Below are 60,948 nucleotides of genomic sequence, written 5' to 3' on the forward strand. Positions count from 1 at the left end.
GTCGAGACTTTGGCAGCTGAACTGTCTGTAGCCTCCAGGCTTTACTACAGGAAATCTCTGCCATGTCAACACTGCCACGCTTCCTCTTAGCTCCGCACACAGAAAAAGACACAACAAAAACCAACCCAACAGCTCTACAAGACAACCTTTAAGTGGTAAGCGATCCGGAGGTTTTCCTTTTGGTGAACACGTGCACAGCCACCCACCTCCACAATATCGCCCAGGATCTAAAGCCACTATAATTTATACCTTTGTTCGCAAATGGAGGACAGCGTGCAGGGAGCTTGGGCTGTGTGTGTAATTATGCTCAAGTGTAGGGGATGCAAGCCTTGTGTTTGGGGCTGGGATTTGGGCCCGGAAGGAAGAGGAGAAAGAGGGGGGGAAAGAGGAGGGAGAGGGGCAAGAGGGGAGATAGATGTATGTGTGTGAGTGTGTGTGTGTGGGGGGGGTATCAAGAGTAAAGGCAAGAAAGAACGATGCAGTGAAGCTCGAGAAAATCTGGTTATTTTACGCACGGCTGCTTCGTTAATGGACAGTGTGTGTGCCGAGTGCATGCTGTGTGGTGTTGGAAGGAGAGGGAGGAGGGGATGGGTCAGCAGGAAAAGGGCTGTGTTTATCCAATCTGTTCCCTGCCTTTAGCATGTGGTATAGGAAAAACCACTGGCTCCCGCTCAGATCCCGGAGGACAGACAGGGCCAGGCTCAGGAGAGAAGAGGAGCGGAGAAGTAGGGCACTGCAGCGAGCCAAGGAGCCAACGAGAGGGCAACTGTTACATGTAGGTCCTAATGGAGGCCCAAAGTGCTCAAGTAAAATTATGTTTCCAGGGGAAAAAATCTTCAATTCAGTTTCAATAAGAAACTAATAATTGAGGACTTAAAGGTGACTGTCAAAAGCGAGACATAAATCTGGACTAAGCAGCTATCCACACAAGCTGTAAAACTAGCACCAAGTTCAACAAAGTACTTGAAATGCAAAAACTTGTGTCTCCAGTTTGACAAACATTTGTATGGGAGTCCTGGACAAATGAATCTCCAGTTGTGACTACAAACAACAATAAACCCCTTCAGTTCATACTAGAACCATTTATAAAGAACACAATTGATATACCTTCCTTCTTTTATTCATTTGTTAGATATTGATATTCATTCTGGAAATTATCCGTTTTTTTTGAGAAGTCAGAATCAAGATTAGTTGGACCAACTTGGTGTGGTTATGTACAGTGGAGGGATGAATGTGTGGGAAGAAAGCTACAGAAGCCAAAAAGGCCATCTCAGGGAAAAACAAATAAGATGTCATTATAATGCCCACCAACTTTATGACAAAGTTTATCTGGTGAGAGGAGAGAGAATGGTCAGAATTATTCAAGGAAACAAAAATATGATGTCTTGGTCTCCAAGCCATTTCAAAATATAACAATTTTTGACCCAATGTCCATGTAGGTTGTGGCATTACGTCCAAGAGTGTCCCCTGATGTTATGACGTCCAAAACATTTAACCTCTGTCTGTGTGGTTACTGTCCATAAAGCCTGACTCGGCAGATACTTCTCTGCTCTGAATAACTGTCACCTTTCTCCTCAAGCTTAACACTGGCCAAGAGCAACACACTTCATGGGAACGGTTTGTTCTTCTGTTTACATGACATTATGCACTTGTTTGTACCATAAATATTGCTTTGCAGTAAATCAAGATTATGACAAAGTTGATGAATATAAAATACATCAGAAATCAAACAGCATGAGGGGAAAGAGGTTTCTCTTTGATGCAAATGAGTTTTCTAAAAAGGCACACAGCACTTAGTTACTTTGGGGAAAACCCTACAACTCAAATTTCAAAGGTAGGTTTCATCCCTGGATTTATCTTGAACTGGGAACCTCCTTGCCTGCTCGTCTCTATAAACCACTACTGGTTTTGAGAGCTTTGCAACCACAGACTGCACTGACAGGCATGGAAACATCTGAACTAGAAAAAAGTAGCGTTTTCCTGTTTCTTTGGTAGAGGTTGTATTTTTACCAGCCAGCATCTGATTCTAAATAAATGTGGTACTTTTTCAGGTCTTGGACATTTTGGGGAAATTAAAATACCACAATTGCTGCTGAATGACCCTTTTTCATCACAATGGCTGCAAAAACTGACTGCTTAAAAACTTGACTGGTTAAGAACAAGGGCTGCAAGATTACAAAAAAAAAAAACATACTTTTCTGACAATTGCAATTAGATTAGATCTCTTTATGTTGCAAAAGTAAGATTCAGTTCAGGGCGCACATTATAAACAACTAGCATTAACATTTGAGAGAAGACTGAAATGTGAACTGAAACTAATACAAGAAATTCATGCATTTCAGAACATGTTTTTAGGGAGGGATAGGCAATTAACCCAATTAAATATATTCATTTGTGTTTTTAATAATTGAGATTTTTAAAAACTGCAAAATTGTGAAATCAAGGATTGCCATCATAAGCATATCAGTAACATAATCATTGGCTGATAATGGCAATTATGACATCACACAAAAACTACTAACATTTTCACCGATAATTCAATCTGATAATTAGAAGACCAAAATACACTGATTCAGCTGCTTCCTCAGAGGTTTTCTCCCTCAGAGTGCTCATTCTGAGGACAGGTTCTGCCCACCTACTTAAATCCTGGGTCAAAGGCAGAGAGCAGAAGACAGGTATTTACATAAATGGGCTTTTTACATTTAAAGGAAAGATATTTCAGCGAAACCCCTTTGTACCAGCCTCATGACACAGGAGAGGGGATACAGGCTACTCACATTAGATCACCGAAAAATTTTCATCGCTACAAGAAGTGAAAACACGAGGCAGCAGAGACCAACAGTCCATGCCTTAGCCCTATAGATTGACATGCATGCAATCCAGCTGATTGACTATACAAGGATCTAGTTGTATTTTACTTCTCAAAGTCCAATGAGACGATGAGTGGTGCAGTGAGAGGAGTTTGCCTATTTGAGCCTGCTGTGAACATGTGCTCAGTGCGCAGACAAGAAAACACTCAACAGCCCAATGCAGTCGGACTGCGTACAGGACTGCCTGCCTTTCTCCTACAGTGGCTGCTTTGAGCTCGTGCCACTCATAATCCATCTTGTGTTAAAGGAGCGGCCACGGTTGTAGAGCCAGCCCCTTTCCCTCTGTGTTGCAAAAAGCATGCATGAAACCCAGATAGAATGACTTGTATAAAGCATATTGTTAATAAGGAAAACACCAAAATAAAACAAACGGCATTTAATATGTAGCAAGAAAATGATTAATGTAAACCTGTATAAAAAAAGCTTTTGAGCAGACTAGAACTTTATAAGGCTGTATATGTCTTATATGGTCTGCTTTAGTCACATTTAGGCCTATAAACCTAAAAATCTGGTTCATGTAAAATTTATCAGTTTTACTTTATCAATGGCACACTTCTTCAAATTAACAATTATCGGTAATTTAAACTATTTATGTGTTTACATATCTATACAAAAGTAATTGAAGTAACAGAATGATAGCGGTCCCTGCTCTGATTTCGATTGATTAAAAATTGATTAAATTCATAATGGTCCAATATCGCCCAGCCCTAGTTTGTGGATGTGTCTAAACTATAGTTACAATTAGCCATCTTCAATTAAAGGACATGATATTTTGTTCTTTGCAGAAAACATTGCAGCCTTTGCAATTTGAATTCGACTGCATTATTGTACAGCCCTTCCCTTAACTTTTATAGCCTTTTATTGCAAGAGCATACAAAAAGATAATTTTCTTGTTACTTAAAATTCTAACTTCTACAAAGAACTATGTTGTGAATAGAAATAAAAGGTTTACCATGTTTCTATTGTACCATTCTCTTTCCACAGAAGTGTGTAGAGGCCTGGTCACAACCCCCACTACACTATAATCAATCACAGATATTGACATGCCCCTTTAGGACCAATGGGACAGCAGGGTCCAGACCTCTTCCCCTGAGATTGGCCAGTTCCCTATGGCAGCCCCGCCTGCTCCTGTACTAACCACCAATTAACTTTGGAGTTGGTCCCATAAAGGCACAGGGTAACTTCTCCTTTGGGACAGGCATACAACGGTCCTCTCTGGACAGCATCAGTAGAGCTCCTGTGAGTAGGTTAGGGTCAGGGAGAGTCTTTATACAATCATAAATTAAGACCGGACTCCATGAAAAATTACATACTAGAGAGCAGTAACAGGGAAAATGGCAGCATGACAAATAGATCTGTACAGTAGACAACATCTCTAGGTGAACAAAGAAGAATTAAAGGATATACAACTAGAATAATAATTTCAGTTTCACAAATAAAATTGTTTTTATACAGATATTTGAATTTCTATTGTGCTGGCTTGCATTGCTGTGTGGCTTAGCTGCACTAGTTTTCCACATATGTAGACAATATGACTCCATTTTACCATCCTCCACGACCTCACATCCATCTGCATTTTCCCAGTTCCGTGTTGCCTTCATGAGCAAGCAGCACTTAACCTTTCATCAGCCGTGATTCACTGGAGAGATGCTGCTGAAAACAAGGGAGCACTGGAGGAGGCCACATCAGCGCCATTATTGTGCCGTGTTCAGTTGGTACCATCTCACAACCATAATGCTACAGCCGGTGCTCAACTCAAACTTGTGCGTTTGGTGCAAATTAATTTTATGCAACAACTGGGATTTTGTGAAGTGGTTGAATGAGGTCCTTGTGGAAATTTATTGCATTATATCAGACAATCTACTCAGATCTGAATAGGACGAAATGACTTGCTAGCTTGGACAGTATCATTGATTGAGCAGTAGCATATGTGCAGGCTGCTTGGGCGCAACCCTTTGGCTTCCGCATAAACCCCAGTGCTACTCTGTCTGCTGCGAGAATTCATCTTGCTGTGTAAGGTTATAGAAGAGATCCTATACCTCTGCAAATCACAAGCCCACATAAAGGTATAAAACTTTGATATGTGCAGGCATCTGGTATAAAGACAAATTAGTATCACAGTGGACAAAGATGAAGGTGATGTTGTGGCAACTCGGAAGAACAACAATCTTACTGGACACTGTAAATTTTCTCATTTAAAAATCTAATCTGAGCTGCATTTGGTACTTGAACTTGCTTCATCGGGTATGGTTGCTGTGCTGAGAACACAAAACTGAATTTCCAACTGCGCTTATCATTTGCCTGATTTAATATTTCTTGCCCACCTACGACAACTTTGGGTTTTAGAGCAGCGAAGGATGAAGGAGGAAAAACAGGATGTGACACAAGTGAACAGACGCCTGGAGAGGTCAAGGAGAGATTAAAAGACGCACACACACGCACGCGGGTCAGAAATGTACTTGACAGGCCGTCTACTCGCCAGCGCAGAAAACACATACTGCCCACACAGATACTTGAGGCACATTATGGCCAGCTTTCGCTTCTAGGCACAGCTCCTGAGGTCCAGAAGGCCTTCGCTGCAGGGGGAGGACGGGGGGATGGGGTGAGTGCGAGTGCGGAGGAGGAAGAGTTAGAGCCAGGTGAGAAGAAGAGAGAGAGACACAGTGATGACACTCAGTTTTGAATGTCACAGCGGCGCTAAAGACCCCCGCTAACCTTTTGGCTGGAAATGAGAGGCGGTAGATGGAGGGAGGCAGAGGGAGAGAGAAAGGAGGAGGAGGAGGGGAACAGACAGCGAGGCAGAGATGCAGAGCCTGGGCAATCATAGGGGGGAGAGGGGGGGTCTGTGGAGGTGGAGCGATGGATGATGAGATGAAAGAGGAAAACAACAGCAGCACTTCTCATCTACGCTAACAGATCTGCTAGCCTGACAGTGATGAAACCAGACAAAATGGCCACCAAACAATCACCAGCACTGTGTCCGATACCAAACACCAATGGGTTTGAAAGGGGCCTGTTCTCAGGCCCACCAAGGGGCAAGGCCTCACCTGCCAGAGGAAAGAAGGGCTTGAGTCTGCAAAGTGGCCCAAAGGATTCCAATAGTGGGGCTTCTAACTGTTGCAGGCCAACGGCTGGCGGCTGATTTGGTAGCACGTATATCGTGTATTGCAATGGAAAGTTTGTTTTACTACAAGCTTGAGCTTTTAAGCTCTATTACAGTTACTCTTCAATGTTATTATAATCTGATATAAGGTGAATGACTTGCTCAAAGATTGTATAAATACAATTTGTCTCCCATCAAGACAATGCCAGGTCCTCCCCTCACATTAAGACATAAACCACTATTTCACCATTTCAGTTTGTTATTTCTAGCTTAGCAATTAAACTATGAAAATTCCACCCAATGTTGCCCTTGCACATTTGACCAAAACATTTTATAATCCATTCACGCTTTGCGAAAAGTAAAATGTGCTTGCGTCACTTACATGCAAGAGCAAAGGCAGATGGAACATGACTAAATGTTTGCTAAAGTAAACTTTGATAAGTGCAAGTGCATTTCCATTTACCAACACTTACATTGTGTAGCTGTGGCTCTACTTCTCACTAGGACACTTAGCTGGAATTTTTTCATTTGTCACCAGTCAGACCTCATGGGACTCTGTTAATAGAAATAGCTGCTACTGATTTGGCTAAGAATAATGAGTTCAAAGACTCTACAATAACTATTTTATTTGTGCCAACTCTTACTAAAAGATGGACACACGATTTGATTTGTTCAATAAAATGACTGATATACAATTGCTGATAATAAATCAACTTGGCACAGCATGTGCAAACCCAAATTTAATTTAAGGCCAAAAGTTTGTTGTCAAAGTTTGTTTTTTTCCATCAATAACTGACAGTGAAGACACAAACGGTACAAAAATTGTAATTATTGTGTGAAACGAACAGTCTTGGACATTGAGTATTTAGCTTTGATGCATGCCACAAAACTAACCATAAATGCAGTCTCAAGTTTTGATGAGACTTTTTGGTGGGACTGTGATAAACTAACCACTAGAGACATGTGGCACTAAAAAAAAAAGTAAGACTGCAATAAAGTACAGGCCTCTGATATTATAGTCCGTGATATCATTTCTTAAACTAGCAGTGCAACCAAATCAAAGTCACTGACACTCTAAACTTTAGTTCATAAGATAAATTTGAGCATTTACAATTACATTTGGTAATATAAGGAAACCTTACTTTAACACAGTATTTTCCAACAAACTGCCAGGAATTGGACCAACAAAACTAGGTTCTAGTTTGATGTTTATCAGACCGATCAAGACGGGGCAACGCCATAGACCGCCTCCAAACTTAAACCACAAGAAAAGGCAAAGGACAAACGAGACAGAAGACCAAATAGTGCTGAACATCTGTTGTGTGTGTGTGCGTCTTTGTGCTTGTGTGTGGTCGGGCCTCTTATCTCTCCTTCTCTCTCCCTCTCCCTCTCTGTGGCCCGCTAAACATGACTAGCTGCCATCTTGGCTCACAGACACAAGGTGGTGGGGGTAGCAGCTCCTGGCTTTAGCAGGAAAAAATGAGCACTGCACTTGTGTAACCAACTTTGGCGAATGTGCATAAAACCACTGGGTAAAAACGAAAAGGTGATGGCAATATAGACACACTGTCCCGAGACCCAGTGCGTGAGATAAAACACCAGACCGAGTGGTTATCAGATCTGCGCAGCTTCAGAGTCCGACAAAGTTGCGTGAGAGCAACCATTATGCAAGTTGACCGGTTACTCCATGCATAATGGAGAAAGCGCAAGATCGTTCATTCGTGTACAAAGACACAACAAAGTACAGAGCAACAGAGTACACATTTGAACAGAGCAGATTTATGCGCAGAACAGACCCCATACAAGCGCTAGTGCATCGGCAGGTGTGTGGACCGTTTTGCCTCGTCCGAACCGAGTAACAAGTGTAGCTGAGGTGGCTGCCAAAGTTTACTGTACAGTGAAGTGTAAAGCAATACTTAAGCACTAAAACAAACACAAAAAACGCGGAAAAAGTACTGTGAAAAGTGCTGCGTGTAATGCGCCTCACTTCCAACAAAAAAAAACTGAAGGGTGCTTCACTATGCCTCCAAGCTAAAGTCGCCCATACGAGCGCAGGGAACAGGTTAGACGCTAGCTCAGGGGGCTACAAAGTGGTCCACACACACAATGAGGACAGTTGCTAACAGCTAGCTGAAGTTATTTGCCCTAGCGCTGGGCTAGGCTCCAGCGGCTAGCGCTGCTAATTAGCTTATCAGCGGCATTACGCACGGCGTTCCGGATCGACAAACTAGTCGCTCATCTAGTAAATCTCACAGAAAACGCTGTTCTCGCAAGTTTATAGCAATACGTGGGCTGTGGTATCATTAATCATTGCTTTAAGCTTGTTTTATGAACTGATGAGCGACGGGACAAGGTTAAAAACACGGCTGCATCGGAGGAATGACCGCCTGGCCTCATAACTCCCCCTACTCCACTGCTCCGTCCTGGCGTCCACCAAAATTGGCGACTACTATACGCACTTTTCATTCTGCAATTTAAACAATTTGCTCATTGAAGACACGATTCACTCATTTTATAACGAGTCCCTTTATTTGCCCCGTGTACGCACTACTTTTGGACATATGTGCTGAGTGTAGTCCGCTGGGAATCTCCCTGAGCTCCGTTCATTCAGTCGCCAGTGACTCACCTCTACACTGAGCCACCTCGTGTCTTCTACAAGCTTCAACACAATTAGCTAACTGGGCTAACCAACTCTTACTTAAGCGTGGATAAAGTTAACATTTTAACCTAGACTTTGCAATAAGTTAACGAAATAAATGTGTTAGAAAGATGCCGATTCCTGCTCTTGTCCAGGACGCATTTCTTTCCACTTTTCAAAGTAATGGGACTGTGGTGCGTGTGTGTGTGAGCGATGCAGCGGGTGGCAAAGCTAAACTTGCTATTGTTAGCATGTCGGCATGGCAGCCAGTCGAAGCTTCAATGACTTTCTACTGAAATTTGGGATTAAAATGGTACTTTGGTGTACAGTAAAACCTACAACGTGGTTCTTGTGAGTTCTGCTCTGAATGAAGCGCGTATGTCGCCAAGCCAACTCGTACAGTGGATTAGACGAGTCCGATTGCCGTGGAAAAAGTAGAGAAAACTTGCCGTTCAAATACGATAAGATTCGGTTTGAATAAGACTAACAAGTAAATTAACAAACCGACTAAATAAGGACCAAAAGAGAGTTTCAGCTTACCTAACGCGCTCGGTGACTTCGGTCTTTTTATCAAATCAACTCCTCGCTGCGGGGTTAGTGTCTCCGTTGCTTGGAAAAAAATCCACCGTGGTCCTTTTGAAATATAAATAAACAGAGAAAAAGTTCAGGATTTATATTTTACATGCGATTTTAGTCCGGCGTGCCTCTCGAGCGCGACCTCGCCGACTAGTGTGCGTTGCTCTTGTCTCCTTTGTGTTAATTTCACTCAAATCGAGTTTAATCCGATCGATCCCCGGCTGGTCGCGCTCCCGAGTCCTCCCCTCCAGACACTCGCTCACCTTCCGCGGCCAAGGGGGGCGCGCTCCCGAGCACCTCTCATACGGATAAACAGGCGGCGTGCGCGGTCACTGACCCCGCCGTGCTCGTGTGACGCTCTCTGGGTTCTCATTTAGGGATGGGGGAAAAAACATAGGCGTCACCAAGCACAAAAAGTGGCCACATGTGCGCAATATTGAAGCTGGGTTTGGTTTTAAGCATACGCATGGTTCCATAGGAGGGAGTGAACAGCGACATGTTGGCTATTTTAGACCAATTAAAGCGAATTAATTGTCAAATAACAGTGGCTTAATACTTTTAATTCAAGTTTTTGTGAGGTAATAAACGTAGTCTTTCAAGGGCATAACATTGCTGTTTGGTCCAAAGGATCAAGTTGGGATACAGACTTCTTTTATTCAAAAACAAATTCAATTCCATTAAAATAGTTCATCACATCTCTAAATGACTTAGTTCTGACAAACAAACAGTTTAACTTGGTAAGTACTGCATCTAGTCCACTTTTCATTCATTTCAATTCACTTTTCCTGGAGCACCTTTTGAGAATATCCATGTGGCCAGTGAAAGCTAGCCCTAACCTATGGTTTGAAATGAAAGAAATTCATTTCAAAGGAAAGAAATTCTGGCAAACTGTCTACAGTGCAAGGAAAGAGCTGCTGACCTCGACTGGGGATGTTGTTGGATGGTGGAAAGAATACTTCGATGATCTCCTCAATCCCACCGTCACACCTTCCAAGGAGGAAGCAGAGACTGAGGACTTGGAGGTTGACTCGTCCATCACCCTGGCTGAAGTCATTGAGGTAGTTAGCAAACTCCACGGTGGCTAGGCTCCGGGGGTGGAGGTCCCTCTGTTTAAGAAGAGGGACCAGAGGGTGTGTTCCAACTACAGGGGGATCAAAGTCCTTAGCCTTTCCGGTAAGGTCTATTCCAGGGTATTGGAGAGGAGAATCCGACTGATAGTTGGTGGATTTAGGAAGAGCAGTGCGTTTTTCGTCTTGGTCAGGGAACACTGGACCAGCACTATACTCTCCATCGGGTGCCCGAGGGTTCATGGGAGTTTGCCCAACAAGTCCACATGTGCTTTGAGAATCTGGAGAAGGCATTGGGCCGTGTCCCTTGAGGTACCGGGAAAATGGGGTCCGGTGCCCTTTGCAATGGGCTGTTAGGTCCCTGTGTGACCGGAGCAGGAGCTGTGTTTGCATTGCTGGCCATAAGGTCCTGGTGCATGTTGGTTTCTGCCAGGGCTGCCCTTTGTCACTGGTTCTGTTCATTGTTTTTATGGACAGAATTTCTAGGCACAGTCAGGGGCCGGAGGGGGTCTGGTTTGGGGACCTAAGGATCTCATCTCTGCTTGATGTTGACCCAATGGCTTCAGGGAACCAGGACTTGTAACATGCACCGGGGTTTGCCCTCTCTGGGTGGGTGGAGAGTCCCTTCTGCAAGTGGAAGAGGTCAGGTATTTCAGGAACTTATTCACGAGTGAGGGAAGGATGGAGTGTGAGATTGACAGGCGGATCGGTCCAGCATCTGCAGTGATGCGGTTGCTGTATCAGACTGTTGCGGTGAAGTCGCTGAGTCGGAAGGCAAAGCTCTCGATTTACTAGTCAATCTATGTTCCTACCCTCAGCTTTGGTCATGAGCTTTGAGTAATGACCGACAGGACAAGATCACAGATACAAGTGGTTGAAATGAGCTTTCTCCGCAGGGTGGCTGTGCGCACCCATAGAGATAGGGTGAGGAGCTCGGAGTAGAGCTGCTGCTCCTCCACATCAAGAGATGCCAGCTGAGGTGGCTCGGGCATCTGTTTAGGATCCCTCCTGGACGCCTCTCTAAGGAGGTGTTCCGGGCACGTCCCACTGGGAGGAGGCCCAAGGGAAGACCCAAGACACGCTGGATGGAGTTTGTCTCTCAGCTGGGATCACCTTGGGAATTCCCTGGAAGAGTTGGAGGAGATGTGTATGGAGAGGAAAGTTTGGGCACCCTGCTCAGACTGCTGCCTCTGCGACCCGGCCCTGGATAAAGCGTAAGAAAATGGATGGATGGATATCTTAAATGAGATTTTACATTTAGGACTGAGATAATGTGCTGAACCCAAGCTGTAAATTGTTCATGATTATAATCACCCCATGCTGTGGCAAATATATTTACTCACATTCATGTTTATATTGTAATTAATTTCCAAAACTCACAAAGCCTTCACTAGTTTTCTACCTAACTACTAAAGTTATCATACAATGAATTTTTTAATATATTATTGAGGCCTTTGTTACTTTTCCATAGAAAATTATATATATTTTTTACGACAGACATTTACTGATCTCATCTTTAAACCATACCCTCATTCAGACTGTGTATGACAGAATTCTATAATGAGACATTTTCCTAAAGGGAATTATATTAATATTATACAATTTAATCATGGATTTGTAGTCAAATATGATATTATATGCAATGAAGATATAAAATGATTTCTCAATCCAAGAAACTGTAGCAGAAAATTGTGATGCATACCTCATTGTAAGTCATCCTTACGAGACTGCTGTATGGGTTTTACACATATTTCTGAGCTACATCTGGTTTGATCTTATTTTAGTTTGCTTTGAAAATGAACATGCAGAGACATGAACGTTGTTGAGCCATAGAACATACCGTTTATACTTTTAGCATTTGTGATGTGTGGCTCATAACACACAATTGAAAACTTCCAGGCTGTATGGTGGCTGTGAAAGTCCAGTTTGGCTTCGTGCAGAGATAAAAAGAACTAAACCACATCAGAAATGAACAGTTACATACAAACAACACTTTTTCAATCACATGCCATACAGTCTATTTAGAGTCTATTTGATGTAAATTGTTTTTGATCTCGACAGTAAACAGAATTAACCATTTTTCATTTCTGTCTTTTCAGTTGGATGTAGGACATGGGAAGGCAGCCAGGGAAGACATCAAAAGTGAATTGCATGGACAGGCCTTAACTGATCTTAACTGGTTGGTAAAATGTGCAGCTTTGAAATCTTCAGAACAAACATATAAACATAACCTTTAAGACTAATAAATTAAGGTAGGCTATAGGCCATGCTCTTTCCTTTTGCAATTCCTGAGACCCTGTCAAACAGAAATACTTTTTTATACCGGTAATTTAAAATCCTAAACCTGGCTTAGAATTTGGAGATGGGTCCCTTAGTCAAATGCAGAGAAGGCAACTCATTCACTTACATTAACCTTAACTTTAATTGTCACAAATATTCTCTAGCTTTACATGCTATGTGAATTAGCAACATTGTCAGTAGTAGATCTACATCAATTAACTTTGACGTTATCAAACTGTTTGTATAAATATGCCACCATTTAGGAAATATGAACCATTAACATGCATTTTGGTTTAAGAAATTGTTGCATTTGACTTTTATGTTGATAAATTGTTGGCCATAAAACAGACAAGCTGAAAAGTAGGATATCAGGAAAACGCCATCAGTGAAGGCAGTGCACTGTACAAACTCTCTCTGTCCACACAAGTTTGATTCATTGAGCAGAGTCTGGCGACCTCCATCAGGAAATACAATCTGATGAGGGCTGAAGGTCAGGAGGAGCTATTCCCACAGCTCCGGTCCAAATGTATTAATGACTTACACAGATAAACTGTACAGGACCTAGTGATGGATTGTGTCATTAAAGGCCTGATACCTGGTGAGAATGAAAGAATAAAGTTACATCTTTTCATTTTCTTTCATCACGATTTATTTTAATTCACATTTTAATCACTTTCAGTTTTGTAGTCCAATCAGTCTCCACGTGATCTCAAAGTGGGTTACAAGAGTTAAAAATTGTCCTTTTAAGTTTTGAAAACTAAGCAAAAACAAAGCTTTACACAGGGAACTAATACTAAGTACTATGTTGATGATTTGTTTGTAGATGAATTGTTTGTGGTATTTTGACTTAGACTATAACTTTGCAGTGTATCAATCCAAACCTACGCATGATTAATTTCCAAAAAGTGCTTGACTAAACCGCAAATAATGTTCACCTTACCCCAAAAATTCTGTTATTTTATTTCAAAATATTGTGATACTTTTCCATTGACTGAATTGTTAGGTTGAGTACAAGGGAAACATCTTGAAGTAAAGTAAAACTTAAATTCACACCATTTTACCAAAATAAGAACACACCACAATCTTTTTTTCAAACACTGTATTTTCCATCTCCACATAACCGACAAAATGACATTTTTAGAGTTTAGAATGTTTTATTATAGTTCATCGTGAGAGCATTTTTAGCATATTTTTTTCTTTTTTTTCGTAAGTTTTATTTTTTCCCAAAGAACAAACACAGCAAATAACGTTGTTGAAAGGGGAGGTAGGGGCAGGAAGTAGAGGAGGAGAGAGGAGGGCCACAAAGATTAGATAGATCGATCCATAGATGGTTAAATATAAATGCGTTGCGTTTGGCTAGTTCCTCCCCTGTTCACCCCTCAAAATCCACGCATACGCACACACACTCACACTACATGTCGCTTTACAAAGAATAACCGTTAGTCAATAACTGTCTGAATATATAGTAATTTAAAAATCAAAGTAATGAAAACATATAGCTGACAGAACATGACAAGTTTTCACACAGTTTTGTATCGCCCTGCAGTGAAACTCTCAAATGTTAAGCATAAAGAGCACGTCTTTGCGTAACACCAAAAATGCTTTAATATATATGTCTTTATGTTGTGTGTATGCGGGCTACGTGTGTGAGTATGGAGAGGACAGGGTTAATGCATGTGAATTTTGTAAAATGCCCCAAAAGTTGACTAAATATTACGCTATGCTCAGACTATAATCCAAAATTTTGATCAGATTTTGTTATTCATTGCAATGCGCCTTTGTTATCTAGCAAAAGCTATGTGATCCAAACCTAGCCAAAGCTGTGTCTATATGAAATGCAATGCCAACTAGCTAGTTAGTGGTAAAACGCTTATTTGCATAAAGTAGGTACATTTAATTTAGCAGCTGTCCATAGCTCTCTCCGTGGGGCAGAGTTAAGGCAGACAGCTGATCCACTTTGAGTCAAATTATCGTGGGACAAAACATAGATAATAGTTTTCCTCCAACAAAATACAGGTAAACACATAATTTGGCATTAAAATTGATATAGAGCTAATGAGAACAAAAAGAGGTGAAGAGGGTTTGAAGGTAAAAGGTGTACTATGTAATTTTTGACTCCATGTTATGGTTTGTCTTGAATGCTCCACAGTATGACATTAAATGTGTAGAAGCAGGTGATGTCACATTCTAAGTTACAGGTCAGATCTCTGGAGAGATGATGTAGCTCACAGTAACAATGCATGTATTTCAAAGTATATTTTAACCATAAAAACACTGTAATTGAATGAATGCAAAGTAGACAAGTCTAATGCCATACTGTGGAACATTCCAAGCAAAGCAGTAATATTTACATGGAGACAAGCAGGTAGCACATCACCACTACAAAAGCTACATAGTGCATCTTTAAGTTTCAGCAATAAACAGTGATTAATACGTACATTGGGAGGAAGCAAAAACAATGCAGTTATGAATCAAGCGCTAGACAGTATACATCTCATAGCGGTCGACAAATTTTAAAGGTGGAAATTCAGGCTTTTAAAATGGATGAGCCTTGATATTTGCAGTTGATCCTCACCAGGGACTTTCAATGCCTAAAAAATATGGCCAAGTTAACAGCTTCATAACATTAAAAAACCCAAAAGCAACCTAGGACATTTGGCTTTTAAACTGTTAACAAGCTGTTTCGAGGCGTCGTTTCCCAGTTCTAGTGAGGACACCCAAATAAGCTAGACTTCATTCAAAAAGCTACATGAAACTCAAGAGCCATATATACACAGAAATGCACCTGATAAATATAGTTATCAAAAAGAAAAAATCTCTTAGTTCCAATCTTTTTTTTCCCTCTTCTTTACTTCATGTTGACCACCACTGCGCTCAACATCACCCCCTAACCGCTTCCAAAAAACATCCATTTTCAAACAGTTTGGTCATTTATTCTCTTAAAACACTTTTTGTAAGCCACAGCCAGTTTATAGTGTTCTTTAAATACAAAACAAAAACATGACAATAATTATAAAGGGGTAGGAACAAAAAGCATTACATTGTTGGTAACTCATTCCAAAGCCTTTAGCTAAAACTGACTGACATTTCTCAATATACCTACACATGCACACAGGCACAGCATGTAAACTGGACAAGTTGTAGCTCGCCTTGCTATCGACATGGCCGCGTCACTTCTTTTAAAATGAATAGACACAACACAGCGCTGCGGTTTTAATTCAGTACAGTCAGACCTGTCTCATACACCGGAAAAGCCACTGAAATTTGAAAACTATGGATTAATAATGACAATAATGCCTTAACACCTCCAGCAACAAGCAAAAACTCTGCAGCATTTTAATACAGGTTAAAATCTAGATTCGAATAAAATGGTGGATGAATTTGGGGGAGATCTGAAGTTGGCTTTGTCCTTGTTAAGACTACATATTACGCTGACTGAGATGCAAAAACTACAAAAATATACAAGGAATTACTAACAGAGATGGGTGAGAGAAGTCAATGGACAAACTGTTAGTGAGCCTGGACAGTTCTGTAGAAACATAAGGGAGGGTTGGGACAGGGCGATGGATGGTTGGAGGGGAGAGAGGAGAGGAGTTTCCCGAGTACGAGAGGGGCGTCCTGGGTCGAGAGGAGGAGGAAGTGGTGGTGGTTGGTGGTGAGTTGGGGCTCTTCAACAGCAGCCACCTCCAGCATGTTGGCCTCCCTGGCTACCGGACAGTGTGGAGCTGGGGGTGGGGTGTTGGGGTCCAATCTTAATACCATTAGCCTGGAAGAAAATAGAAGGAAATACGTTTAACATTCATTAACATTTTAGATTTTTGTACATTTGGCTATTGTATATGATGGAGTGTTCGTGATAAACTGGTTAATTGCAACAGTTTAAAATATCCAAGCCTAAGATGTCTTCAGGTTAACAGTTATAAATTAAGAAAAATGTTTGATTAAGCAACCAACTAATCAATAAAAGAAAATTAATTCTTTCAATACTTTGCAGGTCAGATATTCCTATCCCTGGACAAAACAAACTTGTCAACATTTGAACTATCTCAACTAGAATTTCATTGCTTGTTGTCCACCAATTTACAGTGGGTCAACAGACACTTGCAGGCGTACAAAATTGCTCATCAATATTATATGAAAGTTTTTCCAACACGTGTTGGGAAAAACTTTATCTGCACCTGCTTTTTGCCCACAAACATCAGTTCAATAACAAACCCCCTGTAACCAAGTCGTTATAGTGGACTTCCTAGTTTTATTTGTTTAATCAGGTGTCATAAATTTGCTAATGCGAAGTCTAGTGTGTAAATTCAAGCTGTTGGGCAGGTTATTCCAGCCACAGATCATAAACATACTGTTTTTAGTGTTAGGTGGTACTGGACAAAAGGCCAACTTGACTAAAGGAACACAATACCAGTTACTGAAGGATTGTTATTGAGAATGAAGCAATGAAAAGGCAACATGTAATATAAATTGAGAGCATCTTTCCGGTCAAACTAACAGAAAGGTGGTCTGTTTTGGTCAAGCAAATATTTTCTAATGCCTCAAAACTGAAAGCACATGACTCAGACGTCACCAACTGTGTACAGTAAACACACTTGGCTCATAAAAGACATCTCTCAACAAAATAAAGGCAGCAGCAACAACCTGTTAAATAGGAATTTTTCACTTGAACCTAAAATGTACAATGCTTTTAATGGTATACTATGAGTAAACAATAACAACATTGCAGCGATAAAACACTAGACTGTGCTAGACATTATGCAATTACACAGGCAAATATTTTACAGATTTCTTGGGTTTGTCTTTGCACTAACAATTTTTGTACTTGGGTTTTTTTTTTTTTTTTAAATAATTTAAAACAAACATAAAATGAAAAAAAACATTTTACTTGTTTTGTATTTAAAAAGGGTGTCTAGAGTTGGGGAGTTCTTATAGCTGAGAGGTTAATACTATATATGTCCTTATATACACTATGATAAAGAATCTAGCTCTATAATAAAATAATAGTTATATTCAAATCTTCTCGCCAACTCCAATGTTGCCATTTTCTCTTACCAACAACCTCTGAATAAAGTACAAACTACGACCCTGAGAGAGAGAGAGAAAAGAGATTTCCTACATTTGTGTTACATTATTCCCCATTATACATCACTAATTGTTTCTTTACAGTGGCCTCCCTCTGCTGCTTCCATGAAAAAACACTGTTATGATTACTGCACAGAGGAAAAACAAAGCGCAGAATAAGTGTGTCATTGCTTTCATGGCGGGATTAGCTTTAGCTGTGTGCATGCTGCCTGCGGGGGCTCCTCCATTAGATCACATCAGAGAGGACGCAACAGGTGCCAGCGCACAAAGGCAGAGGAAACACCGTAGCACTCAAGGACACGAGCAGAGTGATTGAAAAAGAAGAGACCAGAATTAAGAGATAGAGACAGAGAGAAAGAGAGAACAGGTGGGTGGTGGGGGAGATTTAGGCCTTTTAAGTATCTCTGGGTATTTTTTTTCCAAGGGGTCTGAGGAGAACTGTACTTCACAAATTGTGCTTAGATTTGCAAACTGGGTTTAAAATCAAATGATCTTCAGTGCAGGTTTATAGATGCCAAAACTACAGGGTTAGCAGTTTGTTGTCTTGTTTTATAAGACACAAATGTTTTCAGAAGATAGTCACCTAAATGAGCTAGGAGTGGGCAGCTTATCAAAATATTAGTATTATTGTATATGTTGCTTTGAATATATGTAAATATTGAATAGAGTGAAATTGTTATTTTCTGAGTAATTTTATAATAATTTCACATTTGTCTGATAGTCCTGACCTGTGATGACCTGAACTAAAACATTTAAATGCATGTTGTAACACATTTCCGATGGATTTACATAACATTATCTGAATATTGTTTTTGAATACAGTACTCCAAAAAAAGGAAAAAAAAACCCAAAACATACATTTTTGCTAAGATTTGTATACAATTGAGATGATTCTTGCACTCTACTTACTACTCACAGTAGCAGTAGCACCACTGGGAAACTCTGAATGCTTTAAATCACATTTATTGAGCCCAGGCCTGCGCGTGTGAGAGACTTTTCTCAGACCGACTGCCAACAGTTCTGGAGGGGTTTCCCTTCGCCTTGCAGCCCAGTCAGCTGATGTGGTTTGGCGGGCCGGCCTGTCTGCGCTCTGGCTCACTGTTACTAATAACAAAAACACGCAATGCAGGAACCCAGGCTCTCACTTGCGCTGCTGTGTGTGTGTGTGGCCAGACCAGTGAAGTGCCTCTGATAAAATTTACTCATTAGGCCCAGATTTATAGATTTGTATCTATGGAGAATCTTTAAAAGATTTTTATAGAGATAACAGTAGTCTGAAACTAGGGCTGTGCCAAAACTCAAAAGATCCATAAATTGCGACCTAAACTTTGGTCAACATCGATGATAAGCACATGGTCCTGAATCATCATTATAATCAAACTTATGGAAAGTAAATGACTATAAATATTTAATTTAGTACATGGACATCATCTGTGTTTATACCGATAGCAGTAGCGCATGCGTGCACATATTTCTGCCAATAGCAGTAATGCTATTGGCAGAATGCTTTTCTTTATATATTGTATAAACTCCAAGTGAAATGTGAATTCACTTGTTGGTCCTATCAACATGAAATACTGTACTGCAGTGATCCTGACACCCTGCTCTATACCTGAAGTCCACCTGTCTATGTTTTCAATAAGATGGAAGAAGATTGAATTGAAAATCGAGATTGATCAATATGGGGGAAAAAAATCGTGATTCTTTTTTTTTTTTTTTTTGCACATCACCCAGGGGTCTACAGCATTTCTCTAGTATGTTTACTTTGATTATAAGACAGCACTAGCTCAAGACCAGCTCAGGACTAACCCAGGTCTAACCCGGATCAAACCCAGGTCTAACCCGGGTCAAACCCAGGTCTAACCCGGGTCAAACCCAGGTCTAACCCAGGAAACAAGACATCTATACAAGAAATCTATAATGAACCTTAGTATTCCTAAAAGGTCTGGGAACTACTGTGTTTTGTCCTAAAATATTTTACTCATTAAACCACTTGCAAAAGGAATTGTTGGACTGCAGCGTTACTGGTTAAATGTCCTCTTTGTATTTGTCCTTTTCAGCACTTTGGAGGTGGCTCTGCTCCAGCTTTACGTCCACAAAGAGAAACCTGATTCCAGACCCCTCGCTCACCTCCACACAGCTGACCAATCTGAGTTTAGTGTCAGTATCAGATTGTCGATTTAGAAATTGGAGGATGAACCCCCTCCTCCTTTAATCAAACATCACAAACTGTGGAGGAGGGGTCCATGTCATTTGATGCTCTTTGTTAGAGCTTCCACAACATTCAACAATGAGCAGGTTATATCAAGTTAAAATGTTTTCAAGTTGGTGAATGCAATTACTTCCCAATTCCCAAATGGACTGAGGCTGTTTTAAGCTATGCCTAAAATGGTTGTTTAAAATTCAATGTGACAAAATTCAGACAAAAATATACATCTAGTGTCCAATAAAGCCTAAGGTTATAACAATATAGTCATGGAGCAGTTGGGTGGTTGGAAATGCTTCTTTGCCAATGCTTTAAACATCTTAACTTTTGCGTTTTGTTTGGCATGTTATGTCCAGGTGTTTTTAAGCTTAAAGTTTTTTCCTTCCTTTCATCCTCTCACTTGAACTTTTCCTTCAGATTTTATGTGGAGGACGTGCTTTCTGACCCAATTCAAAGGCAGGAGACTGACAAGAGATGGACACTCATTTTCTAAAAGCCACAAGGACTACAGGTTCAATTTTTTTCTTTTTTCAGTCTTCAATCTAACTGCAGTGTGTGTAACGAACTGCTCTGCATCATATGAAAGGAGCTCGTCAGTTAATATGGCAAGGGGCCACTTTGAGGGGCTGCAGTCGAGGAAAAAGAGCTAAAGCGTAGAAATACCTCGGAGCATTTTTCTACAGCCTAAAAGAGGACACAGAGTAACTACACTTGCGATTGGCTGCTTGATGCTCCGGACATTGGGCATTCCTGGCTGGATGGTTGTTCCAGAGGAGATAGGCATCTGGCTAAAGCTGCAGAGGGGAGCTTACGGACTGGCTAGCAGTTTGTTTTCTTGCCGAATGACTGAGACCTTGTGGGATGTGAGGAATTTATGAGTTGGCAAAATGCCGAGAGAGAGACAGGCAGCTGAGGCCCGGGGTGGAAAATAGAGCAGGGCGATGGGAGTTTTGCTTGGCTACAGTCGAAGGAAGCAGAGAGCTAAGTTTTTTCACTCCTTTTGAGGCTAGTGGGAGCGTGGCAAACCACACACAAGGCTGGAAAACCACAGACAGGAACAAAGATGGAACGATTTGGAGGAAAAAAAGAGAAAGAAAAAGAGAGAAGTGTGCGGGCCAGAGCAATGTCTCACCTCATTGTTGATATCAAACACTCCCTCCTGGATCTTCTCGTAGATCTCCTTGGCTGTGTTGATGAAGGCCTGGGGGAGGAGGAAATGAGAAGGCTCAAGAACTGAACATTTTTCAACAGCTACAATAATATTTCAGCAAAAACAATCTAAATTGCATTACATGGAGTGTTATATATCCAGCTCCTCACACCTTAGTGAAGAATCATGAACACTTCAGAACCAAAGACACTACTTTACCAAACTTTGTAAGCTCCATTTATGCCCATTTTGAGTCTATACTCAAACAGATTAGTTTTAAAATTCTGGAAACATTAATGTTATCAAAAGACGTGCAAGAGTACAACAAAGTAGAAAGAGTATGTCACAATCATAAACACACCGTGTAAAAGTAAAAATGCACATTTAGTAAAATGAGATGTACTTTGTCTATGATGTAAAACACAGAATTTAAAAACTACAGAAAGGAGATATCTGGTGATGATACGAAACTAAAAACCATGTTCCCTTTAATTTACTAAGGTGGATGAGAATTGAGTCCCAGACCTCAAAACGCAAAACTATTGTAATGAATGTCTAAGTAGAGAGTTATAATTTTAGTTAATATCAAAGTAAAAAAAAAAAAAAGATTTAATCAACGTTACAGTTGGAGTACGTTCTGGGAATTCTTGCTCTTATTCCAAATCATTCAAATGATGTCATAAAAAAAAGTTTCATTTGTTTTTATCATTACACTTGCATCATGCATCAATATTTACACAGCAGGGCATCACCTAGCTATGCAAATGAATAAATTGTACTTGGAAATGCGTGTCAAAGTCCTATTTCTTAATATTACTGTCAGTATTGGTGTATTTAGTCCAAAATGATGAACGCCTTACATACAACATTGTACTGATAATTTTTTTTCTTTTATCTTTATCTACAAATGTTGGATCTATTATTTTAAATCAAAGTCAGTATCTTTCACATCTTTCATCTCCACTTGCCTCCTCTGTTACACATAGAGATGAGGATCAAGCCTGTTAGCATAAAGTGGAATTAAGCTCCCTCTGAGACAGGGCTACACCGCACTACTGAAGCGTTTTACTCATGGGACGGTAAGCTCGTGGCAGCAGCGTCTCCAGGGCCTAAACTGATGAACAAATGGGACAAACTGTTCATGTAAACTGCCTCCACCTCCGCATTAAAGCTCCAAGTCTGAAACAGCAGGTAGTAGGTACGAGATTAAAAATACGAGCTGAACTTGTACCAGGCACTTGTCGGAAATAGTCGAAGGAGCCCAGGGGTTCTGCTCCCGTCCTGTCCTGCTTTCATCCTGGCCCTTTCTATTAATGTACCACTACTGTACACGCCAGGAGTTTTAATATCTTCCCAGCATTACATTACACAAAGCATTTTTTATCACTTTAGAATGAGCCTGGATTGCTCTGATCTTTGCTAGAGTTTTAATCTACTGTAGTCTTTTTAAAGGTGCACTATGTCCCTTTTCTGGTGGTCTGCTGTCTGCTTGCTTCCATACTGAGGAACATTCCAGGCAAAGTACTAACATCACCATGGAGACCCTCCACCAGAAAATGTGTATGTGTAGTGCATTAATAAATAATAAATATCCATGAAATAGGTTTGGCTTTGATTTTAACCCTGATATTCTCTTGCTCCAGTTGAAACTTAAGTTGGTCACATGGACAATTGCTCTGAACTGACCTAGGTATACTTTAAAATGCTTGTGTCCTGTCTTCAATAAATTAATTCAAGTTGAATTTAAGTTTTTGAAATGTCTTGATCATACTTGTAGCTTAGTTGCTAATCACACATTCATTCATTAGTTGTGTTGGGGTGTTATATATGCATACATGGACTATTTCATAAACATATTAGTTATACATTTTATAGTATATTGCAGAACTTAGGAGCCAGTCTTGTACACTATATCAGACTGTCATGTTGCAATCTGCGATAGGATTGTTTTTCCAGCCCTATAGTGGCCCCACAAATTGCATTGGTGCCTTCCTTAACCTCATATTGATAGATCCACAGAAAACATGCCAAATGCCAATTCAATGTCTGAAAACAGCAGGAGATCTTAAAGATACAGTGTCCAACGTTAGTTTCATTTTGCAGTGTATTCCACCAATAGTATACTTAAACAAATGCTAAGAGAACAAAGACACTAGGAGGTTTAAAGTTAAGGGACTTTAAAATGTACATCACCAAGATAATATGAAATATTACTTCTATTGTAATGTATCTAAATACTATGAAACGCGTAAGATGTTCAACATAGTTTAACTGTTACAAATACAGATGATTTTTTGAAAACATTTTTGGCTATTTGGTCTACACAGTTAGTCAACGCCATATTAATATGAAAACTCTGGTTGGTACGTGGCTATTCAGTTCTGACGAGCAGGTATAATAAAATGTATTTTCCAAAGGCAGAATTGGCCCATTTTCAACTTCAACCAAATGAGATATATTGTAAAAGCAGGCTAGTCGTTCTTGTGTGGTGGGAGTACCAGTTTTCAATTACTGTAGCTTTAAAACATTAATAGAACAAGTCATAAAACAGCTTTTCAGCCCATTGTTCAACGACATCTGACCCTTAAAAATAGAGTTCTGTACAAAATGACTGAGGTGGTAAAGGTTGTATTTTTGTGGTTAATGACTACACTTAAAATTCATAATGGTTGTTTCGTTTCAAATCGTCATTATGGTAAAATGCCAAAAAACATTTCTTCATCTTGTTCCAACGATGCTGACAGTAACCATAGCAAAGTTCACTGTCAAGCACATAAACTAAAAACATATGGGAAAATTAGACACGGCAATTAAAGCAAAAAAAAAAAAAATGTTGGAGGAGAAATGGAGGCCAAGGAAAAGGTTACAAGTGGAAAAGATGGTTGGGTACAGTAAAGGACACGAGGTGCTTACAGGAATCTCTCCGTATCTGTCTCTCTAAGGAGCATCCCATCAGCGGTGTCCACCCACGAACCCTGACGACAAACCCCAGCGTTTGATTGGCTGTCGAGTGTCGCTAAGGGGGAGGCGGGACCCGGATCTTATGAATATGTATGAGCTATAACTGGTTGATATACTGCAAACGAGCGCGGGGGGTAGATGGTATAGAAATGAATGGAGGCGCTGCGCTGCTGGGTAGGGGAGGGGGGATGGAGGGATGAGGGAGAGGCAGAGGGGGGAGGGGGGTAAAATGGAGTGAGCGGGGGAGGTGACTGGAGGATGGGTGGGTGGTAAGGAGCGAATGATGGACAGGGAGGCAGGCACGAAGGCAGCGGCAGTATCAGGAGGCTTCAGAGGACACTAATGAGACAAATTAATCATAGCGCGCGCACACACACCTCCCCCTCATCTTAACCCCTGGGAGAGAGAGAGAGGAGAGGGAATGGGAGAGAAGAAAGAGAGGATGGGAAGGGAGGGGAGGGGGAGACAGAAGGGAGAGAATTGGGTGGGGGGGTGAGTGACAGAGCAAGTGAGCAAGGAAGAGAGAGAGAAGAGAGGTAGAGAGAGAAGCGCAGAGAGAAAAGAGAGGGAGAAAAAAAGGAGGGAGGGAAGAGAGGGGGAGAGAGGGAGAGAACAAGAAAGATATGGAAAAATGAAAAAGAGGGGAGATAGTGGAGGGGAAATAGAAGGGGGAGAGGGAGAAAGAGTAAGATGGGGAGAGAGAGAGTGGAAGGAAGGGCACGAGAGGGAAGGGATAGAGGGAGTGAGAAGAAGGGAGAGGGGAGAGTGAAGGGAGGGAAGGAGAGGAGGTGCAAGGATGATATAGGCTGGGCTTAGTGATGATGGTGGATATAGGCAAAAAAAAAAAAAAATCAATGTAAACACACACGGTCTCTATCGGAGGTGCCCTGGGCTGGCATGCTGCGCTGTGTAGGATGGGATTATTTATGTGATTGGATAAGTGAGGAAGGGCTCCCCCAGGACAGTGCCGTGCATTCATTACAACAGCAGCGGCGGCGGCAGCAGGGGTGTGTCGCACGGAGGGGCGGAGCAGGTGGAGCTAAAGGAGCTAAATGTGCCCCATGATGCCAAATATGTCAGCGTGCGTGTGCGTGTGTGTGTGTGTGTGCGTGTGGGACCATAACAAGAGCTGCAGCGCTACAGGTTAACAGTGATAGACAATACAATAACAGGGGGGCAGGTTTTGCCCCCAGTCATGAAGGTTTTAGGATAAAATAAATCTGAATGTGGAAATGGGCACAGACAAATTGTAAAATGTTAAAACAAGGCTATCACAATTTTGCCCCAATGTCTACAACAAAGTCTGGAGAATAAATTAGTCTAACAAATCATATTTTTTGTTACTGTTAACATCATAAACATATAGCATAATCTTGCATATAATATTTAGTAGCAATAAGTGTATATATGTATGTATGTATGTATGTATGTATGTATGTATGTATGTATGTATGTATGTATGTATGTATGTATGTATGTATGTATGTATATATATATATATATATATATATATATATATATATATATATATATATATATATATATATATATATATATATATATATATATATATATATATATATATATATATATATATATATATATATATATACACACACATACATACACACACACACACACACACACACACACATAAGAGTTCATAAGAGAGGACCTCACTTTACACAAGACTGTATCCAAAGATGCAAATAAGATTTAAAATGAATGCACTAAACGACCTGCATTAAAAGTGTTGTTGACCACCATGTAGAGTACAATGAATTTGCACATAACATGATTGAGTCCACGTGTGGGCAGGACAAATTACACTAATGTTTATTGCATGTGTGGGTGCTCACCTCCTCGACATTAGAGGCAGTCTTGGCTGAAGTCTCCATAAATATGAGCCCATGTTCTCTTGCAAATGCCTCTCCTTCCTCTTTCTTCACCTCTCTCCTTGACTCCAGGTCACTGTACAAACAAGAAAAAACGTCAACGCTACTGAAGAGTGCATCTTTCACAAATAAAATGCATCAACAATTCAATATATGGGTTGTATGGATAAAACACCCTTATTATCTGTGTACGTCATGTGCTGTTGGGGCATTTCCATAAATCAATATTTAGTTCTTTAATGTAAAGAAACCTTTGCAATTTTCAAGAGCAATTATTAGAAGTGTTTTTTATTGTATTTTAAATGGTAAATTTATGAAACTTGTTTAATATATTTGTGCCAATGCAAAACAACAAAAAAATAACTTGCTAAAAATATAACAATAACACAGCATGCTTTCGATTTCTCACTGGAAGGCCAAAGCCACATGAGTCCTTGCCTGCTGAGAAGTTAGCTCACAAATAAAATGTTACTAGCCCCCTTTTCTTACTGGTTGCTTGGAATATCAGCTTTCAATATTCAATATAACGGCTTCATGCGCCATAATGTTTGCAGAACAACAAAAACGTTAAAAGTTAACTAAAAACAACATTGGGACTTATTTAAAAAGGTATACTATGTACATTTTCTGGTGCAGAGTCTGCCAAGTTCTTGTCTCCGTGGAGATTTTATTGCTATGCCTGTATGGCATTAAAATCATCTACTTCCATGGAAACAAACAAGTGATGCCACTAGGCCAAGTTAGATGTCAGATATGTCCCTCAGTTCACAGTGCGAGCAATATAAACACCTGCAATTGAATAAAAGCAAGATATATAGGTTTAATGCCATACTGTGGAACTTACAGAGATGTCACTGTATTGCCTGGTAAGCAGTTGGCAGACCCTTTACCCAAAAATTATACAGTGCACCTTCAAGATTTCCATATCTCCAAAACTACACCTAACCCTCTGATATGTAGAGTACTGTGCAAAGGCAGGAACCCACCTCTTGTTACCGATAAGCATGATGACCATATTAGAGTTGGAATGTTGACGAGCGTCCTCTAACCAGGTCGTCAAGTGGTTGAAGGTGTCCCTTCTGTAAAAACAACAGGACAACATGAAATCTATTTTACAAAAAATACATACCACTATCTAGTGATGATAATCTCAAAATCATAAAACAAATTAACTTGATTTAAATCAGGACTAAAAAAGAGCTAAATAAAGTTTAACGACAAGCGGACCACATCCTACTAATTGTACATGTACCAGTTGGTTGAAAATATGCTACACTTTCATATCTTTATTTAACATATTATGGTTGCAAAACCATGAGGAAGGAAGCAGAAGGAATTTTCCAACCAAAAAGGCCGACTTGCGTACTTTCCATTACCACAATTACACAAGGTCTTCCTGTGATAAATAATTTCTGGCACTGTGTCAACTTTTGCTGCTAATCCACAGTGTGTAAACAGGGAAAGCCTGACTTTAATGCTAAAGCTAATGAGAGTATACATGCTAAATTGCCTTCGTGAGCTTTCCGGCCACACAGCATTGTTTTCCCATATCCCTCATGGTGGCAGAAAGAGGCCGTTACCTTGTGATGTCATAGACTAGCAGTGCCCCAGCTGCTCCTCTGTAGTAAGACCGGGTGATGGATCGGAATGACTCCTGACCAGCCTGAATACAAAAACACAATACATGGATTTAAACAACTAATAAAACATAAATATTATGTTAAGCGATTGAAATAGTTAAGTTCAACATCAAAGGAAACACATATATTCCCCTTTAAGTCTTAAGTCCAGCACCAATGCACAATCTATGGTCTTTTCGAATCCTGATCCACTCACAGAATCCACCTCTGTGTTTTCCCGTGTCTCTGCTGGAGGATGGGACAGAGGAGGGCCTGTAATTGGATACAATGGAGTTTTTTTCCCCTATTTATCTAACTCGCCCCCTTTCTTTCTGTGAGTGAGTAGCTTGTTTCTCTAAACTCACACCGTATGAACAATATGAAGGTCACATTATGCTTTATGTGGATTAACCTGTTATATATAGATCAGGTCACCTTGTACAATACTACCTGTTTATCATTGCCTCCACAGTCCCTCCTTTTCCTATGAGTCAAGTTTTATTGTACCCTCCTGTCTTAATAACGAAACAACATACCGAGTATATAAGGCTAATTACAATTTTTTTTTGCCGTTTTTGAAAACTGATTCCACCTTATGATTTCTACAATGTCTGTTCTGGAGATGAAATTCAATATAACATTTATTTGGCAAGTGGCTTAACGCAAATTGAACTCATAGATCTTGTTGCTTAAAAACAACTTAGTCTTCCTTACACCAAAAACTTGTAAAGGTTTTATATATCCAGAAAACACTTCACTTGTTGAACAGCTACAATCTGGTTCCGTAAGTTGAGGTTCTTTCCCCAATACAGTCCCATCATTAACAAATCCCATGGCCTGTTAATTCAATCATTTCATTCTTTAATATAATTCAGAGAGAGCTCATTATACAATTTTCTTTACAATAGTCATTCATCCCAGCTTCACCACTGACCATTTTACAGTAACAATGTTTCTGTGTTTTCTAGCTAAAACAAAACAGTAGCTTGTGTGTTAGCAGCTGCACTATTCTGACCTCATCTCAACAACTATAGACAAAAAGATACCAAAAAATACTAATCTGTTACACAAGGCCAATGTAGCATGAGCCAGTGCCAAACACTATGGTAACAGACAGGTAGTGGTAGTCACCCAGTAATGCCATTAGTGAATAAATGATAGATAAGGGTGAAGTAGAGGCAAGGCTGTGTCTGTCTGCCATCTGGCCTACATATCTCCCTCTGCACACAACACACAACACACAACACACAACACACAACACACACACATTATGGAAGTTTTGGGTGGGCAGTATGGACAGAAATTATTTGTGTGTGTTATCTGTTCACTACAATATGATATTTTGGTAATCTATCCGATCTGGACGACTGAGGGTTTACACAGACACAAAGCTGCAATGACTTATTTTATATCCCAGAATAAATTATTACTTTTTATTTAAAGTAATTATTTTTGACAAAGGTGAAAAGTTAATTTGGGACCTTTACTATAACTTAACATAAATTTGTGGGCCTCGTTATGAATGCTGAAATATGAATATTGGTATTGGCAAATATTGGTTATTGGTATCGGCTCAAAAGTCCATATCGGACCATCCAACTGTCCATTCAAAGCTACAGCGCCCCACAGAGCTTCCTTTCACAGTGTAATTGAGAGGACCACTTGACATGTGGAAAACCAAAGGAAGGTCACTCTCCACCGCTCAGATCCAATGTGTCCATTATAGAGAGCAGATCCCCCACAGCAGCAGCAGAGGTACAAGAGGCAGCTATTGAGTTTAGGCTGTGAAAGATAGAGCAATGACTCCACCTGCTGGTCAGTCTAGTAAGTGCAGTCTAATTGGATCGTCAAGTAGATTTTATTGGAAAAATTGCAAAATGTATTACCTAGATGTCTGCAGTATCTAAACAAATACCCTGTGCTTTATTGTATTAGTCACAATTTGACCCTTTTCAATTGGGAAGTAATGGTACGGTTTTCCTCACGTTTCAATACATATCAATACAAAAACAAATGTTTCCTCTATTATTTTTAAGGTAATTAATAAAATAACAACAAATAAATAAACATAACATTTTATTCAAATACACTACTTCTTCTCAGTTTTCTTATGTTTGTGTGAAAGTATACACTGAGTATCGTTGCATCCTTTCTCTTCACCCATGATGTGTCTTTAGTCAGAATTAAAGAAATAGTCTTGAGTCAAATAACGGCAGTTTTTAGCATTGCCAACAAGTAAACATTAACTGCTCAACTAGTATAAGCACACAATTATAATATTATTGTAGTTCTGAACTAGAGGATTTGCTGGTTTTATAAATAGAAGACCCATTATAGATTACAGAATGCTTACTTCACTGCAACAGACATACATCACACATCATTGAAATCTGTCACTTGTATCTTATTAAATTACACTTTTATTTTAACTGCAACAAATCTTGTACCTCTTTGGACCCCTACGTACTACATAAATATGGCTCATGACAGATTAGTTCTGCTAGACTCAACCTACGATTTATCCACAAGATTAAAGGAAAAAATGAAAAGTAATGGAGTATATTGATTACCGTGTCCCAGATCTGAAGTTTGATCTGTTTGCCATCTATAGTGATCATCCTTGCTCCAAACTCCACACCTGCAAAGACACACAGAAGAGCATAACAAGGTTAACATTTTATTAAACTAGTTTTATGGAGCATTTTTTACAACATAATTTCTAATAATCCAATAATCTATAGCCAAGTCTTTGTCAATAAAAGCATGTGGTTTGGAGTAAAGTTCAGACTTAAGAGAAAACAATTACTAGATTTTGTGTCAAATGTCTATATTTCTGGATATTAATATTGAAATACAAGTGTACTTGTTTGTAATTAGGCATTAGACACTATGAAATTAAACAGAAACTTGTAAAGAACATGACTAAAGAAGTTGTTGTGAGAAATCTTTTTGCCTTTTGACAGTCACTACTCAGGTTCCTGAACAGGGAACAGGAATATTTAGGTTTTATAGAGGTTTTTATAGAGTCTACAATATGTGGGCCACATATATAACAACATGAAGTATGACTGATTGGCGGTAATGCATTCTATACCTGCAGCAGCCAGGGACATTTTGGCCAGTTCACAGTAATTACAGCCTTGGAGATTAGAAATGAGCGCTCTATAATTATACAATGGGGCATTAGTGGTGGCCTCTGTAGACTTACCAATGGTGAGATCGTGAACAGGCTGAAACCTCTTGTCTGTGAACTGTAGTAATAGACATGATTTACCCACACCTGAAAAACAAAAAAGATTAAAATATTTAGAAACATTTTAATGCAATATTTTAATAACACCAAGTATAGTATTCATGACCAGTAAAAATCTAGTAACTAGAATAATCAGATTTTATTTTAGTGTATGTTTAGACATGCACAACCTAAATCTGATCATCAACACCAGGTGACCTGTATCAGTTAACTAGAAGATTTTTACAGTAACTGTTGTATTTGGAAAACAAAGTCTAATCAATTTGAAAATACCTTTTAATCTCAATACATTTTCTCTACCATTTTGTCTTTTTTTGTGTGCATAATTTTCCTCATCAAAACCTGCATAAGTGTGAATGAGATTAAAATGTTGGTGTGCATGTATACATAAGCACTGTTGCAATAATAACAGGAATACTACAATATTCTCTATAATATAGACCATACATCAACTATAGGCATTTGACCAAAGTACACGTTCTCACTCGGCTTGGTTTGGACCTGGGTTTGGTCCTCTCCTAGTATTTGTTTAGTCCTGGTATTGTTCCAAGGTAAATCCAAGGTTACGTCCCAGGTTAGTCCGGATTTTTACGTGATGTAGGTGTTAACACAAACTAAAAAAATGTGAAATTATTTCTTTACAACTTGCAATTTTATTAAATGACTAGTGAATAGTCACTAGTGAATATGCATTAGTCACTTAGTCTAGAGCAGTACACATACAGTTCCAGTATGTGGTGGTACCAAGGAAAAACCTCAAAGACAATGATCTGATAACGAAACAGTGGCGTAACATGACAAGATTTAATCAAATCAAATTAGTCATTGTTCTTATACAATGATCACAGACAAAGTAATTGCACAACTAATTGAAAAAAATATGCAGCAAAAAGTCTAAAAATAGCCACCATCTTGAATGCGTAGTGAAACCAAGTTGTGAAAATGTGACAACTACAACAACACATCTATGATCCCACACTGTACGTCCACAGTATACACATTTTCTAGTAGTGCTTTGGTGCAAAACAAGCAAGAAAATTTTTTTCGTTGACCGTTTAATTGTTGTAGACTGAACTGTAAAACGGACAGCTGATTAGGTAATATTTTGATTTAGAAATCAACCCTTACTGCCTTTGTAATTTGTGGCAAAAATTAAAATCTTGATATGATCTTTTTAGGGATACTCAGTGACATCAGTGTCACTTTTTTGCAATACATCAAGATTTGAGCTGTAGAAGGTTGAATTATAAACTTCTATGATTCAATAGAGATACAAACTATTTACTAAATGTTATATTATGTTGTTTATTGCAGCTTTTAAAAAATAATGCACATTTAGAATTTTTTTGGGGGATAATTTTACTTCATGATTTGTTTTCAATATTATCTTTTATTTATATATTGATTCTTCAAAATTTGTTACTGTGGCAGGCCTACTCTTCAGGTCACAAGCAATATAACTAACTGTAAGAACAAAAATAAGAAGCAATTCAATACAATCTGTACTCCAAAAACTAAGCCTGTTTGTATCAAATTAACTAAGAGTTTGATTTCAAAAAGCTAGCCCACACAACAGGAATGTTGATCTGTTAGACAAAGTGAATGAAATATTTTACCATTTCAATATTTTTAGCCACATTGAAAAACATGAATTATGTCAAAATTGTGCCATTTTTCTCCAAATAATCACTAAAATGACTCTTATTTGAGATATAGCAGAAGTAATTGGAAGTAGTAATAGCAGCAGTAAATCCTTCCAGTATAGATGAATCTTTTTCTTGACATAATGACTTTAAATAATCTCAGTGATTAAAAAGTGCATTGTTTTTGTCTCTCCCTTTGCAGTTTACTATAAAGCCCTTCTTTATTGCTGTTACTTTGTAGTTTTTAGTATTTTATGGCTCTTGAAAATGGAAATCTGTTTGTGTGCATGACAAAGTCTCCTTGGTGTCATCAGCCAATGGGAGGAGGGTCTGAGGAGAAAAGCATAGTAATGAAGTGGTCATAAGGACAGTCTGCGTGAGAGGTGATGAGAGGGACATGCACTTCCTCCTCTGTAGTAACCACGGGTTACAGTCACCAAGCAGGCAGAGGCGTTGCTAGGCAGGGATGGTGGTGATGAAGATGAGGGATGAAGGCCAAAATACAGATCATTTAGATATAATGGATATAAGGATTTACTACCTCCATCATTTATCACAAAAACACATTTTCAGTGATAAGATCCACACTATCCTCACTACAGTTACACACAGTCACAGCCTTTACTGTCAACACTCAAGGATAGATGCGGTTTACAAAATGCCACTTGCAGACTTGTCATTCTATAGTTTGCAATTCACTTAAAAGTGAAATTAAGTATGTTGTGTGAACAAAAAAAAAAAATTCACAAAATGAAATGAAGGGTGGTAGCAGAAAAATAAGTGCTACCAATAACAAACGTGCCAACAATTTAATATAATAAAAGAAAATTTTAAATTAATACAGAGTTTGTGTTTAAGTATTCACATTATTGCATAGTCAAGAACTTGACAATATTTAACATGTGCACTTATTTCACCACAGTAAGACATTTTATAATTTTTTTGTCGTACATAAACTTTTGAGTTGTAAGTGGTTGAATAAGTCACTTACTATAACTTATTACAGTCACTCCATTTTGTTCTGCCATAATTTATTGCAGTTGTTTTTAAAACGATGCACATTTTGTTTTGTGTTGACTGGGATCCTGCTTTAGAGTTTAGAGTGTCAGCGGATTCAATATAATCTCTAATCATCAAAATGTGTTACTGCGACAGGCCTAATGGAACTTCAGTGAATCAAACGTTAAAAGTAACTCATATAAAGGCAAGGTAAAAGACGTGTCACACAGTTGCACTTAGCTGGTACCTGTTATCGCTAAACCACCACCTGTATGATTCATAACGACCACTGCCTGCAACACTGACGCTGCTTTTCCTCTCTACACCTGCTAACCGCTAACAAGCCTCTTTTGAAGTTCTCTTAGTGCAAAGGGACATATTGACATGTCAAGACAGCAACACACTCACAGGAGGAAATCTGAAAATTAGGGTTATTTACGTGGATTTGTGAAGCATGCCGTTTCACCATGACAACAAAGCTACTGGTGGTTAAAGCCAGGTTTGAAGGTTATTATTATAGAGAAAGTAAGATTAAAGGATGTAAAAGCAATATGCATGAATTATAATACACCAGAGCATGAGCATATCTCACAATGGTAAGAGGGTCCTGATATGGATTTGAGGGTCTAATTCAGAGGCCTATGATGCTGATCTAAAGAGTCCAACTGACAACTTGCGCCTTCAGTGTTTAGCAAATCTCTGTATTTTTAGAATGCTTGTTTGAGTCCACTATTTAATCAAGCAAAATTAAAATTTTAGGCTAATTCAGATGCTAAAATGCAAAAAAGTAAAGTAAGGCTAGACAAAATGAACCTCTTATCTACAATCAAGTAAAGTTAAATTGCCTCTCATCTCAACTAGCATAGCTCCTGCAGTGTTGTTTGAGCTTCACGCTCTTGGTCCAAGGCAGAATAAACACAAAGAGGTGTAATGTGAGAAAGCCTGGTTTTGTTCTCATTTAAGAGACAGCTGCTGCTTAATTGATCTGCAGCCGTCACCGTGGTAACAGATCCTTTGTAACTCAGGCATTATGGTCCATTTGAGGCCAGACCCCAGATCACATCTGGGGGTTTAAGTACAACAGAGTGGGGCTGGATTGTAAAGCAGTTGTTATGGAGTTTTTTTGGACTGAGAATTACCATCCTTTGTTGCCAACTTTTAGTTAATAGTTTCTGAGTTTTGAAATTTAGGATTACACCCAGATGAATAAACATATTTGCAGTTCAGCACTAGAATAAGACTCAGATTGACATTATCAAAAATTGACTGATTGACAAAATAAGATCACATAAATGTCAGTTTTGCTTTTTAGTTCAAAGAAGGAACATTTTGAAAGCCAGCAAGTACCCCAGTAAGTTTTAAGTTTGTGGTAACTTGATTTTTACATCCATTAATTTAGATTTTACTTTTCTTTTTTTTTTTGCAATTTTAGACATAACTAAGGATAGATAAAACATTGCCATGCAAGTCCACAAGGGAATCTCTTTGTATTTTTTATACAGAGGCATATTAGTCTGGTCACCACCCCTTCTATCATGCTTCGAGATGCTTTAGACAGCACTGTGCAATCAGATTTTTCTTTTTGTTTAATTTTTTTAAGGGACATTTTTGGCACGAAGGCACTCATTAGTCACCTATCATTTACAACTAAATCAAATTTATTTTACCTCAGATTAACAGAATTTAGTCCTTTACTCAGTAATGTTTTTCGGTCCCCTGTGGTATTTTTTCTGTCTTTTTTTGTTGTACACAGCCATATTTGTCTTTATACGGACAGACCTGTCAATCATGCATATCTGAAAGAAAATTCACCGGTGCCCAGATTCATCTTCGCATTGGAGAAGTTTGTATTTTGGATCCCAGGCAAAATAAAGCATTTGTCTGCAGCAAAGCGTATTTGAGAGTTGATTTACACTCCAAGAAGAATGTTAACCTACTGTTCCAGACAGTGTGCCTTTGGAGGAGTAACTTGAGTGTGTGCAGTGTCAGCACAACTCTGAACCACAAGCCTCTACCTGGATCTGAACTGTGCTCCTGGAATTGCCTTTAAGCATCATAAGGACTCAACTCCACAGCAGTTGTCACAAAATACACTCAGGTTAAAAGTGCCGCTGGTAAGCCCTACATTGACAGATACACTGAAGAAAAACAGAAATTGGTTCATAGTAATCATATCATAATAATCAGGCAGTAAAGGCACTCGATAAAAAACCCCTCCATTATCACCACTGTAACGTCTTAAGTAAATATAAAATGTTCAGTTTCAGTAATTTAAATTTGTATTCAAATCTAAGAAAATTATTCAAAATTATTAATAATGAAGCTTCACCTACATTAAAAAAAATTACTATTCTTTGTTCTGAACAAACTACCCGATTCACTCGTTCCTCCGTAAACCGAAATTGCATAGTTCCAAAAAGATCCTCGGCCTTTTGCTCAATCGGCTTTTTCTTATCAAACCATTAGGCAGTGGAATCAGCTTCCAGTCTGAAATTGTCTGTGGATTTTAATAGTTTTACTAGAAATTTGAAAAAGTTCATTTTAAATAATCAAACGTGTCCACATCAGTCTAGTTAGTTGGTGCTGCTCTGTGCTCACTGTATAAACCTGCACATAATGATTTTTATATTAGTCTGGACTGGGGGGGACATATGTATGGCAGATCGGTAGTCGTATATTGTAATTGTCAATTGATATGTGTTTTTTAATGTGTGTTCACCTGCTCAGGGACTGCAGATGGAAAGTAGCAGTAGCTAAATCTGGTGCAAATCATCTTTTCTTTGTAAGATTAATGAATTTGTACATGGTCCCTGTCAAATAAAGAATAAAGAAAGAAAGAAAGAGTGCTGTGAAAAAAACTAGACAATTTTGTACTTGACTACAGAAAAACACAGTAGTTTGTTTACATTGTACCTTATTGCACATTTCAACGCCAAGTACATCATGTAACTCCTATATTCACCTTCTTTTTCAAATTATGAACCCAAGATTCCCATTCAATTCTGACACTGAAATATTCACACCACTACCATTTTGTAATCCAAAACTGATTTGGATCCAAAGAAATGAGTTTACTTTGTGCACTGGGCTACTCCGACTTTTGCTGAAATGGTCAGAATAGAAAACAACACAATGACATTCTTGTACTGTATCTTTTCACTGTACACTAAACATTACTAGTTAGAAATGGACACTATTTTATTAAATTTTTTACTTTTGTGATAGATGCAGTCAGCTGTATTCATTTTTGTAAGCCTGATCATATGACTGACCTAACATACCACATCAGCAGTTTACAGCTACAAGTTCACATTCTTAACCACTTTATCATCACACATTTCCGGTCTGTAACAGACGCTAACAGGGTCAAAGCTAGAACACAGGCCACTAAAATCTACCTTTTTTTTTTTTTTTTTCAAAAACTGAGACTATTTTCTTTTCAGGGTCCATCCGTTCCCAGCAGCAGGATCAGAGGGTAAACTGACCTAAGATTGAATTAAACCTAAAAGCATCATTTTGGTACAAACAGTATAATGTACTCACAATCAGTTTTCAAGACCAATCTACTTGATCAAAATGTATGGTTTATGAGTAAATTTGTTTTGTTTTTTACCAATAGTGAATCAAAGGATTGCTAGTCAAGCTAATTCTGAAGAATGTACAAGCAGAAAATAACAAACCATGTGAGATTATAATTTAGTAAATTCAGAATAACACAGCATCCTTATTTACTGTATGCTTTAGTGATCAACTTGTTTCTATCTAACATAGAACTGAAAATGAGACAAAAAAGTAAAATAACTCAGCCTAGTTACTACAAATATTATAATTCTCCTTTAGAGATGCACCAGTGTGGTATATTTTTGGGCAATGCCTGGATATAGTTATCCGGGCACATTACAATAGCACATTTTGAAGTGCGATATACTGCTGAACTAAATATAGACCATGAACAATAATGTTGATAAGAAACCGTAAAGCAGCATTATCCCCCAAATAGTATTCTAAAAGTACAAAATCATAAAAAAATAACTTCAATACATAAATAAATAACATAATGTAACACTTGGTATCTATACTGACTCATAGACGTTCATAATTCAACCCTCTACAGCTCAAATCTCACCGTAAAACAGAAAAATAACAAAAATGCCCCACTAGTACAAAGAAAAAGTACCCACAATAAATATTGACCCCCAAACATTATTTCATCTGCCATGTATTAAAAGATAAGTAAATACAGTATTTATTGTGAAAAGCCTCGATGCAGACTTTTATTAGACATAGTAAAGTGACAGGAAAGTATTTGAGAAGTGACAGGAAAGTTTTTTGTAAAGTAATGGGAAAGTTCTTAAACTGAGCAAGACAGTGTTTAAAGAGTGTGAGAGAGAGTTTTTAAAGGGTACAAAAGAGTGGGTGAGAGAGTTGCAGATTGGGTGATTATGTTTTGATTTGTGTGATTTTAATGTCTTTCTTATTCCGTAAAGCACTTTGAATTACCTTGTGTACAAATTGTGCTATACAAATAAACTTGCCTTGCTTTGCCTTGCCAGCTAAACCATTAGCAATTTGGATCTACAAGTTTCATCTAGGCACAAAATCAAAATGAGAGTTACTTTTACTCACCCCCAAGTAGAAATTATTTTTGTTAGACATGCAACATGCAGCAGAAAAAAAATGTCAAATTATTTTATTTATACAGTAAAATGGTCTTCTTCTAAATCAGGAAAATGAAACTGAAAGTGAAAGGCTTAACATGCTCATTTGGTCATTGCCATCTTCTCAAACAGCCCAACTGTACTTGATGCTTGACTGTCACTTTATCAGGTGAATAAAATGGTAGAATTCCCTGGCCTGCTGTGTTTTCCTGTGCAACAAACCACAACATAAGCCTACAAGACACAAAGTACAGGGGGCAGGACTGTGCCAACAGGGTCCAGGACTGTGTCAAAGGGGTCCACTCGGAAACCTGTTATACATTTGTGTTTGCTTTGGTAAAAAAGGGACAGTTTGAGGGTGCAAATACCACACATGTGCGAAACATGTCAACAAGCCCCAGTCTAGCCCAGTGTAAGATACTGAAAGGGATAACACCACCCTGAGTCCTGAACAGCTGAACCCGGTATGTCATGAGACAATGGAATATTAAATAAAAAAAGACTATAAAATATCAGAAAAATAGCTAACCATTATTATTTATTGCATTAGTAAATAAAATGCAGTTAAAATAGTCAATATTCACCTTGGTCATTAATTATTATATAGATGACGTTAATAGCAAAAAAAACCCCAAAAAACTTTCTCAGGAACTACTCAATATTAAAATCACACTGTAATGCTTATACTGTGTACTCTGATATGTCAAATAAGAGCTTGTATCAACAAATCTTTTGCTTCTTCAGTATAACTGTTGTAGTGAACTATTATACTATAGTTACTATATAGGTATTTTCTAACTCTCAATGAACTAAATGTCTGGTATGGCTTATGTAATATATCCTTGGCCTACTCCTTGCAAGTATCTTAAAAGTAATAAAATAAGAAATATATGTATGCCTCTGGGGGACACAATTGAACATATCATGACAAAGAATCCTAAAAAATGCCTCTAAAATGAGCAGACTGAACATCTGAAAATTGTAACTATTGCATAGCACTGTTCCTTGTTCTCCTATCACAAATTATTATACACTACAGTATGAGGATACATGGCAGAATATACAACAACAAACAAGTTATTTATAGCCACTTTTTACTACAATTACTTCTTCAATGAATTCTCCAAGTTTGACACAGGAGTTAAAATTCTGTAATTGTTTATCACTACAACCTCTCTATAGTCAATAACAAGGCAATGTATTAACCTACTCTTCTTTCAGATGTTAATCACAGTAGCCAGACAGTGAATCCCTTTCTAAACTCGCTCACCTTTACTGTGGTTTCTTTTGACAATCTTTAATATCTCTAAAAGTAGACAGGTTTGGTTACTGTAGTCCAGTATTAGATTAGTCAGGAGGATTCCCCACCCCAATGACAAACAGAAACCCTTAACCACAACTGTTTCTGTTCCACCTTTACCTTTTTACTTTTGCCTTTTTACCTTTACACCTTTTAGCAACAAATACCGACACATCTGGTCATATAATGCTAAATATTATAATACGTATTAGAATATGTTACCTAAAAAAGAAATATGTATTTGGTTTTAGGAAGTCACAAGTGAGCAAGTGTCAAAAGCTTTAGGCCCTCAGCAAAAAGCTAATTATTTAGGAGAAAAGAAAAAACCTATACAGAACATATATTTACTAAAGCACATATTCATAAATAGTATTTTATCCCTTTCTGCTGGTTAAACGCTTAAAATGGCCCAGGATTGATTGGAGTGTCTTGTTACATTTAAATGCAAACACACAAAGGAAATGGAGATCTTTCCCATGAGATTAAAGATAGAGAATACAGGTTTATAAAGAATTCAATGTGGACAGCTTTTAGACAGCTAAAAAATAAATCACACAGCAGTATTTGAGTGGCAAGCATCCATTTACATTACTTAAATCACTGGTCATTAATCATTTGGGGTAATATTATCAGACTTGAATTTAAATAAACTAATCAAAACAGGACAGTGATGCAACTGGGCTTGTTATGAGATAAACAAAAACAACCTAGAGAGTCTGAGGCTATTTCACAATCACTCTGTAGTAATCAGTTTTTATGTGGTTTAAAGTACTAGAGGCATTATAAATGTGATCTTACATGCTGCTGTTAGAATATTTGTTTTAAATTATATATATTTGGGGGAAACAATACAATACATATTTAGTTTTGAAATTAATGTAATGTAATGTGATGTGATGCATGATGTATTGAAAAAAGAGTTTGTAGCTTTTTGAATGTTTTAATTTAGTTGATTGATTGGTCTCCTTGCAATTGTTTTAATGTTTACTAATGCAAATTAATACAAACATGAGATAATTAAGGATTATACGTGCTGCTACTGTGCATGCTAGCTGAATAGGCCCTTTAACAGACCAGTAGATAGGTAACTATTTATTGCCATCACATTTAACACAAGTCCACCTGTTAGTCTACTATTAAAACAATCCAAATACTCAATTATCAGTAAATAAACCTGAACTGTGTACGTTTTATGACCAGTTGTTAGCTTCTCTTTACGTGATTTTGGACAGATCCCCCAGAGCTTTACTGATGGGCTTTTCTAACACTGAGATAACCACCACTGCTAATATGGTAACTAGCAGCATACGTGTAGCCTACAACCTCTTTGCTAAGCTTGTACAAATGATAGATCTAGGGAGTTATGCGTGTCGTGACCGGTTTATAATAAGCGAAACAGCTAATGTCTAGCTTCTTAGCCTGCTAACTGTCTGAAGCTAACACCCCCACCCTGGATGCAAGCTGACAAAAGGCCCACTATGTTTTGCCACTGTCAACAGAGGCGACACTCCAGTAACACACATGTTGCATTTGATCCAACAATGATATGCCACTTCCAGGCGCTGTCAGAGTATTTTAAAAGGTAGAATGTGTGGTAGAAGTATTAAAAATTGGAGCTGTCATCCCACCCCTTGCGTCTGGTCTTTTACCACGTCATTGGACTATCCAACACTGCGGAAATGGACAGCTAGCTTCGATGCTAAGTGCTAGGCTAATGCTAAGTGACAGTCAGGCTGCTGCGCCGTGCCGCTTACCCGTGTCTCCAATGATGATGTATTTGAAGAGGTACGCATACGCCATGGCCCTGGTTTGTGCAGTTAGCTGTCTTGAATTTTACGCCTTCGTTTTACACCGAAAACCGCGTAGGAAAGGGTAGCAGACAGCCTGTTAGCCTGTTTTTCTCTGTCGGTGCTCAGCAAGGAACAATAAACAGCTCCAGCCACAGCTCTACGTCACACGGTCCGCCCTCGCCACGCCACGGGACCTGGCTGATGATGTGTTCAAAGGTACCCTTTGCACTAAAGATGAATGGATTTTGTGTTTAGATTAAGAGACACAGGTGTAATGTATAAGGTTATTTAATCTTCTTGAAGATGTGAGACAGACCTGTACTTTGGCAATGTTTAAATCCAGGTTTAAAACAGTTCTGTTTAGCTGTGCATATGACTGAAAGGTTTTTATTCTGCACTCTTCTCTTTTAATGTAAATTTTATGGCGATTATTTATGTTTTGATATGTTTGTATTGTGATTTTAATGTCTTTCTTATTTTGCTAACCACTTTAAATTACTTTATATACGAATTGTGCTTTACAAATAAGTTTGCCTTAATCAATTCCCCTGACTCCCGAGAACTATTAAAAAGCATCTTAACTTGGCTGTTCTCCCTTTAGCTACCCCTTGTGTTTACTGCACGTTCCCTTATGATTCATCTTCTGAAAAATCGTTAGTCTTGAGTATTCTGTCTTATTTTCTGCGTCTGAATGTGACCAAATATTCAGTTTTAGGATAAGGGAGGCAACTTCAATAAATTACTCGAATTTTATTGCCTCATTGTAAACCCAGTTGTGACCAAATGATGGCAGCAAATACATGCTCATTTTGTAAATGTGTTTCTTCTCAGTTCCACCTACAGAATGCTGAGGGAAACACCCTAAAAACCAGACAAGGAGGAAGATGACTCAAATTTGTGTTTTTACCGCATTTTCATCACAAAATGTCAAACCTAAAAATCATCAACAACAACAACAGCAATAACAATGTAACGTATATTGTATTATCTGTGTTATGTGTAATAGACTGTACAAAGAATCAAAATATCTTTATAAGCACGTTTATCATTATTGAATTGTTTCTAATTGCCCCAGTAATAATAGTGAAGTGGCAGTTATTATCTATCTGTCTTTTGGTGACATCTAGTGACATAAGTGTATATTGCAACCTCTCACTTTTTCATTGTAAAGGAAATGTATAACAGTAATGCTTTCATAATAAGGTTTGTAATAGATCATAAGTTGATTTCACTTGAATAAGCTAGAGTAAAAGAGACTCATCCAATATCAAAACATTGCAGATTTATGAAAACTTGTGGCTGTGTAAACAGCTCCTAATAGTAACAAAGTTTTGAAACATTTGAAGGTTTGAAAAACCCTTTTGAAACAAGTGTTATAGTGTAAACATAGTGCGAAGTGCAAAAAGGGATGAAGTCTGGAACTGAAACTGTAGCATCTTGACTTTGAACATTAGAAGGTTAATGTTTTTGTTTGTTTTTCTTCCACAAAATCAATTTAGTTTTAAACACTAAATATGGACTTATACTTCACTACTACCACTTAAGGTGTGTGCTTCCTTAATAGTTCCATACTAGTTGTTCAATTTCTACTTCTTTTTTTTAATACACACAGTATTGTTTATGTACCATAAAATAGCAGCATATACTTGTACGCTCAGTGTCCCCAAGTGGCCTCTTTCTGCTTAACTGCAAATTTACCTTCCCTTTACTTGTCATGATTAGGTAATAATTGCACTTGTGGTCAGGGGGGCTGCAAGTCTGGTGCAGTTGTGGCCTTGTTATACTTTGATAAGAATCAAAAGCAGAACAAGGCAGAGGAGACAGAGAGAGCATAGTCACCGATTTTAGCTCTACACTGTCTGCAACAAGGGAGCTCACCTGCATTATCACCACTCTAGGGGCTCTACCTCTTAATAAAGAATATAGGGCAATTAATATCAGGAGCCTTGAGGATAGGAATTACCATTCCCACAAATCAAGAATTAGGACTGTCTTGGTATTTTTTCACACTTAGAGGGTCAAACACAACTTTGCTGTTAGCTGAAGGAAATTGCATTGTAAAATTTCCCATCTTGAATTGAATGAACTGAGTGACCGCTACTTTTACAAGTTTGGCTGTAACACTGTATTGGTTTAAGTGTTTTAAGACTTGTCCATCTTGAAGTCATCAGCACTGAGAACAGTTGGACTATTCACTCTCTCCATTCCTGCTGTTTTGAGCCTGTTTTCATAACGACCGCTGTTGCCTTCACCCATGGGTGGGACTTCATGGTCTCCAAAAGCAATACCAGCATGCCCTTCCTACCATGGGCTGACTTTCCAAAACACACATGCAAGCAAGGTTATTTAAGACTACTAAGGAACTGGATTACATTGTATAAAGCAGTAGGCTATGTATGTGCATAAGTAGTCATTGTTGTATGAGTAGTATAGTAAGAGGCTGTGATTGTTGGAAAAATGCCAATGCTTGCAAGTACACCTGCAGTTTGGAGAGAAAGAAGGTGGGATGAGTTATGTGAGGAAAGAGAGACAGAGGGGAGGAGCTGTAGAGGAAGAACCAAAGCACATCACATAGTAACTCTGAGTGAACTGCTAGAGCCAGGACTAGTGAAAGGGGCTGTTGTCAAAAGTTGGAAGCCGGTTTAGCAAAGAGTTTTGAAGCCAAGTGACGCATAATAGCTGCAGCAAAGACAGGGAGGAGGTTTGGATAGGACTTACAAGTGCAACCACAACTAACAACCATGGCTGATAATGTGAATGAAGAGGCAGAGTATAACAAGAGCAAAGACGAACTGGATTGGGGATATGAAGAAGGTAAGATGAGAGTGAAATGATTAGTCTTTCTAAATAAAAATGTTGAAGTTGTTCGTGTTATTAAAATCAAATTGTATTGTAAGTATTGCTTTTCTATTGTGTTGCGAATGCTGCACAATCAGTAGTAGTAACAAGAGTAGTAGTAGTACTGTAATGGTAGCAGTAGTGCTGATGTAGTAGTAGTTAATATACAAACTGCAAAGTTGTGGTAAAGGTCAGGTAGTAATAGTTGTAATACAAGTAGTACAGCCAGTAGCAATATCAGTAGCAGCAGTAGTTTCAGTGGAACAAATGACTAAAGACTTATTCCATTTGTCTGACTCATCTATTGCACCTGTGTTATTTATGCTCCCTCAGGTCAAAAAGGCTCAGAGCAGTAAAATGTAAACAGTACGGAGGACATTCTTTGTATTTCAAACCAACATATCATCCATAGTTATTTGAAACCCTTTAACTTTTACTTGTGTTTAACATTTTCATATCCGGTTAAGGTAAGGTATTAAAAATGCTGGTAACGCTTTATAATTATGACACTATTTACAGCTGTTAAAAGCACGAAGAAAGACTTAAGTAATAATGAACAAATTATTTATTATGATTAATTACTAGTAACTACTTAAGAGGTTAGGATGTAGGGTTAGATTATTAAGTAGCTACTAAGTCTGAATCATTCTTGATAAACAATATGTTCATTAAGAATTAAGTCTTACTTCCTGCTTTATCATGGCTTATTAAGGTGTAGTTATTATAACTTGTTACCAGAACATGTTAAGAGTTTTTTTTTTTTTCTGAAAATGATTTCCAAGCATATGTGTGGGATGTGTACACGTGTTGTCATAGCAAAGTTTGGCGTAAGTGATCATTATGCACTAAGTGATTCTAATGTATGTCTAATGTGTTGGATTAGTGCCATCTGTTTGTTTGGTTTGTCTTATCTGACCATGTTTTCTCTTTATTGCTTCCATTACTGTGTACCACTGGATATGCTGAAATACATACACTGACTGCTCTAATGTTGTTACTGTAAGTACACCAGCTCTGCATAATAACAAGCAATAGCTGTTTATGCCAAATACAGTTTACTTGAGCTTGTGTTTGACCCAAGAGTTGGCCTAAAGAGTAAGGTGCTCTTTAGAAAAATCGAATCTATTCATGAGTGTAAAAGGTAGTGCTAATCTTTATATCTATTCTTTTAAGTCATTATCCAAGAGAAAAGAAAGTGGTCACATGTTTTGTTTTATTTTTTTGCTTGTTTTTTGTTTTGCTACTACTCTGTGAAATGCAAATAAATAAATAAATACAATTATAAATAGATTACATTTAGGTTGTTAAAGAAAATAGATGTAAAATAGATTACAACACATTTCTGGTAGAACAATTTCACAGTTTCTTGTCTAAATAGCTTTAAGAATTTATTACTAAAAGCTGAGCCAGAAATTAGACATACTTCCTTTAGCTTGTCAGTATTATCCCACTATTTGAAGACAGGAACCATTTTTCCATGTAGACAAACATTTCTCTAAAGTAACATTGTGAATGGACTTGTAGCCAGTGGGAAGGAGTTGTTTTCGTTGCTGAGGAGCAGGAGAATGTCCAGCCCCCTCCCTCTCTCCTGTGAATAGGCAGTGAGCGCATGGAGCATTTGACTAAAAAGCTGAGTTCATTTTTGTGTGACTAAGACAGAACATGATACTCAGCAAATGACTTACAGGAGGTACAATGTTGTCCTTGTCACTTTTCATGCTGTTGGCTCTGTTTTCTTTCCCCGTCGTCAGAGGCATAACATTGAAGCACGTCTCAAATTGCGTCAACTAGTCAACTTTGCAGGCTCCAATGCACACATTACTTTGAATTCAGATCAGTGATTCTCCAGTGTTAGAAAACATTTGACTTTCATTGCACAATCTTCGGACTATTCTAGATTTGATCAGTTCTATCGTTTTAAAGTGAACTAAATCCATGACAAGCACCCCTATCAGTGGTCAGCCTAAGTCAAGTGAGTGACAGGTGAATTTTTTAGCATACAACCCACCCTTACATCTAAGTGTAATTCACATGTCAATATAATCCACAATACCAAGTTTGCATGTGCCTTTTCTTGGGTGGGGATCTGTTTAACTTGGAAAAATGTGTACTGTATACGCTAAAACAAATGAAACATTACCTCTTGTCATCTTTAGCTTTAGTTGCAATTGAGTAAATATAAGGCAACAAGTTCCCAGAATACAATCTGCATCCTAGGGGAACTGAATAATTGAATGTAAAATATCCCATAGAAAACCATAATGGAAGTGAATGGTTTTCAATATAGTTTTTTTGGTGTCTATGATCCAAATGCATTTGTCCATTGACTCTTGCACCTCAGTTGCTGGGATATAAATGAATGACTAAAAGTTCATGTGCATGACCTGTGAACTAGTACTGTTATTATGTCTATTGCTAATATATTTATGTTGCTTTTTGGGGACCACAGTCAAATTGCTAAATATATACAACTTATAACTTTTAAAAAGTTTTCCATCAACAGTTCTTTATAATATTAAACCACATTGTGTCCTGTCTTAATTAAGTGCCAATCATACCTCTGCTTTTAGTTCATGTGTCAAAAACATATCAGGCCATAAATTGGAGTATTTTAACCTTGATATCAATTAAGAAAGCATACTAAATATTTTATGTGTACATTTTTCTTCAGGTGTAGAGTGGGGACTACATTTCCCAGCAGCCAATGGAGAGTACCAGTCTCCAATCAACCTAAACTCCAGAGAGGCCCAGTATGACCCCTCCCTTTTGGATGTGGGCTTGTCTCCAAACTATGTGGTGTGTCGGGATTGTGAGGTCATCAACGACGGCCATACTGTCCGCATCCTCCTCAAGTCCAAGTCAGGTGACTCCCTGTTGACATGGCAACACCGCCATGTAACAATGGTAGTGAAAATGCATCTGGAGGTGTCATTGTAAAGTTGTGAAGTTTCAATGTCAAAGTCTTTTCATAGATATTTTGTATAGGGAAAGTAGAAGTTCCCCAAACATATGAAACAACATATTTTGAGTAGATGAGCAGATTTTCAATTGTGCTACTGAAAATTTGCAACTTTGTGAAATCATAAGTCATTAATCATTATGCAACAATCCTAATATTTCATCATTCTGAAACCCATGGGTAGTTTAGTAATACAATAACTACTACCACTACCATCACAAATACTTTTTCCTTGACTACTATTTCTGATGCTGCTACCTTACCTTTAGTTATTTGTTTGCGTTGTTGTATCATGATAAATGCTTCAGTTTATCTAATCTAATACCTGCATTTTTGTGTCTATAATGCATTATTTTGTTGCCAGTGGTTACTGGAGGACCTCTCCCCAGTGATCACGAGTATGAGCTTCATGAAGTTCGATTCCACTGGGGCAAAGAGAACCAGAGAGGATCAGAGCACACAGTCAACTTCAAGGCTTTCCCAATGGAGGTGCGAGCGGGTTATACCATTTTACAATTTCAATACATTTGCCTTGCCTTAGATAGTATGAAGAAATACTGTCAGAGTTGAATGCCATTGATTGGAATTCTAGTTTTACTTGCAGCTGTTATAATTAGAATAATGTATATACAGTTCTTGAGTCGAGTAACAATGTTGTGCTGAAAAGTAATTGACAAGTAATTATATAAACAACAAAAACCTACCGTACATTTTTGTAATGTTTACTCAGTCCCAAATTGCAGTAGATAAGTGTAATGTATACATAAAAAAAGATACAGTCTGCAAAAAGGAGACCATGCCAGCATTATCTAACTAAAATTGGATCTCAAAATTACACCAGTCAAATCAATCATGTCCCCTTTGGTCGATTTTGTTTTCATTTGGGGCATAAGTAATTTGTAAATCCTAGTTTATTGTGTAATGCCTTGAAATTTAAATAGTTTTTTCTTCCATGTTTTAGATATATTATTATTTCCTTAAAGATCACCAAATCCAGTGCAAGTCCATGTCCCCTTTCTATTCATGTGACATTTGTCCAAAAATGAAGGTCAAAACTATAACTTTATAAAGGCCAGAGTGTATTGAAACAGCAGCTGTGCCCTATTGTCTGCCCTGAATTTCTTAAGGCCACTCTGTCTTCTCTGTCAACTAGACTGGTGGGCTGATACTTTCCAGTAAACTACACAAAGTGCTATTGGGGTGGGCGAGATAGACAAAAATATATTGTAATTTTTAAAATGTTTTTAATTTCCTAATAATGATAATTAGATCATACTTTTACAATCCATCAGAAATAGATTACATTTTATGGAAGACAGTACCCAATCTTCAAGTTTTACATACCCCCAAAATAACTATTTTGATGTTATATTGTAAATGATTTACCATACACATTTATGTACAAAGCCATGGTAAATAATGGCTACTCATTTTTTTAGTAACTATGAATCTGTGCTCTTAATAAAGTATGAAATGAATAGATGTAGACAAATACTAAATAAACTAGTATGTCATGTAGCTATTTGTTAAGCAGCAATCAATATACATTTTCTGACAAGTTAATATGGGGTTTTTGCTTTTAGTTAGTGTAAATTGAGAGACTTACCATAAATCCCTCTGTCATTGGCAGCTGCTGTTGGATACACTTTACTCTTAGGCTGCTCCTTCCACCTGTCGGATACAAATGTATTTAAGTGGTTTTCTTGTTGTGTTTTTCTACAGCTCCATCTAATCCACTGGAACAGCACACTCTTCAATAGCCTGGAGGATGCTCTAGGCAAGAAGAATGGTGTCCTCATCATCGCCCTGTTTGTACAGGTTAATATCTATTATAAACTTCACTAATTCATACAGACATTCATACATCAGTGTACACGTACAGATACAGAGCCACATGAGACAGGCAAAGTGTGTGAAAGTTATAACCAGAGCTGCTCCACAAATAACCCCTTTGGGTTTCCTGTTTTTGACTTGTACTTTTATTTTATGGTGAGGTCACTTCCCTAAGTCTTCAACAATGAGTGACATTTTTTAAAATATCTGTCATAATATCTCTCTGCACATTTACTCTTGCATTGTGATTCATTTAGCAGGATATTTACAATTCCTCTATAGCAAAGTAGACCTACTATTGAACTTCTTTTGAACCTATCCTCTTCAAAAAAAAAAAAAAAGAATTATAGGTTTGATTTTTTTGCAACATTTAGACAGCTAGTATGCCTTATCCTGGCTGCACAGGAGCAGGTCTAGAGCACTAGAGCAATAGAGGCACAGATCTTCCACACCACAGAAGACCCAAGGCATAGGTTGTGCAAAGAGGCCCCTGAGATAATCCAGCACATAACTGCAGGGTGTAAAATACTGGCAGCTAAAGCATACATGGAGCGGCATAACCAAGTGGGGGGCATAGTGTAGTGACCTAGCCAAGATCCTGTGGGACTTCACATACAGACTGACAGAATGGTGATGGCGAACCAACCGGACATTGTGGTGGTGGATAAACAACAGAGCAAAGTCTTTGTGGTGGACATTGCAATACCAAGTGATGGGAACATCCGGAAAAAGGAACAGAAAAATCTAGAGAAATACAAGGGACTTAAAGAAGAGCCAAATGGAGGCCTGGAAGGTGAAGGCATCAGTGTTTTTTTGTTTTTTGTTTTTTGTTTTTTGTTTGTTTTTTGTTTTATTAAAGCCATACAGAAAATAAAGTTTCTATCTTAGTCTTCAAGTCTTTCACCAATTTGGGTATTATTCATTCATAATAAACCCACACAGCATTATTACCAGGTGCTCCATTTAAATGTCCCACAATTAGACAGCATACTCACCCATATTAACAAAACAATGTCAAAATTGCAATTATCTTTGACCCTTTATCAGATTGGTAAAGAACATCTGGGGCTCAAGGCTATTACGGAAGTATTACAGGATCTACAGTACAAGGTAAGATTATGCCAGGTGCCAAGGTAAAATAAAAGGCATTTTCAATCTAAATGACAAACCTTATGCAATATTTGTTCTCATTAGGGAAAGAGCAAGATAATCCCCTGCTTCAACCCCAACACTCTATTACCTGGTAAGAACATGTTTGTCTAGATTATTGTTAATAGTAACCAATTGTACATTTGTTTACTTTGCTTATTTTAACCTCAATTGTTAGCAACCAGAGTTTTCTTGTTTTCTGACCCTTTTTAGATCTTGGGTCCCTGCATCCTGTTGTTTTTTTTTTTTAAATGGCATGGTAGTTGTTTGACAGTTTTAACCCTTATGTCCCTAGACCCTTTGCTAAGAGACTACTGGGTGTATGAAGGCTCCCTGACCACTCCTCCCTGCAGTGAAAATGTAACGTGGATCCTCTATCGATACCCTCTCACCATCTCACAAATACAGGTAAAATATATACACTTTTGCCCATTAAACATTCATTAAAATTGAGTGATATTACAATGCAATAAAACACCATTCAAGGAAATGGCAAAGTCCCTATAGTCTACATTTACACTCATTTGTTGTCAGTCAGCTTAGTTCCTGCAGTTTGCTCCTGTTTTCTCCAATTAAAGGCAAATTGTGTTATAGTAAATATGGACCTCATTAATAACAAAGAATCGCATAATCTTCATTGCGCCCATGGCTATGTCCAGCTGGTAGACACGAATATTTTCAAGCCTTTGTATCCTAAGGGTACCTGTTTGAACAAAAAGGGATAGGGGTGATCACTGTCCGACATTTTATGAGTGCCCTAGCCTGTCCCTTTGAAATGCTAAAGATCAGGCTAGCGGACCAAGGTATTATTCTTATAACATGAAAAGTTAAGGCTTCATAGTCAGATAAGTCATAGATGGTTCTCGATGGCACAGTCAGTAGTAATTTAGACTCACCGCAAGGTCATGGCTTGGCATAACTTCTCATCCGATCTATTCTACACAATTTAGTTCCTTCAATGTATAATGGCAAATAATAAAAGGCTTTACTTGACTTCCATGTTTTGACGCTTAACACAGTCATAGCCCCTCTGCTTAATGCCCAGTGCAGATGTATATGAAAATATTCAGTAGTGTTTTTATCTCGTAACTGTTGCCATGCCGACTAATGCTGCCCTTGGCAACCAGTGACCAGGCTGGATTTCATTTTTCATAGATCTATTATTTACAGTAACTTCCTCATCATCCATGACTCTGTTCCTACAGAATCTTCTTGCAGAAACGCAAGGATCCTGAGTGGTAGAGCGTCTCTGGTAGTCACCTGGAATTCATAGAACCATAGTTACATACATAACTTTCATTCTATTTCCCTCCCTCCTTCCCTTCCCTCCTGACTGGCAAAGAGTAGTGCTGAAAGGACTGAATGAGTAATATGAACTACGTCACAAAGAATCCTGAGTACATACTTCACTGAGAAGAGCCCAGGAATTCATGACGAAGAACCACGCCAAGAGGATGAGGAGAAGCCACATTGACATGGTTGAAACTGGTGAATGTACTCGGCGTAGACCAAGATACAGCAGCACAAATTGTTTCCACAGGGACACCCCTCATAGCTGCCTATGAAGTGAAAACACCTCTAGGAGAATGGGCCCTCACGCCAAATGGAGGATTGCCGCCCACCGTGCTGTAGGAAAAGCAAGTGCCCTCAACAACCAAGAGTGAAAGGCACAGTCAGGAAAGAGGACAATCCTTCTTAGTACCCCCATATCACAAAAGCTGATCTGAACGCCTGATCTGAATGCCTTATCTGAACGCCTTATCTGAACGCCTGATCTGAACGCCTGATCTGAACGCCTGATCTGAACGCCTTATCTGAACGCCTTATCTGAACGACTGATCTGAACACCTGATCTGAACGCCTGCTCTGAACATGGCCATGGCCTGCCATTCGGACTTCACCTGAGAAAGGGCAGACTAACAGAAAGAGCATGTAACTCACTAACCCATTTCGTTGACAATAGCCAATAAAAAAGTCACTTGAGGTCCGCCTGTGCCAAAGGGTCAAATGGAGGGCCAGACAAGTTCCAGAATGGGAACCTGTTTGTGGGCGCAACCTACGAGCACTTCATAGAAAAAGAGAAACCAAGTTATCACTGCCAACTGTACAATTTCCAACCAAGCCATGATGACAAGATATGGCAACAACATACACATTAAAAGTGAGTGAAAACCTTCTGTTGTCCAGGAGAGACTGGAGGAACTCTAGGATAACAGGCACCGAACAAGATGCCATGGGCAGAACACCACTGGGTAAAGAACTTCCACTTGTTCCCATACTGCTGACAAGTGGAGACTGCTCTGACATTCAAGAGTGTTCATCAAGCAGGATCAGTGACACCAATCAGCTGCAGCTTGGGCCCGCCAATGGCCACACCCAATAGAAGGCATTGAGGATTGGAATGCCATGTTCGACCCCCCAAAGCAGATCTCTCCTTACTGGGAGACATCATGGAAGACCACAACACAGACTGTACAGCAACGGAAACCATGGTTGTGCTGGCCAGTATGGGGTGACCAGCAACAGTTTGTGGGCCTCCTGGAGAATCCTCTGTAAGGTTGGCTAAATCAGAAGAAGGTGGATGAAAAGAGTATAGGAGGCCCTGGGGCCAAGTGTGTGCCAGTGCGAGAATGGGAGAACCATAGAGAACAGTGAATCGACTTCTCTGAGGCAACCAGATCCTACTCTTCCTGCCCAAAACGGCTCCAGCTCAAGTACACCACCTTGGGGTGCAGACACCATTCCCCTGGAGGGGGCTTCCTTTGGGAAAAAGAATCCACCACTTGATTGCTGTGTCATCTCAGATACACTGCCCGCACTGTGGACAGGCAAGCTGCAGCCCATGTTAACAGACCTTGAAACACCCTGAGCAGTCGTGCTGCTCACATGCCTCTAATGGTTGATGTGATAGACGGTCGAAGTGTTGTCCAGTCAAATAAGAATATGTTTTTCTCATGAATGTGACAGAGAGTTTCTGAGAGCCAAATGCACAGCACACAACTCGGATCCCTCCTACAAGCATGCAACCTTTTGAGATACCTCACAGAGAGGGGTACACGAATGACTCGGAACTCTACTACCTCCGGGAAAGTCATCCGGGGTCACAGGTGTAACTCATTTACTTGAACTGTGCATGTCTGAAGGGAACATTCAATGCTTCTAGCACTGCCCTCTGGCGGTCAGCAGGGATGAAATAAAACCTATCAACGTAAGAGAGCCAGGTTCCACTTAACTTACATCATTTTTCATTTCATTTACATTTTAAAGAAAACGCATCTTTAATTTAATTAACAATAACGCTGGATAAATCTGGATCTACCCTTACACACTCATTGACTTATTTAAAAGGTTACTCCTCCTAAGCCTACCTGTCAGGCCAGGTACAGAGCATAAAATACAGCTGGACGCTCAGAGGTACTGGTCCGAGCTCAGTCCAGAACAGCACCAACCAAAAGGAAGCGACCCAAATTGAGCAAATAAAGTGCAAATAAACTAAGCAAAACAAAACGTAAAAGCAAAAGCAAAGATTAACTGAACCACACTGAAGCAAAACAAAGCAAAGAGGCAGAGGTGGCGTGCCCTGTGCCGCTGCTGACTACTGATGACACCTAAAAAAACTGAATGGGGATTTACTATCAGTCCTGAAGTGCAATGGAACTTTGCCCAACTAAAGAGGAGCACATACCGCTGATTGGATAAGGTGAGCGCACGATCCAAGGCTGGGAATCCAATTTACGCAGCAAATATTTTGGAGTTTGGGATAATGAGATGCCAACTAGACAACCAGATTAATAGTTTGAGAACACATGCTTGTAGTTGAACTTATATTTAGGATTTAGAAGGACGCCAAGAGAACCTATGGCAAGCCTCAATAGATGTCAGAAAATTATAACCATACGTCAGAGCATTTTCCATGGAGATAGATGAGTTTTATGACAAACTGTAGAATGTTAAAGCCAAAGGAACAACATTTCCATGGTAACAAGCAGGAGGAGACCTTCTGTTGGCCTTGTAATAGGTTTGGAGATGCAAGCCCACTCATCGTAATGACACAGTACATCCTGGCAGTATAAATTTACTTGTCAATATTCAATAAATCAGTTTAAGTATTTTTCTGCTTTCAGATTGAGGAGTTTCGAAGGTTGCGGTCCCACACCAAAGGGGCAGAGTTACCTGAGGGGAATGATGGATTATTAGGGGACAACTTCAGACCCACACAGCCCCTCAGTGACAGGACGGTCCGAGCAGCCTTCCAGTGACTTCAGCTTCGCACCATTAACCTCACACAGCATGAGGACCCACCAGTACAGGTGTAAAAGGTATAAAGTGCTTATTTGACTATTCATATTATTACAATGAGTGAAAGTAAAAAAGAGTGACAAACCTCTACCAGGGCGTTACATCTATGTCATACATTTATGTGCAGGGTTGGACTCACAACTTCATGGTGGCTAGCCTTCTAGTTAAATTGTAAATGCTGAGGTTAAATTTTCACCAAAATGTAATATTTTATGTTTTATGTTTGTTCCCTCAGTCAATCAGGCCTGATCCATAGCAAAAGAAAAGTATAAACTTTGTCAACTGGCAAAATGTTGTAGAAGTGAAGATGTTTCGCTGCTCATCCAAGTCTTCTTGAGTTTGTCAGAACTCAGAACGTTCAGAGCTGAACAAGCAGCTTGGATGAGCAACAAGACGGCTTCACTCCTACGTTTTGTCCACTTGACAGATTTTATATTTTTTCAGTTATTTTATGTTTTGTTAATATAACAAACTTAGCAAAACATTAATTCCTTAAACGTTCAAGTAACTTTGCTAGTGGAGAGTCTGCTTTTCGTCATAGAAGAAGAACTAGATGCCTAGATGCGCCACAATATGGTATTAAACTTGGTTATTTCTGTAGAGACAAATCGGTATTGCTTCCAAACTAAGTTACAGGTCACATCTGTGGAAAGGCTGGGCACTGTAAGAATGCCTGTTTTAAAGGTATTTTTTAGGAATAACAACACTTGTACTTAAATAAATTCTATAGGTATATACTTACTGTGGAACATTCCAGGCACTGCAATAATTACATTTCCATGGAGACAAGAAGTTGGCAGACCTCCAACCAGAAAGAAAATGTAACAGTACTAATTTTTATCAATTTAATACAAAATGAAATGTTTGAGCGTATAATCTCATCAGGGACCAACTTTAAATGGAAACAGTCCCAGAGGTATTTTGGATCTGGTAAAGAGACACTATAATGGATCAACCCCTGGAAGATCTAACCCAGTTCTAATCTGGGACGGTCCAATACGCAGAAGCTGTGTATGGAGAGGTGGCTCAGCACAAGGAGTACAGCTGGACCAAAAAGAGATGTAACATGTCCCTGCAAAACAAATGAGTGTTATTTTGGTAAACGATGAGTTGGCTGGTAACAATTTATGTAATAATTGCACCTTATTTAGCCTTAGCATGAACAAATTTTATATATTCAGGCTTAGTAACTAAGGATGCTAACTAAATTTCACTGCTTAGACTACTTAGAAATTGATGATTGATTGAATGAATCCACTGGTTCACTTTACAAATAGTTTTCAAACTAATAATAATAATAATAATAATAATAATAATAATAATAATATAGTGAATTCAGCCTTGCCACTATAATTCCAGCACTTAAGAATATGTTTATGCTTCAATAATAATAGGGTTAACAACAATAAACCTATGTGTGTTGAATTTAAATAATTTTAGAGATGTTAGATTTTAGAGTCATAAAATCCAATCCTGTAGCCAGTGTAGTTATTACATTGCAAGCTGTGTGATTTGGTGTTTGTCAACTCAAGGCAGTAGTATGATACTGGAACTGAAACAAAGTCTTTTATCACTGGTATGCAGGCTGTTTTATTCATGTAACAACAGTGCCAAACCAAACTATATCTCTGTTAGTTCACATGGCTTTACCTTCCTCTTAATTCTCTTATTATTTTAGTAGATACGTATTCCTAGTCTGACCAACAGTAACCCTTTCTGTTTGAGATAATCCATTGCAATCACAACTATCACTGCCAACTCTTCCTTTAATTTCATTTTAAAACTTTATGTGGATGTAAATTGGCCCATATGTGGATTAATAAGTTATTGGAATCAGCTTAAATATCCATCCATTTTCTTCCGCTTATCCGGGGCCGGGTCGCGGGGGCAGCAGTCTAAGCAGGGACTCCCAGACTTCCCTCACCCCGGACACGTCCTCCAGCTCCTCCGGTGGGACCCCAAGGCGTTCCCAGGCCAGCCGAGAGACATAGTCCCTCCAGCGTGTCCTGGGTCTTCCCCGGGGCCTCCTCCCGGTGGGACATGCCCAGAACACCTCCCTAGGGAGGCGTCCAGGAGGCATCCTGAGCAGATGCCCGAGCCACCTCAGCTGGTTCCTCTCAACGTGTAGGAGCAGCGGCTCTACTCCGAGCTCCTCCCGTGTGACCGAGCTCCTCACCCTATCCCTAAGGGTGCGCCCGGCCACTCTGCGGAGGAAGCCCATTTCAGCCGCTTGTATCCGCGATCTTGTCCTTTCGGTCATTACCCAAAGCTCATGACCATAGGTGAGGGTAGGAACGTAGATTGACCGGTAAATCGAGAGCTTCGCCTTCCCGCTCAGCTCCTTCTTTACCACAACGGACCGATACAGCGACCGCATCACTGCAGACGCTGCACCGATCCGCCTGTCAATCTCACGCTCCATCCTTCCCTCACTCGTGAACAAGACCCCGAGATACTTGAACTCCTCCACTTGGGGCAGAGACTCACCACCCACCCGGAGAGAGCAAACCACCTTTTTCCGGTCGAGAACCATGGCCTCGGATTTGGAGGAGCTGATTCTCATCCCAGCCGCTTCACACTCGGCTGCAAACCGCCCCAGTGCCTGCTGCAGGTCCTGGCTTGAAGAAGCCATCAGGACAACATCATCTGCAAACAGCAGAGATGAAATCCTGTGGTTCCCAAACCAGGCCCCCTCCGGCCCCTGGCTGCGCCTAGAAATTCTGTCCATAAATATAATGAACAGAACCGGTGACAAAGGGCAGCCCTGGCGGAGTCCAACATGCACTGGGAACAGGTCTGACTTACTGCCGGCAATGCGAACACAGCTCCTGCTCCGGTCATACAGGGACCGGACAGCCCTTAGCAAAGAGCCCCGGACCCCATACTCGCAGAGCACCCCCCAAAGGACACCACGAGGGACACGGTCGAATGCCTTCTCCAGATCCACAAAACACATGTGGACTGGTTGGGCATACTCCCATGAGCCCTCGAGGACCCGATGGAGAGTATAGAGCTGGTCCAGTGTTCCACGACCAGGACGAAAACCACACTGCTCCTCCTGAATCCGAGGTTCGACTATCGGTCGGATTCTCCTCTCCAGTACCCTGGAATAGACCTTACCGGGAAGGCTGAGGAGTGTGACTCCCCTGTAATTGGAACACACCCTCCGGTCCCCCTTCTTATACAGAGGGACCACCACCCCGGTCTGCCATTCCACAGGTACTGTCCCCGACCGCCACGCGATGTTGCAGAGACGTGTCAGCCAAGACAGTCCCACAACATCCAGAGACTTGAGGTACTCAGGATGGATCTCATCCACCCCCGGAGCCTTGCCACCGAGGAGCTTGCCAACCACCTCAGTGACTTCAGCCAGGGTGATGGACGAGTCCGCCTCTGGGTCCCCAGTTTCTGCTTCCTCCTCGGAAGACGTGACAGTGGGATTGAGGAGATCCTCAAAGTATTCCTTCCACCGCCCGACAACATCCCCAGTCGAGGTCAGCAGCTCTCCACCCGCACTGTAAACAGTGTTGGTGAAGCACTGCTTTCCCCTCCTGAGGCGTCGGACGGTTTGCCAGAATCTCTTTGAGGCCGTCCGATAGTCCTCCTCCATGGCCTCCCCGAACTCCTCCCAACCCCGAGTTTTTGCCTCTGTGACTGCCCGAGCCGCGGCACGCTTGGCCTGCCGGTACTCATCAGCTGCCTCAGGAGTCCCACGAGCCAACAAGGCTCGATAGGACTCCTTCTTCAGCTTGACGGCATCCCTTACTTCCGGTGTCCACCACCGGGTTCGGGGATTGCCGCCGCGACAAGCACCACAGACCTTACGACCACAGCTACGAGCAGCCGCATCAACAATAGAGGTGGAGAACATGGCCCACTCGGAGTCCATGTCTCCAACCTCCCCCGGGATCAGGGAGAAGCTCTCCCGGAGGTGGGAGTTGAAGACCCCCCTGACGGAGGGCTCCGCCAGACGTTCCCAGCAGACCCTCACAATACGCTTGGGCCTGCCAGGTCTGTCCGGCTTCCTCCTCCGCCAGCGGATCCAACTCACCACCAGGTGGTGATCAGTTGACAGCTCAGCCCCTCTCTTCACCCGAGTGTCCAAGACACGCGGTCGGAGGTCAGATGACACGACAACAAAGTCGATCATCGACCTCCGACCTAGAGTGTCCTGGTGCCACGTGCACCGATGGACACCCTTGTGCTCGAACATGGTGTTTGTTATGGACAAGCTGTGGCTAGCACAGAAGTCCAATAACAAAACACCGCTCGGGTTCAGATCGGGGAGGCCATTCCTCCCAATCACGCCCCTCCAAGTGTCACTGTCGTTACCCACATGGGCGTTGAAGTCCCCCAGGAGAACAGGAGTTCAGCTTAAATATGTCACAGTAATATATTGTCACTTTGTAGCTGGAATAGCTACCTTTTGGGGCGCTCAAGATGCTTTATATCAAAAAACTGTTGCCCCATTCATGAGTCACTGGATGTATGTAGGCGTTTTAGGCAAGTGAAATATCTTGAAATACATAATGTCAGAAATGGTAACATTTGGGTTAATGTGATACGGCCCCAAATTAGAATAATCTATTTTATATAACTACAAAAATGAGAAAAGAAACATTTCACATTTCCATGATTTAGTTGTTTCTTACAGGTTAAAGTTGGTCCAGGTTAAGCATAACATTTGTTAATTACACAGGAATAAATACCATGAAACAGATATGGCTTTTTTTGGTATTTTGAACTTAAGTAAACCTAGCGTTCACTGTGACCCCAGTTGGAGGTAAAGAACAGAGGATGGAGGGAGCCGTGGTGGAGGAGAGGATGGAGGGAGAGGAGGAGGAGAACAGAGATTGAACAGAGGGGCATTGTTCTGGGTGTAAGTGATATCAAAGACCACCCTCACCTGGGACTATCCTGCTACAGCTTATAGACTCAGGGGCTACCACAAGAGGGTATATCCATGTTCTATCCTGTTGTGTTTGGAAATGGACAGCCACAAAGAAAATTACACTGTCTATTTGAGGTGTTTTGCAAATGTAAATTTTCAATAGAGAACTGTGTCAAAGCAAGTGAAAAAACCCTGCAAAGCCTGGTTGATCTAAGAGCACATGTCATTATAAGCTGTATGCGAATGTATGTATTGTTTTGGTAACAACAACTACAACCTTTAGTCGTTGATATGACCATTAAGTTCACCATTTCTTTTACTTTTTGTCTATAGGGAGTGAAGAGGAGGTATAGATAGACCTGAACTGCACCTCGGCCCCATGACTAAGCATCTCCATCTTTATAATTTGTGTGTGTGTGTGTATTGTGCAGTTCTTAGACATTTTAATTTGTGCATACTGTGGCATACTGTGAGTGTTTGCTTTTTGATGAATGCCCTGATTAGAAGTTGTTTTAGTCTTTCAAGAGGAAACATTAACCACAAATGTTCACCAATTTACTTTCATGCTTAACAATGTAGGTTATGTACCAAAGACCCCTAAACAAAACGTCCATGATTACAACAATTAAATATTTATGTGTTTGAAAAGCTATTTAAGTTGTGTTTTGGTTATGATAGATTTGGTAAAAGTAACATATTTGTTGCTAAAGGGTTCAAACAGATGCTTACCAGAACTATTGTCATGTGATTTAATTGGTATTTTTGAATTTCCATGTCAATTTTATTTCTAAATTTTGTTCTTTATTATGTTTTTTACAGTAAAATTCATATAACGTTGTGTTCTTTCTAAAATATAAGACATGTGTATGGCATTTTAAGGTACTATGCTTCAAACTAAACAGAAATAAACTGTGAGAATTTAAGACTGTTACAAAATAAACCGCTAATGGACTGAAAAATCTGTGTTGTCCCATTTAGTATGTTGTTGCTAAAATGTACTCAATACTCAGGTCTCTGCTCAGGTCTCTGCACTGGCTTCCTGTAGCTCAAAGAATAGACTTTAAAGCAGCTCTGCTTGTGTATAAGTCTTTCCATGGCCTAGGTCCAAAGTATATCTCTGACATGTTAGTGCCATATGAACCATCTCGCAATTTGAGGACTTCAGGGACCGGCCTCCTGCTGGTGCCCAGAGTCAGGACTAAACATGGGGAATCAGCGTTTCAGTTTTATGCAGCTAAAACTTCAAACACTCTTCCTGAAGATGTGAGACAGGCCTCTACTTTGACAATATTTAAATCCAGGCTCAAAACGGTTCTGTTTAGCTGTGCATACGACTGAAAGGTTTTTATTCTGCACTCTTCTCCTTTAATGGTAATTTTATGATGACAAAAAAAACATGGACTGATGGACTTTTATTAGACATAGTAAAGTGACAGGAAAGTATTTGAGAAGTGACAGGAAAGTTTTTTGTAAAGTAATGGGAAAGTTCTTAAACTGAGCAAGACAGTGTTTAAAGAGTGCGAGAGAGAGTTTTTAAAGGGTGCAAACAAGTGGGTGAGAGAGTTGCAGATTATTTATGTTTTGATTTGTGTGATTTTAATGTTTTTCTTATTCTGTAAAGCACTTTGAATTACATTATGTACGAATTGTGCTCTACAAATAAACTTGCCTTGCCTTGCCTTGCCTCAATTCCAATAGGCATAATAGCTTACATTTACTGAAGGTTTAAGGAACTTTAACAATGTTCATATTATGCTAATAACTGAGCAACCGTTAACCAGAGTATCAACTTTTATGAATGAATCCTGTTAAGTATCAAATAGGGTAAAGCTTAAAACAGTCACATTACCAGTTACCTGTATTAAGTAAGTTAATTTGAGACTTGA

At 39.4% G+C, this 60,948-nt stretch overlaps 3 protein-coding genes across 4 annotated transcripts in view; 1 reads left to right on the forward strand and 2 right to left on the reverse strand.

Annotated features, from left to right (window-relative positions):
• Positions 1 to 9,279, reverse strand: part of chd7 (chromodomain helicase DNA binding protein 7) — a 71,751-nt gene extending 62,472 nt beyond the window's left edge. Inside the window, 1 exon segment of the mRNA XM_033982036.2 lies at positions 9,147 to 9,279. The gene's annotated coding sequence lies outside the window, so the exon portion shown is untranslated.
• A 6,166-nt stretch (positions 9,280 to 15,445) lies between these two features.
• Positions 15,446 to 41,309, reverse strand: rab2a (RAB2A, member RAS oncogene family). The gene is made up of 8 exons (XM_033982037.2): positions 41,058 to 41,309; positions 30,659 to 30,730; positions 30,021 to 30,088; positions 27,412 to 27,494; positions 26,818 to 26,910; positions 25,796 to 25,907; positions 20,958 to 21,026; positions 15,446 to 16,300 (listed from the first exon to the last, which is right to left on the reverse strand). Exons 1-8 carry the CDS (start codon positions 41,101 to 41,103, stop codon positions 16,205 to 16,207), a joined length of 639 nt encoding a protein of 212 aa, XP_033837928.1. The 5' UTR covers positions 41,104 to 41,309; the 3' UTR covers positions 15,446 to 16,204.
• Positions 41,310 to 43,527: 2,218 nt separating this feature from the next.
• On the forward strand, positions 43,528 to 60,740 carry ca8 (carbonic anhydrase VIII). Of its 2 annotated transcripts, none has more exons than XM_033982556.2 (9): positions 43,528 to 43,907; positions 46,603 to 46,794; positions 47,255 to 47,379; positions 48,613 to 48,708; positions 49,771 to 49,833; positions 49,918 to 49,966; positions 50,168 to 50,280; positions 53,997 to 54,191; positions 59,396 to 60,740. In XM_033982556.2, exons 1-8 carry the CDS (start codon positions 43,835 to 43,837, stop codon positions 54,129 to 54,131), a joined length of 846 nt encoding a protein of 281 aa, XP_033838447.1. In that variant the 5' UTR covers positions 43,528 to 43,834; the 3' UTR covers positions 54,132 to 54,191; positions 59,396 to 60,740. The 2 variants fall into 2 exon arrangements, with proteins under 2 accessions (XP_033838447.1, XP_033838448.1); XM_033982557.2 differs by having other exon boundaries at positions 46,609 to 46,794; positions 59,396 to 59,787.
• The last annotated feature ends 208 nt before the right edge of the window (positions 60,741 to 60,948 follow it).

Source organism: Periophthalmus magnuspinnatus, chromosome 17 (genome assembly GCF_009829125.3).
Source record: "Periophthalmus magnuspinnatus isolate fPerMag1 chromosome 17, fPerMag1.2.pri, whole genome shotgun sequence".
NCBI classification, from domain to species: Eukaryota; Metazoa; Chordata; class Actinopteri; order Gobiiformes; family Gobiidae; genus Periophthalmus; species Periophthalmus magnuspinnatus.

Bases quoted from the DNA above. Each gene is read 5' to 3' on its own strand.
- ca8 (XM_033982556.2), top strand. From the start codon at position 43,835: ATGGCTGATAATGTGAATGAAGAGGCAGAGTATAACAAGAGCAAAGAC. The intron at 46,795-47,254 runs GTGACTCCCTGT...TTTTGTTGCCAG, and splicing joins CCTCCTCAAGTCCAAGTCAG to TGGTTACTGGAGGACCTCTC. The intron at 49,834-49,917 runs GTAAGATTATGC...TGTTCTCATTAG, and splicing joins TACAGGATCTACAGTACAAG to GGAAAGAGCAAGATAATCCC.
- rab2a (XM_033982037.2), bottom strand. From the start codon at position 41,103: ATGGCGTATGCGTACCTCTTCAAATACATCATCATTGGAGACACGG. The intron at 30,089-30,658 runs GTAAGTCTACAG...GTGTCTTTGCAG, and splicing joins TGTTCACGATCTCACCATTG to GTGTGGAGTTTGGAGCAAGG. The intron at 21,027-25,795 runs GTGAGCACCCAC...CTCCTCCCCCAG, and splicing joins CTGCCTCTAATGTCGAGGAG to GCCTTCATCAACACAGCCAA.